The 72,089-nt window shown below is 38.6% G+C and overlaps 3 protein-coding genes and 1 long non-coding RNA gene across 6 annotated transcripts in view; all 4 read left to right on the plus strand.

Annotated features, from left to right (window-relative positions):
* The first annotated feature begins 2,270 nt into the window (after window positions 1-2,270).
* LOC115584561 (uncharacterized) lies at window positions 2,271-8,087 on the plus strand. Of its 2 annotated transcripts, XM_030422052.1 has the most exons (5): window positions 2,271-2,477; window positions 2,843-2,867; window positions 5,834-5,859; window positions 6,039-6,047; window positions 7,308-8,087. In XM_030422052.1, exons 1-5 carry the CDS (start codon window positions 2,375-2,377, stop codon window positions 7,763-7,765), a joined length of 621 nt encoding a protein of 206 aa, XP_030277912.1. In that variant the 5' UTR covers window positions 2,271-2,374; the 3' UTR covers window positions 7,766-8,087. The 2 variants fall into 2 exon arrangements, with proteins under 2 accessions (XP_030277912.1, XP_030277914.1); XM_030422054.1 differs by lacking the exons at window positions 5,834-5,859; window positions 6,039-6,047; window positions 7,308-8,087 and adding an exon at window positions 3,160-3,939 and having other exon boundaries at window positions 2,403-2,477.
* Window positions 8,088-15,059: 6,972 nt separating this feature from the next.
* LOC115585297 (uncharacterized) lies at window positions 15,060-17,187 on the plus strand. The gene is made up of 3 exons (XR_003984682.1): window positions 15,060-15,169; window positions 15,376-15,404; window positions 16,657-17,187. It is a non-coding gene; the product is annotated as an uncharacterized LOC115585297 (long non-coding RNA).
* Window positions 17,188-33,244: 16,057 nt separating this feature from the next.
* Window positions 33,245-34,932, plus strand: LOC115584354 (fibroin heavy chain-like). Its single transcript, XM_030421712.1, has 3 exons — window positions 33,245-33,346; window positions 33,542-33,570; window positions 34,308-34,932. Exons 2-3 carry the CDS (start codon window positions 33,561-33,563, stop codon window positions 34,778-34,780), a joined length of 483 nt encoding a protein of 160 aa, XP_030277572.1. The 5' UTR covers window positions 33,245-33,346; window positions 33,542-33,560; the 3' UTR covers window positions 34,781-34,932.
* Window positions 34,933-65,910: 30,978 nt separating this feature from the next.
* Window positions 65,911-72,089, plus strand: part of LOC115584370 (sodium-dependent multivitamin transporter-like) — a 34,041-nt gene continuing 27,862 nt past the window's right edge. For both annotated transcript variants that reach the window (XM_030421740.1, XM_030421739.1), the window contains exons 1-4: window positions 65,911-66,223; window positions 69,207-69,285; window positions 71,529-71,754; window positions 71,943-72,089. The exon at window positions 71,943-72,089 is cut by the window's right edge and continues 75 nt beyond it. In XM_030421740.1, the coding sequence (XP_030277600.1) occupies window positions 71,629-71,754; window positions 71,943-72,089 (273 nt within the window). In that variant the 5' untranslated portion in view covers window positions 65,911-66,223; window positions 69,207-69,285; window positions 71,529-71,628. The remainder of the gene's footprint in view (window positions 66,224-69,206; window positions 69,286-71,528; window positions 71,755-71,942) is intronic.

Consider the following 72,089-nt stretch of genomic DNA (forward strand, 5'->3'; position numbering starts at 1 on the left):
TCTTGGGAGAAGGATTACATTTTACAGTAATAAACTTCTGGTTAATTTATAACATGTTTCCCTTTTTTTCCTTTCCTTCTTTTCAGTCATGAAGTGTGAAGGTAAGTTTACTTTGAATTAATTTTGGATTTGATTATCTTTTTGACTGCATTGAATAGATTTTGTTTACTATATATACAATGATATTTGGGGACTTAAGTGTTCATATTTTGAGAAAAAATAATCGTACTTTTGACTTGATTTAAAAAACAAAATGAAACAATCACATGAAAAATGTTATTTAAAATTCTTACATATAGTTTTCCATTGTCTGTATGAAGAGCTGCATGCTATAATGTCTCAGTACAGCACAATTCATTTATCTATAGAAGTATGTGCACTGCAGTATGCATGTGGATGTCAACTGTAAACAGTAATACAGTAATGTTTGAAAAAGTGCTTCTATTTAGTGCTTCCTTCTAAAAATGAATTCAATAATTCAGAAAATTCAATGATGGAAAATAAATTCTTAAGATGGAAGGAAATGTCAGTAAAATGTGTCCTTAAGAGCTGCTAAAGTGATGATGGCCACTATCACTTATTAACAGATGTTGTGTTGTTACTTTGGCCAGGTCATCATCAATAAAGGGACTAGGACTTTTGTCCATGCTGAGCTTAGTCACTTCATCAATTTTCATTGAAAACTTTTTTGTAGCTTTTCAGATAGACGCTGTCTAAAACTCTGGGTCCATGGTGTGTTTAAAAAACCGTCATGTCAATTTGAAACAGACAGGTTTATCAAGGTAGTTTTGTAATCAGGTCACACAGATTGACCAGCAGCTAAGAAATTGTGACTGGCCAATCATGTTCTGCTTTGAATGTGCCCACATGTATTTTTTGGTCTGTCATTGAAAGCACAGTGAAAGTCGTAGCCATCGATTCTGGTAACGTACAGAGGCTTTATTATTATTATTTGTATTGTGTTTATCTGCCCCAAGCAGACAGCTGGTCATGGCCATGCAAAAACCAATCATATTCTAATTTCCTTATATCTAACAATGTTTACTGTTCATCAAAGTTAATTAAATTTCCACCTCAAGGAATAAGCACGTACTCACACACAAAGATTTGGTGCAAACCCCTTCAACAAATTCTACTTCCTCTTATTGTTTACTCTAACATTCGTCAAAAAACCACAATGTCGGATTGGAGGCAGAATATTGTAAATATGAATATGGTAATCTGTATTACAACAGTATTATGACTTTTTTTAAGTTAATCCATTGTTTTTATAGGTGGGCATACTTTTTTTTAACATTAAAGATCTATTACATATACAAGGTTGTTATGTAATTTTCCATGTAAAAACTTGCATTACACAGTATATGATCTTAAATTAACAGTATAGTGTTGTAATTGTAACCTGATTACCAGTTTTACAACAGTATTTTGACATTTTTTAAAAGGTAAATCAAATAATTTATAGGTGGTATATCGTTTTATTACATTAAATATTGATTAAATATACAAGATTTTTATGTAAAATTATATAATAAAAACAAATAACAACAATCTCATGTAATTTTAAGCCTGATTATTTGTGTTATTGCAGTGTTCAACCGTATTTTTAGGTAATTTCATTGTTTTTACAGGTGCAAAAGTCCTTTATTTAACATTAAAAAGACAAAAAAAATACATAAAATCATGTACAATTAAAGTTATTGACTGTATTTTAATAATGGCAAATTACTGACTTCTTTGCCGCCCCAGCTGCCGGAATATTACCATTTATTTACCATTTTTTTTTACAATGTAATTTAACGGTAAGTGTTTGGCAACTTTTGCTGCCAGACTTTTTACCGTTTTTTTAAAAAAAAATTTTACAGTGTATACAGAGGCTTTATTATTATTATTTGTATTGTGTTTATCTGCCCCAAGCAGACAGCTGGTCATGGCCATGCAAAAACCAATCATATTCTAATTTCCTTATATCTAACAATGTTTACTGTTCATCAAAGTTAATTAAATTTCCACCTCAAGGAATAAGCACGTACTCACACACAAAGATTTGGTGCAAACCCCTTCAACAAATTCTACTTCCTCTTATTGTTTACTCCAACAGAGTCAAAAAATCACTAACTGAGCGGAAATTACCGTAGAAACACCCTGCAATGAAACCTAAAATTACCACTGCCATGTTCCAATACAACTGTTAAAAAACTGCAGAAAGCACTTTCAACTTGACTGACAGGGAGAATAGTTTGCTGGGATTCTTTATCTCCTGTAACAAACACTCTGGCCTGTTGAATTTTAGAAAAGCAAAAAAAGTAAGCATTAGTTGAGGAAATGTGACCATAGAAAGGGAGGGCCTCTTTCTGTGCGCCTTTGTTCTGACATGTTGAGAGAGCCAGTTTCATACTTTCACTTTCTTTTGCAGTTAATTCTTGCACTTGAGTTGAGCGCATTTTATAACATCTGCAGTGACGCCAAGAGTCATGGTAAGACAAAATTTGAGGTTTAATTCGCAAATTTGTTTAGGTAAGATTGGTATGTCTCAATTAGCAGTATTGATTGATTTTATCGTTTTTATTCAGTACAAAAAACTTAACTGTTATTTGCATTTGTTGTTTTAATGTTGCAAATCTGACTCTTAGGATAACTGAGCTTCTCACGAGTTCATCAACACAGTTATGCTTACTGACCAATGATGAACAAATTCATTTTTGTCTCAATGTGTAAATGTAAGATGTCATATGAATGATCATTTTGTATATCTATACAGTATATTATAATTTTTTTCCAATTGAGACAGTTCTCTCAGAGAAGTTCCAATCCTCTAATGACATTTCCTCTTTTTTTCTAGCGTGTACACGGCGGGAGGGCAGGAGGTAAGCAAACATCTAGAAAAATGGGTGTATAAATTTCTCTAAGAAATGATGATTTCTGGGGATACAGATTAGACATATCTCTTTCCATAGAAGTCCATAAATACTTGATGATTCTCTACATATTAGTGGCACATTTTGTAATCAAATCCTTAAATATATAAAAACTTTTTTCAAACTATTATTTGCAATGTAATTTTCGTAATAGTTCATCTTAGCCTAGAAGTATTAATACAATAAAAATACCCTTTTTCTTTCAGCTTTGACATTAAATGATGTGTCACTTTGTTTGCAGTCAATGCAGAGCTGAAAGCTGGTGGAGATATATCCACTAGTGTATCCGGGGCACTAGAGATGATTGACACCTTTGACCGGCCTGGTAAAGCTTCCTGTGGTAAAGCCTTTAAAAGAGCCGATGCATATGCAAATGGATTTGAGGATAAAGCTATGAAGCGTATTCCCAAGGCAGGAGTTTCCTTTGCTGCAGGATATTTGCATGCTCAAGCTGAATGGAAGATCTGTAAGGCTTCAGCCATGGGCCCCAATGTCGGTGCAGAAGCTAAAGCCTCTCTGACATCAGGTGCCAGTGTCTTTTACAAAGCCGAACTGGCCAGTGCTTCAGCCTCTGCAGGTCCACTGAAAGCTAAAGTTGGCCTGTCTGCAGAAACCGGCGCCAGCATCAGTCCATTACATGTAGAGGGAAAGTTTCTTGGCACAGGCTTCTCTTTTGGTAAAAAAATGGGCTTTTCTGTGTTAGGGAGTGGCTTTGAATTTAATCTATTTTAAACTGCATGTCTGTGCCAAATACAGCTGTTTATCTTCACTGCAGATAAGCTATTTGGAAATGATGAGTGATTTTTCCGTGTCTGGTGCTTTTAAACTGAACATACTACAAAACTAACTATTGTTATCATACTGACATACAAATAAAATAGTTGTACTTGTACTGTGCTAATCAGAGGTCACCACTGTCTTGATTGTTTCATTTCCTGCCATGAACTTCCTGTTCCTCCCACTGGCTTCCACATGTCTTTATCCTGCTTTGCTGACATTAAACTTGTAAACTCTCAAGTAATCTTTACTTCCTATTGTCTGGTTTTCTTTTAACATAACATCCTGCAGAATAAGATGCACAGTTGATTTACCCCTGAGCACAGCTAATCCAAGGCAGTACAGAAGAATGACGTTCCAAATTTACACTTTAAAGTAAATGTCGATTAATTCAATCTTGCAGTCTTAGTTTGTATAGTTTCACATGAAGATTTGACTCAAGTCCTGCCTACACAAGCTTTTAAAAGTCTATACAAAAATAACCTTTGTTTTAAAGTAGGCAATCCTTTTTACTATTAATTAATTCCCTTATTTATTTTTACTAATAATTCTTCATTTCAAATGCCCACAGAAGACCACCTGAGCCTGAAGTCTGATCAGCAACCAAACTCCAAACAGACATTTTGTGACATAAAATGCGATCAGAGCTTATGTTTAAAGTTTTAACCTGCAAAGACAAGAGAAAGACAAACAGCAAACAATATTTGCTGGTCCTTTTCAAATTTTCCAGGTTATTTTAACTTTTGTCAGATGTGGTTTTACAGTCAAACATTCTTGTGTGTTTATCTCTATGAACACTTTCTATGAAGCCCATGTCTCTAATGCATTCTAACTCACTATAAACATACTTATAGTTATAATGTGTCTTTAATCTGCCTTTAGCACAGTAAAAACATACTTATAATTAGAGGTGTGAATGTTCACTGACCTCACAATTTGATTTGATACAATATGATTACGCTTCAGCTGTCAATGATAAGAATGCAAAACGTTTCTCGATGCATTGTGATGTATCTCAGCGTACGGCATCCTCAATGATCTTTATTACTGCACATGGCTACTTTTTCATCATTTAAATTCCCCTTTTATTCAGAAAGTTGTTCCAATAATCAGACTACGCAGTCTATAAAATTAAAGCTGTATATATTCAATACAAAAACATTAAAAAAACAACTTTACTTTAAGTATGAGTTTTGACTACTTTTTATAACACTACACACACACACACACACACACACACATCTTCCCTGAAGTTCATACTTTCACTTTAACTAAGTACAAAATCCCCAACTATGCAGATATAACTTCAGTTACGCCCAACAATGAAACTGATCACTGTCAGTTTGTGGTTAACGGTGTGTAGACAACTTGTGCAGCTGCACATGGTGACATGAAATCACAAAAGACAGCCAAGTATTAACAAATCATATTGGAGCTTTTATTTCATGTGAATCTGAATAAAATGAAAACAAGACAGGCTTTAATTTTAAACACTTTGTTAATACGTTAACTTCCATCATGCTTCATCAAAAGTACTTGAGTAAATTTACAAACATGTAAACAGACGAACACACCAACAAACTCACTGTTTGTGTAACTCACTTTTTGGAAACATTTGGGATAATGTAAGTACACAACTCAACAAAATATATAACAATGATGTTGTCGTTTGAGACATTTGAATGCAGAATTAATACATAGTATGGCTTTAACCAGGTACAGCAGTACATTTAACTTTTGCTTTTTATTGGCGAACCGCTCATTGTTTGGCCCCTTTGTTTAAGGCTGTTGTTAAGATATTTTCATACTTCACTTTCTTCTGCCAACTGATATTTATGCACCCCACCGTGTTCAGCACCACAGTGCATCTCTCTTTGTCTGTCTCTTTTGAGTGATGCCAGGGCCTTCCTGTCCTCAGTAGTGTGATTGGAGGACGTGCTTTTGTATTTGCAAGAGCGACTGATTCCTTCAACCGTGAGACAGAGAGAGAGAGAGAGAGATACTTACTGTTAAAGCTACATCTTTCACTTGACTTCAACGGAGCAGGAAATCCCCAACTGTGGGTGGACAGTGAAAACTCATCAGTGTTAGTTTCTGGTTGTTATCTGCTGCTGACGTTTCCTCATTTTCTTTTACAGTAAACTTCTTGTCCTGAAGATGTCAGGTAGGCAAACATCATCCAGAAGAATAAGTGTGTACTTTCCTTTAAAAAGTGTATCGAGCAGACAGATGTAACATTTACATTTAATAAACCTCTTGTTAATTTATAACTTCAGTGACATGTATAAACATGTGTACAGTGAAGCCAAAATAAGTATTTCCTTCTCTTTCTTTCAAATACAGGCAATGAGGGTAAGTAAATGACTTTTTAAATAATTGTTGTGTCAGTTAAATAAATGATTTACTCTGATGGGCTGTTGGTTAAAATTAGATTTAAGGACGTGTTGATATTTTAAGAAACAGTTGTGATGTTGTGAGAAAAACATCGGGAGATACAGATACAAATTTGAAAGAGAACATTTTATAGGCCTGCAAAATATGAGGAAAATCTGCGATGTGCGATAACACTGTTCAGTATTGCAATGACGATATAACTTGTGATAAATTAACAAATATTGAAGTTTGCATATTATTAACTATACAGTTAATGATTGGCGTTAGTTTTGAATTGTTCAAGTAGGCCTTTATGATGGTATTGCAGGTGGCACCTGTGTTTGTAACACATTATCTCTCCTAAATCCAAAATAAGTCCATATAGCAGTGTGATTAAATGTGGGCAGCACATATGCAAACACACAGCATATTGCTCCGTGGTGTCACTGGCTGCAAGCAGCACACACACACACACACACACACACACACCTACACACACACACACACACACACACACACCACACACACACACACACACACACACACACACACACACACACACACACACACACACAGCTCTCTGACCCATTACAAACATCCCGTTATTCATTCCCTTAACTGTTTAGTGTCTTCAATGATGAGACATGTTTTAATCCGCAGTGAGCTTATGCTCAAACTTTAATGTAAGAACGAACATCATACATGTCATGCAGCCTGCAGCTTCTCTCGTTCATCCATTCAAACTAGTATCATCCTCAATAGATATGAAACCTGATGGTTCCCTCTGTTGGTCACATTGGGTATTGCATTACATATTAACACATTTAGTAGCGTTATCAAGGGTGCACACTTGTTCGTCCTACTATTTCCTGGATACATAACGTTACTTACATACTCACACAATCAGCACACACTCAGTGCTGTTTCTTTTCACCACAAGGTCTTCGTCGGCCACATTATCATCGCTTTTCTCTCCTCCCTCAGCCATCATAACTTGGCAATCACCACCAAACTGATGCCGATCAATTTTGTCAGGGCAGCTAACGCAGCCCTAACATTTTATCTTGAAAAACATTTGAGAGCAAATAAATTAATTTCAGAAATATTCATTTTAAGTTTTGATTAATTCTTGAAATCTCAACACCACAAAAAATAAAAGTTCTTCCTCTGGTAAGGTTTTTCTTTAGTCATATTTGAGATTAAATGCTCTGTATGTATTAAATCTCTCTCTGTTTGCAGCTGAAGCAGCTCGACTTGTTGGTAGAGGAACATGTGTGAATGGCAGCGACGACAAGAGGGACAAGAAGCAGCCTGCCAGAGACTTTGCCGTTCTTTCCTATGCAGGAACTGAGAAAGAAGATGATGATATAAAGGGGAAAGGAGTGTACGCTGCTGGAGGATTGGGTTATGTTCGTGCTGAAGATGGATTGGTGTGTTTTGAGGCCAAAGGGCCCAGTGTCGGCTTAGGAGCCGGAGCCTCTGATGAGTTGGGTGCCAGACTCTTTGCCAAAGCAGAGTTGGCCAGTGTGTCAGCCTCTGTTGGTGCGATGAAAGCTACCCTAGGTCTGTCTGCAGACACCGGCATTGGCGTCGGTCCTTCAGGTGTCGAGGCAAAGTTTCTGGGAACAGGCGTCTCCATTGGACGTGAATTGGGCTTTTCTGTGTTTGGTTCTGGAGTTACAGTTAAACTGTGGTGAACTGTGTCTTTGTTACAAACACAGCTGTTGTTGGTTATTTAACTTCTACTCCCACAATTAAACAGTGATTGTATTTGAAATCTGCTGCATTTATAGCTCAAACTTGTCATGACATTGTGGGTTTTTCCCTGTTCAGCGTCTGCTGCTTTTATATAGACAGTGAACATGATAGAAAAATGTGTTTTTGTCATGCTGAAGATAAAATACACAGATAAGCACACTGTACTGTCCATGAGAACAACTTCCTGTTCTACCTGCTGGCTTCCTCTCAACTTTATCATGATTGTTGACGTCTGAACATTAAAGAAATGTTGACTTCTGATTCTGTATTCCATTTTCTTCTCGAAGTAGAAGATGTATAGTTAAAACTGTCAGTACCAAAGAATGATGCTGAACATGTACTGGAGGCTTTTCATATCAAGCAGCAGTAATTCTGATTGCATGGCTTCACATGAAGCTTTGGCTCAGGTCTGGCCTGGATTACACCACCTTTTAAAGCATTCATTCATATTATTTTACTGAAGATTAATTAATCATTTACTTATTAACGACCTGAGCCTGAAGTCTTGTAATGTTTCTCAGCAGCCAGAAATCCAAACATAATGATTTAGAGACATAAAACCATCTTCACACAATTCAGTTAAAGCTTTTATGTGAAGCTCAAACATTCACATGAAAATTCACAATAACAGTTTATCAGGTTAAACACAGCTAAATGAATGGTTGCTGCTCAGATGATGCTGCAGACTCTTCACTGTGAGTCCTTTTCAAGTCATTCAGTTTGTGTTGACTTGTTCAGGTAAAGATCCAGGTGTGGCTGTGCAGTCCAATAATCTTGTGTTTTTGTCTTTACTAACAGAAGTTAAAACAGATGATAGCAGGAATAAGAGTCATATTCATCTAAAGATGCAGTGCAGGTATTTGTCTCACTAAACAGGCTCAAAGGTGCCCCCTTGTGGTGAAAACACAGCATACAGCACAGGCTTCTCTTTTGGTAAAAAAAAAAAAAAAGGGGGGGGGGGGGCTTTTCTGTGTTTGGGAGTGGCTTTGAATTGAATCTATTGTAAACTGCATGTCTATGCCAAATACAGCTGTTTATCTTCACTGCAGATAATCAATTTGGAAATGATGAGTGATCTTTTAGTGTCTTTTAAACTGAACATACTACAAAAATAACTACTGTTGTCATACTGACACAAAAATAAAATAGTTGTACTTGTACTGTGCTAATCAGAGGTCACCATTGTTTCATATCCTGCCATGAACTTTCTGTTCCTGCCACTGGCTTCCACTCGTCTTCCATCCTGCTTTGCTGACATTAAACTTGTAAACTGTCAAGTAATGTTTACATTCTATTGTCTGATTTACTTTTAACATAACATCCTGCAGAAGAATAAGATGCACAGTTGATTTACCCCTGAACACAGCTGATCCAAGGCAGTACAGAAGAATAACATTCAAACTTTACTGAAGACATTTTAAAGTAAATGTTGATCAATTCAATCTTGCAGACTTAGTTTGTATAGTTTCAGATGAAGATTTAAATCAATCCTGATTAACAAGCTTTTAAAAGTCTATAAAATATAACCTTTGTTTTAAAGTAGGCAAAACTTTTTACTTTAATCAATTCCTTATTTTTACTAATAATTCTTTATTTCAAATGCGCACAGAAGACCACCTGAACCTTTAGTCTGATCAGCAAACAGAAATCCAAAACAGACATTTTGTGACATAAAATGCAATCAGAGCTTCTGTTTAAAGTTTAGACCTGCAAAGACAAGAGATGATGAGGGTAAACAAACAGCTAACAATATTTGCTGGTCCTTTACAAATCATCCAGGTTATTTTAACTTTTTACAGGTATGTTTTATTTGTATTAATAGAAATTATCAGGGTGAGGTTTTAATTTAGGACCCAACGTGCAGACAAACACAGGAGGCAGGAAATGGGAAAAACAAGAGAGAGCTTTATTTTACCAAAAAAACTGAGCAAATACAAAAAAGAAAAAAGAAATGAAGCTGACACAAACTAGTCAAAAGGGAGCAAAAGCAAAGTAGCAACAAAGGCTAAATCAAAGTATAACCAAAAGCAAAGTTCAAGTGCAAAAATAAGAAATCTAAATCCAAAACATACCAATAGGAGACACTGGCAGAAACATAGTGTGATCAAGGACATCACACACACAACGAACTGACAAGGAGTGCAGAGAGAACAGAGACTCAATACACAGACACTAACGAGGAGATCAGGAACAGGTGAGGAGAGTGAGGAGGGAAGACGACAGGTGAGGTAACGAAAGGAAACACAGAGGGGAACAACATAAAGGAGACACTGAAAAGACAGAAGAGACACAAAAAGGGCATGAAGTCAAAACATAAGTCACAACAAGAAGACACAGAATCCCGAACCATGACTAGAAATTACTCACATGACAACCATAAAAGGAATCATGGTAACACTTTCTATGAAGTCATGTCTCTAATGCATTCTAACACGTTAGGAACATACTTATAATGGGGATGCTCTGAGTGAGTAAGTCTTTAATAACCTTTCTATCTGTCTGTATAGGAAAGTATATCTCTTCTCTTAATACTTTGATTCAGTTGACCTCTGTAAATATGACACTCAAAATTAAACTCCTGTCCGTTCAGTGCAAACAAAAAAAAAAACAAGCGACATCAGCACAGATAAGTTGTACTTGAGTTGCTGACCTTCATCTATTATCACAGTCTGATCCAAAGTACTTTTATCTTTGATGCACTGAAAGGACTGTGAGTGTCATATTGTGTCTGACCAACAGACCAACACTGTCGTCCACTGAGCCACAGAGCCTGCAGGCTTATTGTAAAGCCTTCATTTTCCCATAAGTCTTTACTTTCACTTACTCACTCCAACAGAAACAAGCTTTGAAACAAACATCCTGTTATAAAATCAAAGATATCAGCAGCCAGCAGCAGACACAGCTGCCACCAGTGTAACGGAGCATCTTAGGTTTCCTTATTGGTCAGACTTGATTTACTGTCACTTTTCTGCCTGTGTAAACATGTGAAAAAAAACTTGTCAACATTTCTTGTTGAAACCAAGTGAAAACGTGTTTCTCATGGAAAAAAAAATGTTATTTAATTTCACAAATGACAAATTGAAAAAATAAAGAATTCTCACCTGACCCTCAGGGCTTCCGTACCACCCTCCTGTCCTCATGTTTGCTTTTGTCATCTCTACGGACACAAATCCAAAGATTTAGGCAACATGTTAAATTCCATATATGAACATTTATAACTGTGAAATCATGTAACAAGAGTAAAACATTTATAGACAATGTAAGAAAGATGTGATATAATCAACATTTTAAGATAAATATTGACTTTCAACTAGATTTTTAAAATCTTTTGGGCCCAACTTTAGGCCCGTGCGTCATGCCTCCACTTACCCCAGCCGAGTCTATTTAGCCTGCATACATGGATGCAGAACCTCACATCTGCCACTGGACTAGACTTCACAAGCAACTTTTACTATTTCTGGACTGAATAGGACCTGTTTAAAAGTGATGGGTTACAAACTCATCAACTTCACCACCTTCAGTCTAAAATGACACTTTCCCCAGCTAGACCCTGTCCAGTGTCCTAACCTGGCATCCCATAACCCAGTGCTGACAGTGCGGGTCAAGATGGTGCTGGATCTGTTTCCTCCACTGACTCTCTCACCCATGTTAAATCCTCCATCAGCCCTGTTTCTGTTGGTGCTGCTTCATCTATCTACAATATTCCAGTCTTGGTTTCTCAACAAACTTATAATATTAATATACAGATTTTAAACATCCATCTATCCATTTTCGTCCGCTTATCCGGGGCGGGTCGCGGGGGCAGCTGTCTGAGCAGGGACACCCAGACTTCCCTCTCCCCGGATACTGCCTCCAGCTCTTCCGGGAGGACCCCAAGGTGTTCCCAGGCCAGCTGAGTGACATAGTCACACCAGCGTGTCCTGGGTCTTCCTCTGGGTCTCCTCCCGGCGGGACATGCCAGGAACACCCCCTGAGGGAGGCGTCCCGGGGGCATCCAAAACAGATGCCCGAGCCACCTCAGCTGGCTCCTCTCGATGTGGAGGAGCAGCGGCTCCTCCCGGGTGACAGAGCTCTTCACCCGATCTCTAAGGGAGCGCCCTGCCACCCTGCGGAGGAAACTCATTTCAGCTGCTTGTATCCGGGATCTTATTCTTTCGGTCGTGACCCAAAGTTCATGGCCATAGGTGAGGGTAGGACCGTAGATTGACTGGTAAATCGAGAGCTTCGCCTTTCGGCTCAGCTCTCTCTTCACCACGACAGAGCGATACAACGACCGCGTTACTGCGGCCGCTGCACCGATCCGTCTGTCAATCTCACGCTCCATCCTTCCCTCACTCGTGAACAAGACCCCAAGATACTTGAACTCCTCCACTTGAGGCAGGAACTCTCCTCCCACCTGGAGGGAGCAAGCCACCTTTTTCCAGTCGAGAACCATGGCCTCGGATTTGGAGGTGCTGATTCTCATCCCAGCCGCTTCACACTCGGCTGCAAACCGCCCCAGGACATGCTGGAGGTCCTGGCTGAACGGAGCCAACAAGACCACATCATCCGCGAAAAGCAGAGATGAAATCCAGTGGCTCCCGAACCAGATCCCCTCCAGCCCCTGACTGCGCCTAGAAATTCTGTCCATAAAAATAATGAACAGAACCGGTGACAAAGGGCAGCCCTGCCGGAGTCCAACATGCACCGGGAACAGGTCTGACCTACTGCAATTTTTTTTAAGATTTTAAACAGTAACAATAACATATGTCATGAGTCTACAACCCCTGACTCAGATCTAACACCTGCATTAACTGTTAGTCCCATCACATCTGTTGGTTCCTCTCATCCTCGAAGTTGTGATAAGGGTGTAAACAGTAACAATCTCAAACCATTAAATAATCTCTGTTCCTCGAAAGCTTACTGTAATCTAGAGGCAGGCTCAGATCGTAAATCTGTCCTGGTAGCTCTGGAGTGTCAAGCAGACTTCATAGAACAAAAAGGACTGGGGATTATTCACATGAACATGCGTAGTTTATTATCAAAATTAGATTATGTTAAGGTTTGGGCTCAACAAACAAACGCTGATATTGTTTTCTCTGAAACTTGGTGGTCTAATATTATTGAGGATGAAGACATTGCAATCGATGGCTATAATGTTTTCAGGACTGACAGGGAAGGTTTCACAAAAGGATGAAGGATTTCAGTTTTTGTGAAAAAATGCCTTTCTGTCCCTGTTATCAAGTTTATATCAATGCCTAAATGTTTTGAATATTTAGCGTTAAATGTCTGTTTATGGAACACTGCAAATTGTGAAAATCTATTTCTCATTAGGGCCTATTGTCCACCTTCTGTAACATCTGATGCTATCAAAAAAATATTCAAATGAATATCTGCCCATGAAAAGTAAGGAATTCTGCTATAAGGTGATCTGAATTTGACTTTTTTGAAAAATGTATGCAACAATTTGAATTTAACAGAGTTAATCACTGTTCCTACAAGGCCTAACACAAATAATCCTGAGCGTGGTTCTCATTAGAACTTATTTTAACTAAAAGGCCTCATAAGTTCAAATCTACTGGTGTTCTTCCACTTGATTTCAGTGATCACTGTCATATTGCTGTTGTTAGGGACACTAGACTACAGAAATCTCAAGCTCGAATAATCATTAAAAGACATTTTAAATATTTTGTCGATCAAGTGTTCTTACATGACTTATACCTCAGTGACATCTCGCACTCTGCTTCTATCACTGACCCTCATATTACTCTTGATCACTTTATTGGAACCTTTAATTCTGTTGCTGAAAAGCATGCCCCTTTTAAGAAACTAAGAGTAAAAAATAGAAGCAATCCTTGGTTCACCTCAGAGATCTCAAAGATGATAATGGTCAGAGATACTGCCTGGAGCAAAGCCCGCGCCTCTGGCTTGAGATCTGATTGGCAGGATTTTCATCGGCTGCACAATCAGTGTCCGGTCATGACAAAGCTCGATGGCCATTTTTATCCATAGGGAGGGAACAACACTGCAGGATTTCTATCTACAAGGCCCTGCTGAATGTTTTACCTGACTATCTCACCAGTTTTATCTCATTTAGAACTTGTAATTTGCACACTCGTTCACAAGAGTCCTTGATTTTAAACATTCCCAATGTAAGGACTGAATTGGGGGAGACTGCTTTTCAGGTCTATGCCCCTCAGAAGTGGAATGACTTACAGCGTGCTCTTCAGCTAAATCATCTAGTTTCTTTAGTTTCAAGTGCCTATTGTTCATTGTTCTGCAGTCTGATTGCAATTGTAATTTAGGACAGGAAAGCATGCTCTCAGTTGACCTTCCCTGAATAAATAAAGGATTCATTCATTCATTCAACACTGTCGTCCACAGAGCCGCTGTCACTAAGAAATGATTGTTACCTGTAACTATTGTGGCTCACTGATGCAGTATTTATGTTGGTATAGCCTTCTGTAAATACAATACAACAAATCATTAAAGATCTGAAGTTGAACTTCAACTTTGCTACAGTTCTACTGCAGCCGTGTGGCATTGAGGGCTTTACAATAAACCTGCAGGATTATTGTAAATCCTTCAGTTTCCCGTAAGTCTTTACTTTCACTTACCCACTCCAACAGATATGAACTTTGAAACAAACATCCTGTAATAAAACCGACATCAGCAGCCAGCAGCAGACACACCTGCCACCAATGTAACAGAGTGTCTTAGGTTTTATTCTTAGTTGTCAGAGTTAATATACTTTCACTTTCTTCTGCAGTCTGTTATTTATGCACTTTGTGTTCACTCCCGCATATAGATATACATTTACACTTCAACTTAAATATCACATCTGTCCATCTCCTCCTCTACAGGCTGCCGCAGGTCAACTTTAATTAATTTAATGTGATTTTAACTTAAGGTGTTTTTGATCTTTTGTTTTGTTTTTGTGCTTCTCTTTCATCCATCACAATTTAGAGAAAGTCATGACTGTCCTGTCTCTATTCAAGCATTGAAGTTTTGAGTTGAGTTTGTTGAGTTTTGGGCGCTTTTTACAACACATACACAAACACACACACACAGACTTACATTAAAGGTTACAATTTCCCTTTGGTTCATACTTTCACTTTACTGTTGACCACTGTGTGCTGAAAAAAACTTCAGTCACACACAACGATGAAACTGATTACTGTCAGTTTGTGGTTTCCGCTCACTGTTTGCCGCCTTAGTTTAAGGCTGGTTAAGCTATTTTCATACTTTCACTTTCTCCTCCTGTCTTGTATATTATGCACTGTGCCCCACTGTGTTCACCCCAGCAGCTGAGCTGATCGCACCCAGCATACAACTTTTGCTGTTGACAAAAGAGCATCATTTAGGTAAGCAATCCACCATGTGAGCTTTATTATGTGACCTGCAAGTAAACATGCTTTATGGCTTTCCAGATGCATTACGAAATATCATTTTCTATAGATCTGTACAGAATATGTTCATTACCACAGTTATTTTTATTCCATGTGAGCTCGTTCTCACAGAGAAACTCTGTTTTTATCTGCTGCTGACATTTCCTCTTTTTCTTTCACAGTAAACTTCTTGTCCTGAAGATGTCAAGTGGTAAGTTTATACTTTCCTCTAAAAAGTAGTTTATCAAGCAGACAGATCTAACATTTACATTTAATAAACCTCTTGTTAATTTATCACTTCATCAGCTGTAATATAATTTATGTTTACATGTGTACAGTAAAGTCAGAAAAAGTAAATCTGCAAAAGCAAATGTCACATTTTTCCTTCTCTTCTTGACGATAAGGTTAAGTAATTTAAATAATTCTTGTGTCAGTCAAATAGATAATTTACTTCGATGGGCTGTTGGTAAAAGATTTTAGGACTTCATATTAAGGACTTAATATTTTAAGAAACACTTGTAATGTCATGAGAAAAAGTTCAGGAGATACAGAATATAAAGTCAGAATTTAAAATTGGACACTTTATCTTGAAAATCTTCTTCATCTTTATTTCCTCTGTCTTCCTGTGATACATTGTATTTGTTTTCTTGGGGTTATTTATGTTGTAATCATTACGAACAAATGTTGTTTTCCAGAATAACAAGATAATTAATCATGAGAAAATAAATAAATAAATAAATAAATTATCAATGAAAGTCATTTTTCAAGTATTCATGGCATTGTAACTGTTATACTATGTAAAAAGCTTCTTCTTCTCCTCACCTCTTTTCACAGACGTGCAAGACTATTGTATTCATGAAAAATCAGTCCACAGTGAAGAAAAATGTGACAAATAGAAAACATGCTTTGGATTCAGAAGGATTAATATTTTAAGAAAAACTTTTAATGTTATGAGAATAAAGGTTATTAGATACAGAGAAGAACGTCATAATTTAACAGAGAATATTATAATTTGAAAGCAAATTATTTTAGTGATGAGGGTTTATTCCACCACTGAGAGAAAACTATCTGACACATCAGTTCCTCAGGTGTAAAAGGTTGTATGGAATTGAAACAATCTGGCTTGATGACTCCTCGATGACTTGTCACATTAAACTGACAAATCAGACTGAAGTCCAGTAAATCAGATGTTCTTCTGTGGACTGATATCTGAGACAAACTCTACTTTTAGAAATGTTTATCCTTTATGATTCTCTTGGGATTTTGACCCGATGTTGGTTTTGTAACAATCTTTCTCATGAATGTTGAGTTTTAAATCAGATTTTTCTTAATGTCATTCTCATGATTTCTTTTTTCAAAATATATTCTTCAAATCTCAACATCACAAAACTTTTTGTCCTCTGGTATGATTGTTCTACAGTCGTCTTTTAACATTAGATAAAATGAAGTGTCTCTGTTTGCAGTCGGAGCAGGATCAGGATCCTCTAATTCAGGTTCCGGAGCTTCAGTCTCAGTTGGGCCTTTGACAGCTACCGTCGGTCTGTCTGCAGATACCGGCGCCAAGATCAGTCCAACACAAGTGGAGGCAAAGGTGCTGGGAACAGGCGTCTCCATCGGACGTGAAGTGGGCTTTTCTGTGCTTGGTTCTGGGTTTAAATTTAAACTGTGGTGAACTGTGTCTTTGTTACAAACACAGCTGTTGTTGGTTATTTACCTTCTACTCCCACAATTAAACAGTGATTGTATTTGAAATCTGCTGCATTTATAGCTCAAACTTGTCATGACATTGTGGGTTTTTCCCTGTTCAGCGTCTGCTGCTTTTATATAGACAGTGAACATGATAGAAAAATGTGTTTTTGTCATGCTGAAGATAAAATACACAGATAAGCGCACTGTACTGTCCATGAGAACAACTTCCTGTTCTACCTGCTGGCTTCCTCTCAACTTTATCATGGTTGTTGACGTCTGAACATTAAAGAAATGTTGACTTCTGATTCTGTATTTCATTTTCTTCTCGAAGTAGAAAATGTAGTTAAAACTGTCAGTACCAAAGAATGATGCTGAACATGTACTGGAGGCTTTTCATATCAAGCAGCAGTAATTCTGATTGCATGGCTTCACATGAAGCTTTGGCTCAGGTCTGGCCTGGATTACACCACCTTTTAAAGTATTCATTCATATTATTTTACTGAAGATTAATTTATCATTTACTCATTAAAGACCTGAGCCTGAAGTCTTGTAATGTCTCTCTGCAGACAGAAATCCAAACATAATGATTTAGTGACATAAACCATCTTCACGCAATTCAGTTAAAGCTTTTATGTGAAGCTCAAACATTCACATGAATATTCACAATAACAGTTTATCAGGTTAAACACAGCTAAATGAATGGTTGCTGCTCAGATGATGTTGCAGACTCTTCACTGTGAGTCCTTTTTAAGTCATTCAGTTTGTGTTGACTTGTTCAGGTAAAGATCCAGGTGTGGCTGTGCAGTCCAATAATCTTGTGTTTTTGTCTTTACTAACAGAAATTAAAACAGATGATTGCAGGAATAAGAGTCATATTCATCTAAAGATGCAGTGCAGGTATTTGTCTCACTAAACAGGCTCACAGGTGCCCCCTTGTGGTGAAAACACAGCATACAGCACTCACTGAAAATAATAAAGTTATTGGACACTTAAATAATCTTGTGTGTTTAGGTTGAGTTGGCATGTTGACTTGATGTGTGTATGTGTGTGTGTGTGTGTGTGTGTGTGTGTGTGTGTGTGTGTGTGTGTGTGTGTGTGTGTTTCAGGGGATTAAATGAACACCTGCCACCTGTCAGTCAGATTTAGAGTGATAAGATGCCCTGTTTTTATAGATACCAGTGACTCAGTGTTTAAAAGTAAAAAGATTTGCATTAAGATTTCAGAAGTGGAAGATGAGAAAATATGAGCTTTTTGGCAGGTGAGGAAAAAATAAAGAAAATTCAGGCCCTGATGTGACCAATGTAAATAAACTGTATTTCTGCTTATGGATAAAACAAGAATGACTATAAGAATCATGATTATTTCTATATGCAGTGACAGGCATTAGTCAGGCTACAACAGAAAGTTGGTGCCCCCTTGTGGCGAAAACACAGCAGACAGATCAAAACTATGACACCATAAAATGAGGGAAAATATGGCAAATCAAACAATAACACGAATTCTATATCAAATATAATGTAACACTGAATTAAATATCATTTATTAGGTCATTTAAGTTCACCAGGTCAAACAAGAAGTAAACCTTTACACTGGAACTGGACTATAAAATGTTGAAAAGTGCTCAAAAGAAGTTTGTAGCAACAGTTTATATTACAGGATGTAGTGTGAATAAATAAACATACAATACTTACAGGTTCCTACTTGTACTCACATTAAGGTAACAAGAGATTAACACTTCCATATTTTAGAGGTTTGGGCTCAACAGGACGGCGTCACATCGTCCCCTCACTCAGGTGTGACAGAAAATAATACTTTTCTCAAACAGACAATCCCAAATCAAACACTGAACTGACTACTTCCAACTACAGTATGTTGATTGCAATAGAGATCATCTTCTCATGCTGTTGCCAGAGTTATCTCTCTCTCTCCCAGCACTGACTGGCCTCTTAGCGAGAGATCTAACATTACATGAAACATTCCTTGGTACCGGTCCTCCTTTGCCCTCAGTCATTAACAGCTTTCTGGTAGGAGCTTGTGAATATATTGCACTGATTAAACCAAGAGGGCACTAAATATCTGTACTGATATTAGCAGGGGTGGAGCTAGTTAGCTGTTAGCAGCCAGGGAGCAGCAGAGTCCTGCGCTGTGTGTGGTTGTGGCTTTGTAGCACAAACAAACTGTCTCATGTATTCATCAGACGGTAAATGACTCAGACCCTCACAGATATCAGTGTTTGTGACTCCTGATAAATGTGCAAACTATGGCGTGTGTAGTTTTTCTGTACACACAAAAAGGGAAAAGCCTTTAGGGGGCACTACTGAGTTGTTGTTGCTGCACCTGAGGGCAGTTGTGGTATCAGATTAAAGTACTCATGAGTTTGAGTCTACAAGCTAAATTTGGTGAGTGTGTGAACATCCTAAAGTCCTCTGATCAGTGTCGGAAAAAATTTAAATTGAAGCACGCCATCCAAGATGGCTGACTTCCTGTTGTGGCAAAAAAAATTCCTCAAAATCAATTCCTGGCTATATCAATGAGACCTATCAGTCCTGTAAATTTCATGAAGATCAAAGAAGGTTTTGGTCACATGACTCGGCGTTAGAGGGCGTTATGTCCCCTGGCCACACCCACAACCAATCATGTTGAATCATGACATTTTACCAGATGTGACATGTGTGCACAGTTTGGTGAGTTTTGGAGGATGTTTAAGCCGCCAAACATGCGTTTCTTTTGGCAGACGAACATTTTGAACTTAAAGAAACAATAAGGTCTTCGCACTGATAGTGCTCGGGACCTAAATATACGCTTACACTTAAACTTAAATATCACATCTGTCCATCTCCTCCTCTAAGAGCTGCCACAGGTCAACTTTAATTTATTTAGTGTGATTTTCTTTTTTAAAGCCTTTCCCTGAGACCATGAAGCAGTCTGAGCAGCAGACTGCTTCATGGTCTCATGTTTGTTTTTGTCTGCTCTACTCTACGGTCACAAACCCAAATATTTAGGCAACCTGTTGAATTCCACATATGAACATTTATAACTGTGAAATCATGTAAAAAGAGTCAAACATTTATAGATAATGTAAGAAAGATGTGATATAATCAACATATTAAGATAAATGTTGACTTTCAACAAGATTTAAAAATATTTTGCCTCTTTTGTGAAATAAATTGTGTTGGTGTACTTTTGAATTCTCTCACTTCTCACACAAAAAGAAAGAGAACTGAACTGATAATTAGGGTGTAGCATTTTGAAGGCCAGTGTTTTCCTGGTGAACAAAGTGTGCTAAATTATATTTGTGTTTAGTGTTTTGCAAAAATGATCATTACCTGTTAGTATTGTGGTCACTAATGCAGTATTTATGTTGGTATAGCCTTCTGTAAATACAATTAAACAAATCATTAAATATCTGAAGTTGAACTTTAACTTTTCTACAGTTCTACTGCAGCCGTGTGACACTGAAGGTTTTACAATAAACCTGCAGGCTTGTTGTAAAACCTTCAGTTCCTGTAAGTGTTTAATGTCACTTACTCACTCCAACAGAAATCAACTTTTTAATAAACATCTTTATCAATAAAATAACACCATATCCGCAGCCAGCAGCATTCAGTTACATCAGCTGCCATTAATGTATCTGAACCTCCTAAGTGCTCAGACTCGATATACTTTCACTTTCATCTGCAGTCTGGTATTCATGCACTTTGTGTTCACCCCAGCATGACATTGCAAGACAAAACAATCAAAAATATACGTTTACACTTAAACTTAAATGCCACATCAGTCCATCTCCTCCTCTAAGGGCTGCCACAGGTCAACTTTAATCCATTTAATGTGATTTTTTTAAAGCCTTTCAGCAGCAGACTGAGGAAACAACATCTGCAGCTACAGTTCACAGTGTTGAAGGTTCAAACCTGCAGAGCTTAAACTGTCTGCCCTATGGAAGCCCTGAGGGGCCATGTGAGAAAAGTTTCTTTTCTGGTGATCCGTTTTTTGATCTAAATTATTTATCTCCTGTGTTTATGACTTGTGATCTGACGGATAAAAAAAAGTTTTGCCAGGATAATCTTTCTAATCTGTCGAGCGTGCACTTACTCCTTCACTGGCGGAGACGGAAACGTATTCCAGCATTTTCGTGTTTATCTTCATAATGTACATGTCCATGTTACAGCCTGTCATGAGCCATGAGCCTTACAATAGCCTGTTAAGCCTGTTAAGTGCACACTCGATGGATATGCTAGTTTGGTCTAGCTACCGGAACACACGGATGTCAACAAACAGGTAAGTAGCTGCTTGCACAAACACACTATTTTAACTACTTTTTTATTCATTTTGAGTCATACACGCTACAGTGCTGTGTGCTAAGGTGTCTGCTGATGTTGCATAACTTTTGGTGTGAGATGTGGAGCATGTTAAGATGCTTAAAACACAGCGTTAAGTTCTGACCCCATGCTGTTAGCGTTCAATGCTACATCTCCGTTCACGGAGCTCTGTAATGGTTGGACCAATTTTATTCGCGTCTTCGGTACTGGCAAGTCAAGGGTAGCTTGAGCAATGAAGCTGCATGTTTAAATCGACCGAAGTTCTCCTTTAAGTCTTTGTTCGGCTGTCCTGATGCTGCAGCTGACGGTGTGGTGACTAGCACTTATGTTCTAGATTTACCTCATGCAGGCTTGGCTCCGCCCTGCAATCAAGCCTATTGGTCACAGCTGATTTGGGCAAAACTGCCTATTAACACTCAGTTTCAACAGTTTCACAACAATTTACCCAAAAAGTATCGAGACAAGATTAAATATTACAGCTAACCTTCCTCACAGAATGCCTCACACTATATCTACAATTCCCTCTTACTCACCAGCAGTAATTTCACAGCTTCTCTTTCCTGGACAAAATGGATCTGCAGCTACAGTTCACACAGTATTTGTATCCCACAACATCATCAACACAACCTTAAGTCAGAAATAAAACCTTGACCTGTTGGTCATACTAGAGGTGAAGTAAGAGAATCACAGAAGTTGTCTTGTTGTCATTGCACAAGTGTACAACAAGATTCTAGCATTATCCGAGTATTTCACACAACAAGGCTCTTTAAAATCTAACGATTTTATAACAAACCATCTCAGAGTTCTTGAGATGTTTCCTTCTGTACTGTCAGTCTTTTAGTGATGACACGGTAAGAGTCAGTAGTTCTCCAGAATCTGTAGGATTTATCCACTGAGGATCATGAATGTCTCTAAACAATCACATGGCAGTCCATCTAACAGTCCATATGTTTCTTTCATTTATATTTTTAATAAACTTACTTATCAATAAAACCACATGACATCAGCAGCCAGCAGCATCCGGATACATCAGCTGCCATTAATGTAACTGAATCTCCTAAGTGCTCAGACTTGATACACTTTCACTTTCCTTTCCCGTCTGGTATTTATACGCCCTGGTCCGTCACTCCAGCAGTTCAGCTCAGTGCACACAGCACACAACTTCTGCTGTTAACAAAGCAACCTTATTCAGGTAAGTAACGCATCCTATGAGATTCTCAACTAAATGTATACATGCTGGTTTGACTGGTAGTTTACAATATGTACCAGATAGTGCAGCATGTAGCAGTTATTATTTTGTTTATAGTTGTATTCATGTTTTTGTTTATTCACCTGACTCACAGAATATGGAGGAGCTTCACTAACACAATGATATATGATGATATATATATATATATATATATATATATATATATATATATATATATATATATATATATATATATATATATATATATATATTACACTACTATGTTATATATTTTCTTTGTTTGGGAAAACCCCACTGTGTTCACTCCAGCATCTGAGCTGATCGCACCCAGCACACAACTTCTCCTGTTAACAAAGGAGCCTCATTCAGGTAAGCTGTCCACCATGTAAGCTTTATCATTTCAACTTAAAGTAAACAGGCTTTATGGCTTTCCAGAAGCATTATAAAATATCATTTTCTATAGATCTGAACAGAATATGTTCATTAACGCAGTCATTCTTATTCCATGTGAGGTCGTTCTCACAGGGAAACTCTTTTATCTGCTGCTGACATCACGTCAGTAAGTCAAAATCGGACATAGTATTTGTTCTTTTCAGAAAATGAAGGTAAAAGACAAATAATTATTAAACATGGATGTTGTAAGAACTGTCGTTGAAATGAGCTTTAAGACAACAACACACAGAACAAGTAAGTTAATTATTATTTCCTACGTATAATAGTGCAATATAATATAATATAATATAATAGTGCAGTATTTAATATTTATTTCTATTTTCCAATTCAAATCTGACTCACTGATGGAGGAGCTTCACTTGCACATAAATGCTGAATGATATATTCATTAACACAGTGTGGCTCTAATCTGCTGCTGACATTTCCTCTTTGTCTTTCAGGGTAAACGTCTTTTCCTGAAGATGGCCGGTAAGCAAACATCATCTTCAAGAATAAGTTCACTGTCCTCTAAAAAATCTAGTATATTGAGGAGACAGATTGCCTGCTAAATAAACTTAATCTCTCATTTAACTGACTGAAAGTGAGACAAGGAGCTGGGATAGGCTCCAGCCTCATCCATAATTCTGAAACAGATAAGTGGTTTCAGATAATGGATAGATATATAATATTATGTCATCAGGCGCGAACTACTGTAGGTGTAGACTGCAGCAGGCTCCATCACCACTGGTGGTCTTCGTCCCACCTGTATGAGCAAAAACAAGCGAAAACATTTGTACTTTTTATAAGGTGAGCACATTAACATTTACATACTGTAAAGGACACATTCGACTTGTTTTGATACAATGTGAGAACAAAATTAACAGGTGAACGTAAGGGATCACTGGACCTCTATTTTAGTTTATGTTTCATCAATAAGACCTAATTGATATCTGTCCCTCAGGTAGACCAACATCATCATCATGAGGACGTCTGAGACAGATTACTTTTACTAAACTTGTATTTACTTTTATTTTCAGTGACTGAACGTTAAACAGGGAGCTGACAGATCTCAGTGCAGGATAACAAAAATAATGCCCACATTTTTTTGTGCTAAGTGTTCAAGTACCTTTGTGTAACAAACAAAAAATGTCAGTTCTGTTGATCTGTTATTATAACATTGAAAACATGTTTCATGTGACTTTTACGGTTTTTAAACATTTACGTTTATAAGTAAACAAGCAAATAACAGAGTTTCTCTTTTCTTTCTTTCAAACACAGGCGCAATTGGTAAGTAAATTCCTTTTGAAAGGATATTGTCCTCCTAGATCAGCCCTGAGATTGACACCCTAACCAGACAAATTTGATTGAATACAGTTTCAGATGCTCTTCAGTGGACTAAAATCTCAATTGTATTTCTGTAATTAAACTGTTGAATCTATAACAACCTCAAAATATTACTTTCTTTCCAAAGTTATTCTATTGTGCAGCTTGTTCCCCACCAAATTATCACAACATCCTTGAAACCTCCAGATCACAAAACCTTTTTCACTGGTGGTGATGTTGTCCTCTGGTCTTTGAGTTGAAATGTAATGTCTCTGTTGCAGCCACGTCAGTCGCGGTAGCAACCTTGGACAAAGCCTTAGAACAACTGCCAGAAGAGGAGGCCAAAGCTTCTGCTGTTGTGGGTCATTATCATGATGAAGATGGAATCTTTGCTCTTGACGCCAAAGGACCTAACGCCGGAGCAGAAGTTGGAGTCTCTGGGAAGGATCGCAGTGTCAAAGCCTTTGCCAGAGCAGAGGTGGGCAGCGTTGCAGGTTCAATTGGCCCGGTGACAGGCACACTCGGTCTATCTGCAGATACCGGCGCCCACATCAGCAAAACACAGCTGGAGGCAAAGGCGCTCGGAACAGGCGTCTCCATCGGACGTGAAATGGGCTTTTCTATCCTTGGCACTGGGTTTAAATTCAAATTGTGGTAAACTGTACCTTCGTTTTCAGCAATGAATCAATGAAACAATTTCACATTTTTAACTGACACCTGTACCATGTATGTCTTCAATACAGACAATAAATGTGAAATAGAAAAGAGATTTTCCAGTGTCTACTGCTTTCAGATAATGAAGTGAATATAGATAGATAGATAGATAGATAGATAGATAGATAGATAGATAGATAGATAGATTGAGATTGACTGAGATTACAAAAAAATTACAAAAAAAACATAAATTGCTTCAAACAGCTCGTGTTAACATGCAGGCCTTCTGAGGTGGTTGTGAAAGCTCAGCCGTGCATCGAGGATGTAAATAATGTCTTTTCAAATCAGTTTGGGATCTCTGAGCTTTTAGGGACTTGGATTACACCGGACGGGCTGTACGGAGCCATTCTCTTTTATTGCTTCAGTTGTTCTTTTACGTTTTAAAACAAGTCCACATCTACACAACTTGTTTAGGAGAATGCTGTAAATATGTTTTTCTGTGAATCTCCAGAAATGTGTTCTTCACCCGACCTTCCATCGGCATGGTGGTTTGTAGGTTAATACTGAATTTAAAAAATGTGGGTGAATTTATCCTTTAATTAAGTACTGGAATTGACAAGACTTGAGTCAGGTGTCTGGTTCCTGATGATGTGGAAAAATAAAAACAGCTGGTGGGGATTTTGGGTGGGTGGGCTAACGAATGCATTACATTTATCAATACTTCACACAGCAGCAACATCAGCACAACATCAAGTTGCAGCAACAACAGTGTATGCTTTGTTATAGAATCAGAAGCAGAATCACAATCACAATCACAAATACTTCAATAATCCGAGGGGAAAATGTTTTGCTTATTACTTAGGAAGTGCTCTATGGCAACACTGGGGAGACGTATAAGAATGCCGAAAATCTCTCTCTCTCTCTCTCTCTCTCTCTCTCTCTCTCTCTGGTTCACAATATTGCCAAAGCATACAGGATTACAGAACAAGTATATTAACAATAATAATGATAATAATAACAATAACAATAATGGCAGTAATAATAAACAATATATCACTTGTCAGGTGTTGTTGTGCAGCTTGTCTCTTCTCCTCTTCATTTACCTCTCTCTCTCTCTCTCCTGTACACATCAGCACATGCCAATTGCGCTACAACAACATTATAGAAAAGTACTGTACCAGCAACAATTTGCAACACCAGTACCAGAAATAAAACCAAAGCAAAAATAACAGTATTTGTAGAGAAAGAGTTGTTTCAGAGCTGGGCATACCTTATTTAAAAAGCAGCTCACATCGACGGCCTTTCTGTGAGGCAAACAGGTTAATCACCATGTCATTAAAGTCCGCTGATTTTTAGATCTTAGCTCAATGGACAGCATAGCCAGTGCGTTTAGCCTGTCCTGTCCCATTGTACTTCTGAGAAAGGATTTGATCCTCTTCAGTGTACTGAAACACCTCTCTGACTCTGCAGATGTCATGGGGGTTGTGATGGCGATTTGCATTATTTTCAGTGTTTCAGAAAAAGTGCTCTGAAGATTGTTTTCAGTCAGCATCCTCAACAGTGACATGGCGGACGTTAAGTCTGCAAACTCCACACTGCTGTACATCACCATCAGCTCACCTTTCAGTTTGTCCCTGCAGAGCAATTTTTTTAAAACTCTCACACATGGACTTCAGAGCTTCTGTGTTGAGGGAACTTCATCTTTGTCTGCCAAAGACAAGCTCAAATAAATCCGTTCAAAAATATGCAGTGACATAAAACTGTCTCAAACAATTCAGTTAAAGCTTTTATGCGAAGCTCAAACATTCACATGAATATTCACAATAACAGTTTATCAGGTTAAACACAGCTAAATGAATGGTTGCTGCTCAGATGATGCTGCAGACTCTTTAATGTGAGTCCTTTCAGTTTGTGTTGACTTATTCAGGTAAAGATCCAGGTGTGGCTGTGCAGTGCAATAATCTTGTGTTTTTGTCTTTACTAACAGAAATTAAAACAGATGATAGCAGGAATAAGAGTCATATTCATTTAAAGATGCAGTGCAGGTATTTGTCTTTGAATCCCCACAATGCACTTGGCTCAGGTTGTTTCTGCTGCACACTGTTATTCTGAGTTAGTTAACAGGATCACAGCCTAAATCTTCCACTGATGAGCTACTTCTAGGAACTCATTCACTTAGTTAGTGCTGAAACTATCAGAAAAATAATGTGTAAACAATTTGGATCAGACAAAGATGACAAATATCCAGATAGTTCATATAATCGAAAATGTAATAATTTAATGAATGAAACTGCTGGTCAATCAGAATGAGCAAATGAAAACAATCAAGAGAATTCTTTGTAATTAAGTATTATGTTAACAAAATAGCCATTGAGATCAATACATTTTATACACCAATAATTTGATAGACTTGATGAATGTTAACATGCTCCCACTGTGTCTTATAGCAGAAGTGGACAACTTACCCAAAACAAAGACAAAAAACACACAATTATAACAATGAATACACTTTCAGGTCAGTTTGGCTGAAATTCAATTCAATTCAATTCAATTTATTTAGGATGACCCCTTAAGATGCAGCATCTCGTTTTCGAGGGGGTCCCAACACAGATACAAAGAAAACACAAAACATACATTACAATAATATACAACAGACACAAAAATACACTGCTCTACCACTTCCACAGCCCCCACGCCCCACCCACCCCATCACACACATACCTACTTAAACATGTACATCAGTGGCGGCTGATGACTGAAAAAATTGGAGGACAGGAGGAAAACCAGTCCACGGTGTCATGTTATTTCATACAAGTCAACTACTTATCCCTACTTCCTTATATTCAATGAAAATTAAGCCACAAAACAATGACTTACAAGACTTCTTTAAAAATCATTTTATTAAATGGCTAATATACAAGACAAAACAAATACCAAGGTCAGAATTCCAGAATTCGATTACCAGACAGCTGTGTGGCAGGCAACTGCTCTACCCACTGTGCTACCGCAGCAGTCAATGTACAGACTTCACAACAGCACAGCACATCACACAATCGCCCAAAACAACTGTGTTGCTGCTCTGTGTTGTGTTCCTGGTCGTGCCGCTAACGTTATGTCCTCCAGCAGGACGAACGGAACGAAAACTATGAATTATCTTTCTGACTGCTTCGCTCTGATTTCTTTCAGAAATTTGCTTATATTTCCTTTGAAACCGATTCCAATATCGCCGAAAACTCCATATTTCATGTCCGAGCATGGCTGGCAGTGAAAGCTGTAAAATACACAGAAGTATTTTTTGTTTACGGTTGTATAAATGTGAGAATGAAATTTGGGAACTGTTATTGGACCAACCTGCTGTCAATCTTGTATTCTGGTTGCTGATTGGTAAGGGAGGTCATCCTCCCTTAGCGCGTCATTTTACGTGTCGTAGCCAATCATAGATCAGCATGAAAAAAGCCTAACTGCATTGAGTGAATGGAAGGAGATCCCTCCCACGGAGGACAGAAGCCCTCCGTCCTCCTCTAGCCCCCACCTTCCTGCTCCCTGCTCCTCTCACAGACTGCTCTGTCTCCTCCGTCTGCAGCTGTCGCTGTTCAACCGTTTTAGGTGGATTTTCTTCCAAAGAAGAAACTTTTTTTATGATATAATATATATATATAATATTCTATAAATTATGATTTATTTCAACCAGTTACTCTTTCTTTAAAAAAAAATGACATACATATGTATACATACAAACATACACACATATACATATACACATATACATATATACATACACACATATATATATACATACACATACATATATATATATACATACATCAGCACAATCAGCTCTGGCGCACAGTGGAGTCAAGCCTGGATAAAAATTGGAATTGGAATTGTAGAATTAGAAATGTCACAGTTATGGTTAAGGTGTTCTGCAACAATGTCCTTTGGGAGGTGTACACAGGTGTGTCGGGGCAGGGTGGTCTCCCATTGGGCCATCCCCCCCTATTAAAAATTAACAAATCACCTATATAGGATCTTTTAAATGCAGTTTAACCGGCAAATATGTTACGAACAGCCAGCTAGTGTCTGAGACGCAATGTTAGCATGTAGACATCAGTGAATTAACGGTTTACCCCTCCGACTAGACTCAGTCACCTCAATTTAACTCAAACGTCTCGGTTTCTCTGTTATGAAAGCGTGACTGATGTTCCTAGCTTGCTGTGCTGTAGCGTTAGCGTCGTCAAATGGATAAAGATGCTGTTAAGGTTGATAATAATTCGTGATGACAATCTACAAACCAACTGATGGAAAATTTACATCAGACCAGGAAGAGGTCCTGTGTGTGTGTAGTCTCTTTATTTCCCCATTCTGATGGTGTGTGAATAATTAGACAACAATTCCATCAGGTCTTGTAGGTTTATTTACTTCCTCTAACAGACATGACTCATTATTGTGTTCAGCCTAAACATTGTCAGGTGCATACATGAATGATGGCCATGCCAAAGAGTATTAAATCAGAGTTTCTCTTCCTGGTCTTTGCTTTGCCTTATCTGGTTCATCTTGGTCTTGTCTTAGACTTGAGCTCACTTTTGCCCCTTACTTTTCTTTTGTGGACTTCAGCCCTGATAACATCATTTTGTGTGTTGCTGTCCTGTCCATCACACTCACTCACACATTCATCCAATTCCCATTCTATTTAGATGGTTAAACATTCCAAGGGGTCATGTGGGTCATGTAACTTAAAATAACCCTGCTTGTAGTGTATTGTGAGAAACATGAGAAAACTCTGCCTGAATAAACTCAGTCAACTGCTACAATTTAAAGGTGGATTTATTAGAGGTGGATTTCATCGTTGGATGTCGAGATTCAGTTCCCATCGGTCAGTTCGGCAGGAAGAATCGTTCATATCGTTAGGTCTTTCGTTCCTTCGTTCAGTCGCGTTTCCAGTACAACGTTGTTTAGCCGTGAATCACGTAATGTACAGTTCTCAGCTCCTCGTTCTCAAACGGTCAACATAACACTGTAGTTCAAGGCAGATACACAGCTGCAACTTCATGATTATGTGTACATTTAGACAACACAACAGTGGATAATGGGCTAAAGCCTGCAAGCCAAGAACGAGTGACTGACTGAAGAGAACGATGAGCTACAAACGAAGGGGTCATGTAACTTAAAATAACCTTGCTTGTGGTGTATTGTGAGAATCATGAGAAAACCCTGCCTGAATGAAGTCAGTCCACTGACACAATTTAAAGGTGTATTTACTCATGACTTTAATTCAGTGATAAAAGACAATTAGTAGGTAGAGAATAACAATAACTGGATAAAATGGAATTTTAGAATTAGAAATGTCACAGTTATGGTTAAGGTGTTCTGCAACAATGTCCTTTGGGAGGTGTACATAGGTGTGTTGGGGCAGGGTGGTGCTCCCATTGGGCCATCCCCCAGTTAAAAATTAACAATTCACCTATATAGGATCTCTACTTTTAAATGCGGTGTAACCAGCAAATATGTAACAAACAGCGAGCTAGTGTCTGAGAAGCTTGTTAGCATGTAGACATCAGTGAATTAACGGTTTACCCCTCTGACTAGACTCAGTCACGTCAATTTAACTTGGTTTCTCTGTTATGAGAGCGTGACTGATGTTCCTAGCTTGCTGTGCTGTAGCATTAGCGTCATTAAATGGATAAAGATGCTGTTAAAGTTGCTAATAAAAGTTGCTAATTTTCTTGTCGTTTAGATGACTGTAATGCCCTGCTCTCTGGCCTTCCCTAAAAGAGCATTTGGAATCTACAATTACTACAAAACTCAGCCGCACGAGTGCTGACAAGGACCAGAGGGCAGGAGCACATTACACCAGGTTTAAAATCGCTGCATTGGCTCCCTGTGCATTTCAGGATTGATTTTAATGTTCTTTTACTAGTTTTTAAGTGTTTTAACGGTCTTGGGCCTTCTTACCTATCTGACCTGCTTTTACCCTATCAACCCCCGTGGACCCTGAGGTCCTCCGGCCTTTTAACCACACCACAGGTTAGTTCAAAAAAGCACGGGGAGGCGGCTTTCAGTTATTATGGCCCCCAACTGTGGAACAGCCTGCCGGAGAGCCTCAGGGTCATGGACACTGTTGAGGTTTTTAAAAAGAGGCTCATGACCCAGCTTTTCAACCAGGCTTTTATTTGATTTTTTAAATTCGTTTTAATTCCTTTTCTGCTGTGCTACTAGCATTTGTATCCTTTATCCTTTTTTACTGTTTTAGTCCCTCATGTTTTTCGCCTCAATGCTTTTATGTTTTAGTCCCTCATCTTTTTAGCTTCTATGCTTTTCGGCTTATCTTACTGTTTTAGTCTGTCAGTTTTTGGGCCTGCCAGACTGGGAGTTGTCTCTGGTCTGCCGCTGGGGGTGCTAACCAATGGTTGGTTTCGGCTCGGGCGGGTAGAGGGCTCTGCACCTTGGTACAGGGCATCCTGTCTGCCCGGGTTGGGGTGGTCTCTGTGGCGGTGCTCCCTGCTGCCTTTGACCATGATCTCTCTCAGTGTAGCTGGCCCCCAAAGGTAGTTTCTTCCGTGCCTCAGGTCTCAGTGCCCGGTCATGTCTCTTTAGTGACAGCTAGTGTATGTGTGGGTGGGTCTGTGTGCGTGTGTATTTGAGTGTGTATGTATTTGTGTATCTCTCCGTGCATATCTGTGGGGGTGGGAGGGTTGGGTTCTTGCGATTTTCTTTTCTTGATTTTCTTTGTTGTTTTAATCTCTGTTGTTGTTTTTAATCTCTGTGAAGCACTTTGTGCTACTTTATGTATTAAAAGTGCCATACAAATAAAGATTGATTTGATTTGAATACTCTGTGATGACGATTTACAAACCAGCTGATGGGAAATTTACATCAGACCAGGAAGAGGCCTTGTGGTTTGTGTGTAGTCTCTTTATTTCCCCATTCTGATGGTGTGTGGGAATAATTAGACAACAATTCAATCAGGTCTTCTAGGTTCATTTACTTCCTCTTTAGCCTAAACCTTATCATGGCCAGATCCCCAAAGTTTTCCTTCCACCACCCGACAATGTCCCCAGTCGAGGTCAACAGCTCCCCACCTCCACTGTAAACAATGTTGGTCGAGGACTGCTTCCCCTTCCTGAGGCGCCAGATGGTATGCCAGTAGTCCTCCTACATGGCATCCCCAAATTTTCCCCAGACCAGAGTTTTTGCTTCCGTGACCGCCCGTGCTGCCACACGCTTGGCCTGCCGGTAACCATCAGCTGGCTCAGGAGTCCCCCGAGCCAACCAGGCTCGATAGGACTCCTTCTTCAGCTTGACAGCATCCCTTACATCCGGTGTCGGCAACCGGGTTCGGGGATTGCCGCCACAACAGGCACCGGAGACCTTACGGCCCCAACTCCGAACAGCCGCGTCAACAATAGAAGTGGAGAACATGGTCCATTCAGACTCAATGTCCCCAGCTTCCCTCGGGATCTGGTCAAAGCTCTCCCAGAGGTGGGAGTTGAAGTGTCCAAGACATGAGGCCGGAGGTCAGATGACACGACTACAAAGTAGATCATTGACCTCCGGCCTAGGGTGTCCTGGTGCCACATGCACTGATGAACACCCTTATGCTCAAACATGGTGTTCGTTATCGTTAAACCATGACTACAAAGTAAAGTTGCTAATAATTGTGATGACAATCTACAAACCAGCTGATGGAAAATTGACGTCAGACCAGGAAGAGGTCCTGCGTGTGTGTAGTCTCTTTATTTCCCCATTCTGATGGTGTGTGGGAATAATTAGACAACAATTCAATCAGGTCTTGTAGGTTCATTTACTTCCTCTAACATACATGACTCATTATTGTGTTCAGCCTAAACATTGTCAAGTGCATACATGAATGATGGCCATGCCAAAGAGTATTAAATCAGAGTTTCTCTTCCTGGTCTTTGCTTTGCCTTATCTGGTTCATCTTGGTCTTGTCTTAGACTTTAGCTCACTTTTGCCCCTTACTTTTCTTTTGTGGTCTTCAGCCCTGACAACATCATCTTGTGATGTCCTGTCCATCACACTCACTCACACACTCATCCAATTCCCATTCTTCATCTCCATGCAGTAGTCTCTGGTGGCAGGTGAAAACTCAGTCTGCTGCATATAATTTAAAAGTGTATTTACTCATGACATGACTTTCAGTCATCAAAAGAGAATTGTAGTAGGTAGAGAATGAGATAACTGGATAAAATGCAATTGTAGAATTAATAATGTCACAGTTATGGTTAAGGTGTTCTGCAACAATGTCCTTTGGGAGGTGTACACAGGTGTGTTGGGGCAGGGTGGTGCTCCCATTGGGCCATCCCCCTGTTGAAAATTAACAAATCACCTACTGGGCACCGCTCATTTTTTGGCCCCTTTGTTTAAGGGTGTGGTTAAGCTATTTTCATACTTTCACCTTCTTCTCCCGTCTTGTATATATGTGCTGTGCACCCCACTGTCTTCACCCCAGCATCTGAGCTGACCGACCCAGCACACAACTTCTGCTGTTAACAAAGGAACCTCGTTCAGGTGAGTAGTCCACCATGTGAGCTTTATTATTTCAACTGAAAGTGAAAATGCTTTATGGCTTTCCAGGTGCGTTATGAAATATAATTTTCTATAGATCTGTACAGAATATGTTCATTACCACAGTTATTTTTATTCCATGTTAGGTCGAACTCTGGTTTTTATCTGCTGCTGACATTTCCTCTTTTTCTTTCACAGTAAACATCTTGTCCTCAAGATGTCTAGTAGTAAGTATATACTTTCTTCTAAAAAGAATAGTTTATCGAGCAGACAGATGTAACATTTACATTTAATAAACCTCTAGTTAATTTATCACTTTATAAACTTTAATATAGTGTATGTTCACATGTGTACAGTAAAGTACAGGGTGAGGTTAAGTAAATTACTTTTTAAAAAATTGTTGCGTCAGTCAAATAGATTTACTCTGATGGGCCATTGGTAAAATAGAGTTTAGGACTTTAGTGTTGATATTTTAAGAAACAGTTCTAATGTTGTGAGAAAAGGTTCAGGAGATACAGAATATAAAGTCACAATTTAAAAGAGAACATTTTATCTTGAAAATCTTCTGTATCTTTATTTCCTCTGTCTTCCTGTGATACATTGTATTTGTTTTCTTGGAGTTATTTATGTTGTAATCATTACCAACAAAGGTTGTTTTCCAGAATAACAAGATGATTATTCATGAGAAAACGACTACATAAGATTGGACCAAGAGTGGACCATGACATGCACACTGCTCTGGGGGCTGGGTTTTGTGACTTTCAAAGCAAACCACAGAAACGCTTATTACAATGTGTTCAACCAATGAGCGTTTAGGGTTTCAGGTGTTATGTGTTCTGTGGACTGATATCTGTTTTTAACTGGCAAGACTGTACTTTGCAATCATGGATGAACCACTGTTAGTATTTGGCACGTTGTTGTCTGGTCGTCTTTGTGACTAAATGAAGTGTTTCTCTGTTCACAGAGGAAGCAGCTCAACGTGTCGGAAGAGACATCTGTGTCAGTGACCCTGAATACATAAAGTTTGTTAAAAACATTGACCGGCCTGGTAACGCTATTGCTGCTGGTACCTACGCAGGTACAGGTGCATTTGATGAACTTACTAAGGATGCAAAGGCGGGGGCATACGCTGCTGCAGGAGTGGGTTATTCACATGCTGAGTGGAGCGTTTTTGAAGCAGAGGCCAAGGGGCCCAATGCCAGCGCAGGAGCCGGACTCTCTTTGGGGTCGGGTGCTCAAGCCATGGCCAGGGCAGAAGTGGCGAGTGCTTCAGCCAGTGCCGGTCCACTGGAGGCTAAAGTCGGACTGGGAGTAGACACTGGTGTGAGTGTCGGTCCAAGAGGTTTAGAGGCAAAGGTGCTGGGAACAGGCGTCACTATCGGTCCAACTACGAGCATTTCTCTGTTAGGGAATGAACTTTCATTTAAGTTGTGGTAAACCCCTTCAGCATTTATACATGAAACTATTTCTCCTGCTGCAGATGAAACACTTTGATGATCCTGATGAGTAATTTTCTGATTAATACTGTCTGTATTGTCAAAGAAAAATTACCAGTTTTCATCATACAGAAAGTAAAATATACAAATGCATCTCCTGTTTCCTTTGTCTCCTTCCAACGACTTCCTGTTCCTCCTTCTGGCTCTCACCTCAACTTTATCATTGTTTGAAGACATGAAACAAAACACTCAACTTTTTTAACAAAACTTTGAATTAGTTAATGAGTTAAATTTACCTGTGAGCACAGCTGATCCCAGTCAGTACCAAAGAATGATGCTAAAAATGTACTGGAGGCTTTTCATATGAAGAAGCAGTGAATGTTTATAGGATGAACTCAAGTCTTTATGTTCACATGGAGATCTGGCTCAGTTCTAGCCTCCACCAGCTGTTCACATCAGATACTTTCATACTTTAACTTGAGTCCTATTGGTATGAGTGACTTTAACCTTTCCCACAGTAATATTTTAATTTGATAATCTTTACTTCAAGTATGAGTTTTGGCTGCTTTTTATTTCCTTGTTTTCTTCTGTGTAAAATGGGATTTAAAAAAGAAAGATGTTTTGATCTTTTCTGAAAGTCATGACTGTCCTGTCTTTATTCAAGTATGAGTTTTGGGTACTTTTTACATTTACTACACACACACACTTACAGATTTATAGTAAAGGCTACATCTTCTCTGAAGTTCATACTTTCACTTTACTTTAACTTAAACAGATAAGGAAATCTCCAACAACTTGTGCAGCTGTACGTGGTGACTTGCAAATCACAAAAGACAGCCAAGTATAATCAAAATTAATCTCAAACTTTTGTTCTATGGAAATTTTATTTTATTTATTTTATTTATTTATTTATTTATATGCACAATGATAAAACAAGAATTATGTTTAATAATACAAAGACAAATAATTGTGCAGGAGAGGAAAAGAAACCCAAAGGGCTTATATAAAATCCTCCCCCTCAATACAAAATCACTAAAACAAATCAATCAATAGAAAAAGAAAAGAAAAGAAAAGAAAAAGAAAAAAGGGAAAAAACAAAGAAAAACACAATAAACAACAAACAGAAAATATCCATAAAATTGCAGATTCATTTCAATTAAAACCCAATGATGCAAAGATGTGACTAGGTCTGTAGGTATTGTTTGAACTTGGTTTTAAATGTATTTATAGAGAAACTAGATTCTAAAAAATGTTTTATATCATTCCACAGCACTGCACCTTGATAGACAAATGAGAATTTAGCAACAGAGGTCCTACAGAAAGGAATATGTAAATCATTCTTTCTTCTTGTAGAATGTGTATGATAATGTGAGTTAAACTCAAAATAGCTTGGAAAAAAAATAGGTAGAGATGCAGGAAGGCAGATTACTTTATACATAAGAACCCCTGTTTGGTACTTGTTCACCTCATAAATTGTAAGAAGTTGTAATTGTTTAAATAGTGGTTTTGTTGGGGCTAGATAAGAAGAGTTGGTGGCAGGATTTCTGACATCTATGAATTGCTTGTAAATAAGAAGAGTAGGTGCTGGCCCAAATTATATTGCAGTATGAGATATGAGAATAGATTAAACTGTAATACAAGCTTAGAAGTGTACTTTTTTTCAAATGTTGTTTTACCCTTTTTATAATGCCTAAAGATTTTGAAACCTTTTTACAAACAAATTCACAATGACTCTAAAAGCAAAGTTTTTCATCAATGTAGACGCCCAAGAACTTCGCTGATGAAACTTGTGCAAGTACGCTATCATTGATATAGATTTTAGCTTTATCTGCATTGTAATTCTTGTTTTTATTTCTGAAAATAATGAAGTTTGACTTTTTGACATTCAATGATAACTTATTTAACTTAAACCAATAAGAAAAATGGAAAAGTCCAGTATTAGCTTTAGCAATAAGGGAATCAAAATTCTTGTCAGTGACAAGGAGGTTTGTATCATCAGCGAAAACAATAGGCGACAATAAACTTGATGCATTTACAAGATCATTAACATATATCAAAAACAACAGGGGTCCTAATATGTACCCTTGTGGGACACCACACTTTAGTACAGCCCACTGTGATTGGACACCATTGAAGACAACAAATTGCTCTCTATTGTGTAGGTAATTTGCAATCCATTGTAAAACATGTTTTCTAAAACCATAGCATGACATTTTTGATAACAAAATTTCATAATTTACAGTATCAAAAGCCTTTGATAAATCTAAGAAAATGCCTAAAGTGTATTCATTTTTTTCCAGTGCAGCAGTGATTTTTTTCTCTGAGGAACAAAAGAGCCATATACGTAGAATCGTTTTTCCTAAACCCGAGCTGATGTTCAAACAAAATATTATTAGTAGTTAGATGTTTCATAATTCTGCTGTATACCAACTTTTCAAGAATTTTAGAAAAACAAGGCAATATTGATATGGGACGATAGTTAGAGAATACAGTTGGATCATCTGATTTAAAGAGCGGAATAACCTTGGCAATTTTGAAGGCTTGAGGGATAATACCTGATTCAAGGGACATGGAAAAAATGAATGTTAGGGGATCAATGATTAGAGAGGCTACCTTTTTGATCAATGAGGCAGAAATCTCGTCATGGCCAGCAGAGGTGTTTTTGAGACTCATAATAATATCAAGTACTTCCGTGGTCTTTACAGGCTCAAAAACATTTATGGAAACATACTCTTTACTTATGAAATCAGTGGGAGAACCAATAGTGTCACCAATATGTTTTGCAAGACATGGTCCCACATTCACAAAAAAGTCATTAAATCTATTTGCAATTTGGGGTGGCTCTGTTATCTTTACTTCACCATCCTGGAATTCAGCTGGGGATGGAGAAGATGCATGTTTCATATTGAGCAATTCTTTCAGATTGTCCCATGTAGATCTAATGTTATTTGTAGAACTTCTAAATTGGTCACTATAATACTCCCGTTTAGCATTTCTAAGAAAATGATTGTACTTATTCCTAAATGATTTGTATATAGCATAATTTAGAGGAGTAGGACTTTGTATGTATTTTTTATACAATTTATTTTTCTTCAAGGCAGATTTTCTAAGTTCAGTAGTAAACCATGGTTTGTTCATGCCTGCAGTGTTTTTATTACTGTTATTTATATGAGGAAAACATTGGTTCAAAACAGAATAAAACTTGGTAAAAAAATAATCATGAGCTATATTTACATTCAAAGCCTCATATACAGCTTCCCAAGACAATTTTACCAACATTTCTCTGAAGGTGTTGATATTCTTTTCATTGAACCTGCGAGATGGAATCTTCTTTGGTTTAGACATATTTGATTTACCACACAAGACAGAAAGCTGAAAAACCGGCATATGATCTGAGATATCTGTATAAAGAATACCAGATTTAGTAACATTAGAAAATGCATTAGTAAAAATGTTATCAATCAGTGTAGAGGATTTACTAGTTATTCTTGTGGGCTTGTTAATTAAAGGGTAGAAATAATTGGAGGACAGTAAGTTCATGAAATCATCAATGTGTTGTTTGATTTCCTCATTCAGAAGGTTGATATTAAAGTCACCTAGTAAATAACAAGGTTTATTCTCCTTGTCAACATGTTCCAATACCTCTAGCAGACCTTCTTTGACCTCGTTGATGGTGGTATTTGGAGGACGATATATACGACCTATAATCACTTTTTTTTTCTCTTTCAGGACAACAGTTTGAACCTCTAGAAAAACAGCTTCACTGTTGCAGTCTTGAAACTTCACTTCAAGATCAGTTCTTTGTTTAAAATCAAAACCCTTACGAACATATAGAGAAACTCCACCACCTCTACTTCCTCTACATCTGTGTGTCGCTGAATAGCCAGCAATTTCAAATAGGGAGTTAATATCCTCTGTGAGCCATGTTTCAGTTAATGCAATAATTGAGAAGACGTGATTTAATGATGAAAGATAGTGATAGAAATTGTCATAATTTTTAGGGAGACTTCTTATATTCAGATGTAGAGTAGAAAAGATGTTGGATTCTCTGTAGGTTGAAATAAAATAATTAAAATGTTTTTCCGAGAAATAATCACATGAAGATGAGCAATAAGCTGTATCATACGAATCAGCATTTATGGATACATTATTTAAAGGCAAAAATAAATCAGGATTAAATAAATCATTGTAGACCTTATCATCATTTTGAAGCTGCTGTAAATTAAGATCATGATTAGTTAGGACATTAGCCAGGGCATAATTTGAATTATTTCCCCTTTCATCATATGAACACTGGGCTTGTTTAGCCATAAATTATTTAAAACAGGTGGATACATGGTTTACAAAAACCTTGGGTGACATATTACTACCACTAATTATTTTGCTTTTCTCTCCTGGGCTGTACAGTGAGTCTGTCATATTTAAGATAGGCCCATTCTCCTCTTGCTCTTGCGGCTCTCATCTCAGGTAGCAGTTCTTTGCGTTTTTGGCGCACAGCATCCATGAAGTCTTCATTCACATAGATGTTAGTACCTTTTAGATGGTTGGCTTTTACTTGCCTATCTTTGTACCTACATAACTTCACTATCATGGATCTTGGCCTTTTGCCCTCACCATCATTTGATGGCCTCATATTTTAATATGATAATCTTTACTTCAAGTATGAGTTTTGGCTATTTTTTATTTCCTTGTTTCCTTCTGTACTGTCAGTCTTTTAGTGATTACACGGTGAAATTCAGTAGTTCTCCAGAATCTCCAGAAACTCCAGATTTATCCACTGAGGATCATGAATGTCTGTAAACAATCACATGGCAGTCCATCTAACAGTCCAGATGTTTCTTTCTGGACCAAAGAGGAACATCGACCCACAGACCAACAGTGTCGTCCACAGAGTCGCTGTCACTGGCTAAGAAATGATCATTACCTGTAACTATTGTGGCTCACTAATGCAGTATTTATGTTGGTATAGCCTTCTGTAAATATAATGAAACAAATCATTAAATATCTGAAGTAAAATTTCAACTTTCCTATAGTTCTACTGCAGCCGTGTGGCATTAAAGGCTTTACAATAAACCTGCAGGATTATTTTAAGTCCTTCAGTTTCCCCTAAGTCTTTACTTTCACTTACTCACTCCAACAGAAACGAACTTCCTGTAATAAAACCGACATCAGCAGCCAGCAGCCGACACACCTGCCAGTGCCACCAATGTAACAGAGCATCTTAGGTTTTCTTAGCGGTTAAAGTTGACATGCTTTCACTTTCTTCTGCAGTCAGTTAATTATGCACTTTGTGTTCACTCCAGCATGACATCACATGAAAAACAATCAAAGATATACGTTTACACATCTGTCCATCTCCTCCTCTACAGGCTGCCACAGGTCAACTTAAATTTATTTAATGTGATGTTTTTGGGAGGTGCTGCGGGAGTACGAGGTCAGAGGCCCTCTGTTAAGGGCTGTACGGTCCTTGTACGACCGGAGCAGGAGCTTGGTTCGCATTGTCGGCAGTAAGTCAGACCTGTTCCCGGTGCATGTTGGACTCCGGCAGGGCTGCCCTTTGTCACCGGTTCTGTTCATTATTTTTATGGACAGAATTTCTAGGCTCAGTCGGGGGCCGGAGGGGGTCTGGTTCGGGAGCCACTGGATTCCATCTCTGCTTTTTGTGGACGATGTTGTCTAGTTGGCTCCGTCGAGCCAGGACCTCCAGCATGTCCTGGGGAGGTTTGCAGCGGAGTGTGAAGAAGCTGGGAAGAAAATCAGCACCTCCAAGTCCGAGGCCATGGTTCTCGACCGGAAAAAGGTGGCTTGCTCCCTCCAGGTTGGGGGAGAGCTCCTGCCTCAAGTGGAGGAGTTTAAGTATCTTGGGGTCTTGTTCCCGAGTGAGTGAAGGATGGAGCGTGAGATTGACAGGCAGATCGGTGCAGCAGCCGCAGTAATGCGGTCATTGTATCGGTCTGTCGTGGTGAAGAGAGAGCTGAGCTGAAAGGCGAAGCTCTCGATTTACCAGTCAATCTACGTTCCTACCCTCACCTATGGCCATGATCTTGGGTCGTGATCGAAAGAATAAGATCCCGGATACAAGCGGCCGGAATGAGTTTCCTCCGCAGGGTGGCAGGGCGCTCCCTTAGAGATAGGGTGAAGAGCTCTGTCACCCGGGAGGAGCTCGGAGTAGAGCCGCTGCTCCTCCACATCGAGAGGAGCCAGCTGAGGTGGCTCGGGCATCTGTTTTGGATGCAGCCGGGAAGCCTTCCTCGGGAGGTGTTCCTGGCATGTCCCGCCTGGAGGAGACCCCAAGGAAGACCCAGGCCAGCTGAGTGACTGTGTCACTCAGCTGGCCTGGGAACACCTTGGGATCCTCCCGGAGGAGCTGGAGGCAGTGTCCGGGAGAGGGAAGTCTGGGTGTCCCTGCTCAGACAGCTGCCCCCACGACCCGGCCCCGGATAAGCAGAAGAAAATGGATGAATGGATTTTTTCTTTAAGATGTTTTTGATCTTTTTTTTGCTTTTGAGCTTATTTTTCGTCTGTCACAATTTAGAGAAAGTAATGACTGTCCTGTCTTTATTCAAGTATTGAAGTTTCGAGTTGAGTTTGTTGAGTTTTTGGCACTTTTTATGACACACATACACAAACACACACAAACACACACAAGCACACACACAAACACACACACACACACACACACATATCACAGGCTACATCTTGCCTGAGGTTCATACTTTCACTTTACTGTTTACATAACAGAGTAGAAAATCCCCACCTGTGTGGAATAACTGATGAAACTGATCACTATCAGATGTGGTTAAGGGTTTGTAGACAACTTGTGCAGCTGCACATGGTGACGTCAAAATCAGAAAAGACAGCCAAGTATAAACAAATTATATTGGTACTGGAGGCAGCCAGTGTTTATTTTTTGTCACAGGTATGTTACTTTGCTAGAACACAAGTCACATACAGTCACGGACTGGTTATAGTGGGACTAACATGCTGAGTGTACTGGTTACATGATGTCTCAGGTTTTCAAAACTCTCACATGGACTTCAGAGCTGCTCTTGTGTTGAGGGAACTTCATCTTTGTCTGCTGTAGACAAGCTCAAATTAAACTGTTCAAAAATGTGCAGAAAGCACTTTGAACCAGGCTGACTGTGAATGTTTATCTCCTGTGACAAACACAATGTTTGTGTCATATGTCTATCATATGTAGAAAATAAAACATAATCTGTTGACTGCAAAGATTTGCTTCAGAGTAATGAATAACAGGAACCTTCATAGAAATGTATTCAATGTAAATATTGTGGAGTCAAAAGTATAATATTAGTCATGTTACTTTTTGAGCATTTTAGGAAACATTTGGGAAAATGTAATTACACAACTCAACACAATATATAACAATGACCTTGTTGTTTGAGACATTTTAATGCAGAATTAGCTTTAAACAGGTACAGCAGTACATTCTACTTTTATATTTATTGACGATAAACCGCTCATTGTTTGGCCTCTTGGTTTAAGGCTGTGGTTAAGATACTTTCATACTTTCACTTTATTCTCCCGTCTGATATTTATGCCCCCCACTGTGTTCAGCAGCTGAGCTCAGTGCACATAACACACAACTCCTCCTCTTAACAAATCCACTCAGTTGGTGCTCCTTCCTTGTATAACTTGTGGAGTCCACAGATACATGTGATGGCTTCCCCGGGGTTCAGTGTGTAATATAATGTCCTGTCAATGACTTTGTCCTTTTCCAGTTTGTGCAGATATCCTTCTTTCTGTATCTACAGGTAGGATCTCGCCTCAGCGTCTCAGAGGTGTTAGTAGCACTGGGCAGATCAGTGACTTTGGTGTGGTAGTCTGCTGTGTTCAGCACCACAGTGCATCTCTCTTTGTCTGTCTCTTCTGAGTGATGCAGGGCCTTCCTTTCCTCAGTAGTGTGGTTGGAGGACGTGCTTTTGCATTAGCAGGAACAGCTGATACCTTCAACTGTAGCTGTTCTGCCTCTGTGTCTGCCAACTTGTTGTTTCTGATGTCTGACTCTGTTGCTGTGATGAGATCTACTAGAATCTATTCTGTAGTTAGCTACTGTAAAGTTTTTTCTCCGGTTAGGTCAGCTCTCTGTTGGACGGGATTTTCATCAAATCATTTGTATGTCCGGAGTTACTGTGTTGTCGATGTCCTTGATGTAAAGTTGATCTCAGGCAGCATCAAAGAATGATGCTTTAAATTTACTGGAGGCATTTCATATGAAGAAGCAGTGAATGTTTACAGGATGAACTCAAGTCTATATGTTCACATGGAGATCTGGCTCAGTTCTAGCCTCCAGCAGCTGTTAATATCAAGTCACATGAGTCCTATTGGTATGAGTGACTTTCACTTTTCCTACTTTTTTTATAACATTGCACACACACACACACACACACACACACACACACACACACACACACACACACACAGACTTATATCAAAGGCTACAATTTCCCTGAAATTCATACTTTCACTTAACTATTTACTTCGGTTACACCCAATAATGAAACTGATCAGTGTCAGTTTGTGGTCTCTGCTCATTGTTTTGCTCCTTAGTTTATGGCTGGTTAAGCTATTTTCATACTTTCACTTTCTTCCCCCGTCTTGTATATATGTGCTGTGCACCCCACTGTGTTCACTCCAGCATCTGAGCTGATCGCACCAGCACACAACTTCTCCTGTTAACAAAGGAACATCATTCAGGTAAGCAGTCCACCATGTGAGCTTTATTATTTCAACTGTAAGTAAACATGCTTTATGGCTTTCTAGATACATCATAAAATATAATTTTCTATAGATCTGTACAGAATATGTTCATTACCACAGTTATTTTTATTCCACCTGAGCTTGTTCTCACAGAGAAACTCTATTTTTTATCTGCTGCTGACATTTCCTCTTTTTCTTTCACAGTAAACTTCTTGTCCTGAAGATGTCAGGTAGGCAAAAATCATCCAGAGGAATAAGTGTACACTTTCAAAGTGTACAAATCATATTCTATTAAGTTTTTGTCAGTAGATAATTTACTCCACTGGGCTGTTAAAATTGTATTTTGGGACTTTACCCTCTGAACCGCATAACAGGCTTTCTATAAAAATTACAGAAATTACACCAAATATTAAAGTGAATTCTATCATGTGGTCATGGGACATATCTGCAAGGAGAAATAAGCAAATCCAACTTAAGAAAGTTTTTTATAAAAATCACTTTATTCTAGTTCTCTCATTTGAGAAAAACAATGTTCAACAAAATTATTTTCTGGAAAAAATAAACTTAATTTGTTATATTACATTGTAAATATTGTGTTACATATTTCCAATGTTGGTAACAATTTTGGTCATGTTGTAAATGTTTATGTATAGATTCCTCTTTTATAAAATCAATTAAGCAGGATAAATTACCAATCAATTATTTATAGAATTGTAACTGTCATACTACGTAAAAAGCTTCTTCTCCTCACCTCTTTTCACAGAGGATAGAATAGAAGAACTATTGTATTCATGAAAAATGAGCCCACAGTGAAGAAAAATGTGACAGATACAAAACATGCTTAAAAAAGCTCAGAAGGTTTAGTTTTGATATTTCAAGAAAAAGTTGCAATGTTATGAAAATAAAGGTAATTGGATACAGAGAAGAGAGTCAAAACTGAACAGAGAATATTATATTTCTGAAAACAACAACATGTGAAATGATTTTAGTGATGAGAGTTTATTCCACCACTGAGAGAAAACTGTCTGACACATCAGTTCCTCAGGTGTAAAAGGTTTTATGGAACTGAAACAATCTGGCTTGATGACTTGTCACCCTAAACTAACAAATCAGACTGAAGTCCAGTAAATCAGATGTTCTTCTGTTGACTGATATCTGAGACAAACTGTACTTTTAGAAAGTTTCAACCTTCATGACTCTCTTGAGTCTTTGACCCGATGTTGTTTTTGGAACAATCTTTCTCTGGTATGATTTGTTCTAGTCGTCTTTGAGATTAAATGAAGTGTCTCTCTGAAGGTTTTGAGGCCAAAGGACCCAGTGCTGGCATGGATGTAGGATTGACTCTGGAGTCCGGTGCCAGAGCTATGGCTAAAGCAGAACTGGCCAGTACTTCAGTCTCAGCTGGGCCTGTGAAAGCTACCGTCGGTCTGTCTGCAGATACTGGCGTTGGCGTCGGTCCTTCAGGTGTTGAGGCAAAGGTGCTGGGAACAGGCTTCACCATCGGACGTGAAGTGGGCCTATCTGTGCTTGGTACTGGATTCAAATTCAAACTGTGGTGAACTGTGTCTTTGTTACAAACACAGCTGTTGTTGGTTATTTACCTTCTATTCCCACAATTAAACAATGATTGTATTTGAAATATGCTGCATTTATAGTTCAAACTTTTTGTCATGACATTGTGTGTTTTTCCTTGTTCAGCGTCTGCTGCTTTTATATAGACAGTGAACATAATATTAAAACAGATGATAGCAGGAATAAGAGTCATATTCATCTAAAGATGCAGTGCAGGTATTTGTCTCACTAAACAGGCTCACAGGTGCCCCCTTGTGGTGAAAACACAGCATACAGCACTCACTGAAAATAATAAAGTCACTGGACACTTAAATAATCTTGTGCGTTTAAGTTGAGTTGGCACGTTGGCTTGATGAATGTTTGTGTAGCAGGGGATTAAATGAATATATTAATAATGATAATGTTAAAATATTACAATATTCAGAAAATGTAGATAGAAGAAATTATTAAACATGGATGTTGTAAGAAATGAGCTTTAATAAAACAACACACAGAAATCAGAAGTGTGTTATCATGATATTCAAGTAAGTTATTCATTAAACCATGTTAAATATTTAATTATTGATTACTCATTCCTGCTGTGGTTCATAATTAATTCATTTTAATAATCACTTTCACTTAAGTATTTTTTAAGTTACAAACGACTAAAACAAAAAGATCTTGTGTTTCATTGGTATGTATAACATATATATACTTATTGATGTACCTGTGCCAATCTTTTATTTTTGATGATTAAGAAATGTTTAATTGGTTAAATACTTTACACTTTACACTAATCAATCAACATCCTTACATACAACAAAACTATGAACCGGTCTGGTAATTTAGGGTGTTTTTATTGCTTTTAAATATCAAAATTGGTGGAATTTGTCCTTCACAGTATGTGAAAGTTAATTTGCTAACTTTATAAAAAGTAGGAAAATGTTTTTGCTCATTGTGATGAAGACTGCCTTCATTTAAACTGTGAATATGACGACAAGCGGGTCGCTCTACAGCTACAGCTAGCTAGTTAGCTAACTAGCAGCACCCACTCCTGTCGACATTTTCTACATGTTAAATTAAAAAATAGATGTTTTGTGTAAACGTTCATCATCTGGTGAGCGCTACATTACTCTAAATTACCTTGTTCTTGTTTAATTGTTTCCTCGCCCCGACGGGTACGTTGTTTTCAACATCTTCGTCGTCCATCTCGCAGAAACGTGAACTCACTGACTCCGCCCCCCGGCCACAGCCACAGTCCAGCCCGAGCTACGTCACGTACGTACGTCAACGTCAGGGTCATTGTTGCCAGATTTGGAACAAACAAACATGACGATCCTCCCTTGCCGCCATATCAGCAACAAGTAGGCTACAGTTTACTGTAGATACCTGGGTTGCCAGGTCAGAGCAGAGGTCAGACATTCATTCAATTCAGCATATGATACGTCAGTTCTGGGGCCCTTTAGTGGCCCAAAGCATCCACTTAGCTGGCTTATAAGGAGGGTTGGCTCTGCAAAACAACAGCAACAGTTTCTTTATTTACTCTGACAGGCTAAAAGCCTTACAGAAGCTCAAAGGGGACACATCGCAGCAAACACAGAAAAACTCTGAACATTTAAAATCAGCAACAGTTGGCCAAAGTGCTGAACAGTCAGAAATGGCAACAACAAAAACCCAGAGACCGTAAGAACAAGAGAGGCGACCTGATACTGAATCAAAAGCCAAGGAATTAAATGTATTTGAGTCCAGCCTAACACGTAGAGGCAACTCATTCCAGAGTTTGGGGCGCTGCAACTGTAAAAGTGTGACCATCCCTGTTCCTGAACCTGGAATGATCTGGGGAAAACCAAAAGTACCTGGTGATCAAACCTGAGTGGCCTTGATGGAGCATGTAGTTGTAAAAGGTCAGAGAGACATGTTGGAGCCAGCCCAGTCAATGATTTATAGGTAAACAATAGAATCATATAATCAATCCAAAGGTAAATTAGTAATCACGTCATATTTTTGCGTGATCGTGGAGGCTCATCTTGAAACCGAAAACAATGAAACAAGCAACATCAGTACAGTTAAGTCTCACATGAACTGCTGACGTTTATCTTTATCAAAGTTTGTTCCAAAGGACTTTTATCCTTGCTGCACTGAAAGGACACGAGTTTCATGTTGAATGTCAGATTAACAGAGGCCAAATGATCAAAGTTGGTCAACTTAAAAGAAGAGAAATACTCAGAAATATAAAAAAGTATAAAAAAGACCAACTCACTCAGTATCCCAGTTCATGTCCTGGGTTTTATTTAAATAACTCATGTAAAAACTTGTATTAAAGGTGCACTACTGAATAAACAAAGTGACCTTAAAGGACAACACAACTTCATACTGTTGTTTATATGTGGCAGACCCTGCCACCTTTCTAGCTTCAAACAATGTTTCCTGGGCTTTTTCCTTCAGTTTTTTACTTTTTAAATATTTCTGAGTTTGTGTCATTACCTCCATTAATATTATAAATATTAAAATTCAGAGTTTTAATTCCTTCTCCAAAACTACGTAGCTCCCCTTTAAAGTCATAGAACATTCTAAAATTAGTTCCTCTGAGCTAAATGTCATTATTTCTTTGTATGTGTATTTGAAGCCTCACTAAACACTCATAATTTCACTACATTTTCTACGTGTTTAATTACTTTAAGTTGAGTTTACTCACTTGATTTTATCTCTTTCTCTTTTCACATGTGTTTTTATGACAATTTTATGATCCTCTAACTCAGACTTTCACTTTCTTCTGCCGTCTTGTATTTACACAGCCTGGTGTTTTCACTCCAGCAGCTGAGCTCAGTGCAGCAGCACACAACTTCTCCGGTTAACAAAGGAACCTCGTTCAGGTAAGTAATCCACCATGTGAGCTTTCATCTCAATCAAATTTATAAAACTTATTGTTTTCTTTATTGTTGTGTGTATTGTTCTTGTTTTTGTTTATTCAACTGACTCACAGACGATGAAGGAGCTTCACTAGCACAATGATGCTAAATGACAATTAATCAACAAATGCATTTTTGTCGGAATGTGTTATAAATATCATTTGCTATAGATCTGTACAGAATATGTTTATTACCACAGTTATTTTTATTCCACTTGAGGTCGTTCTCACAGAGAAACTGTTTTTTATCCGCTGCTGACATTTCCTCTTTTTCTTTCACAGTAAACTTCTCGTCCTGAAGATGTCAGGTAAGCAAACATCATCCAGAAACATAAGTGCATACTTAAGACTTCAGTGAATGAAAGTGTCACTACAAGCTGCCAGATCTCACTGGAGGGAAACTCCACATGGCCAAACTTCTAAAAACTTAGAAAGAAAAACAGTATAGAAGATGGTACGGAAGCCTTAAAGAGTCATGGGTCTAACATATTATTACCTCTGTTTTCCCTTGATTAATTGTATTTGTTTTCTTGGAGTTATTTATGTCGTAATAATTACCAACAAAGGTTGTTTTCCAGAATAACAAGATGATTAATCATGAGAAAACGACTACATAACATTCCTGAGAGTGGACCGTGACATGCACACTGCTCTGGGGGCTAGAAAGCAAACCTCAGAAACGTTTTACCATTAATGAAGGTTACTAGAGAAAAAACTAATAAAATGTAACTTGTTGTTACAATGTGTTCAACCAATGAGGGTTTAGGGTTTCAGATGTTTTGTGTTCTGTGGAGTGATATCTGTTTTTAACTGGCAAGACTGTACTTTGCAATCATGAAAGAAGCACTGTTAGTATTTAAAAGTATTATAATGATTTTCCACTGGCACGTTGCTGTCTGGTCGTCTTTGTGACTAAATGAAGTGTGTTTCTGTTCACAGAGGAAGCAGCTCGATGTGTTGGAAGAGACGTGTGCGTCAGTGACCCCGAACCTTTTAAGATTGTTAAAAACTTTAAGCGGCCTGGTAAAGCTTTTACTGCCGGTAAATATAAAGGTAGAGGTACATTTGAAGAGGATGATAAGAAGGGAGCATACGCTGCTGCAGGAGTGGGTTATGCATGTGCTGAGTGGGGCCTTTATGAAGCAGAGGCCAAGGGGCCCAGCGCCAGCGCAGGAGCCGGACTCTCTTTGGGGTCGGGTGCCAGAGCCATGGCCAGGGCAGAATTGGCGAGTGCTTCAGCCAGTGCCGGTCCACTGAAAGCTAAAGTCGGACTGGCACTAGACACTGGTGCCGGCATCGGTCCAAGAGGTCTAGAGGTAATGTTTCTGGGAACAGGCGCCACCATCGGTCCGACTACAACCATTTCTCTGTTTGGGAATACAGTTTCATTGGAGTTGTGGTAAACCCCTTCAGTATTTATACATGAAACTATTTCTTCGGCTGCAGATGAAACACTTTGATCAACTTGATGAGTGATTTTCTGATCAAAACTGTCTGTATTGTCCACTGCTTTTATATAACATAGAAAATCACCAGTTTTCATCATACTGAAAATAAAATGCATAAAATGAGATCATCTCCCGTTTCCTTCGTCTCCTTCCAACAACTTCCTGTTTCTCCTGCTGGCTTTCGCCTCAACTTTATCATTGTTTAAACAAAACACTCAAGCATTGTTCACTTCTTATTTTTTCATTTATTTTTTCAACAAAAACATCCTGCAGCTAACAGTTAAAGAATAACACGAAACAATGACAGTCCATCTAACAGTCCAGATGTTTCTTTCTGGACCAAAGAGGAACATCGACTGACAGACCAGCACTGTCGTCCACAGAGTCGCTGTCACTGGCTAAAAAATGATCATTACCTGTAACTATTGTGGCTCACTAATGCCGTATTTATGTTGGTATAGCCTTCTGTAAATACAATTAAACAAATTGAATATTAAATATCTGAAGTTGAACTTCAACTTTGCTACAGTTCTACTGCAGCCGTGTGGCACTGAAGGCTTTACAATAAACCTGCAGGCTTGTTGTAAAACCTTCAGTTTCCTAACCCTAACGAGGAGCGCAGAGAGAACAGAGACTGAATACACAGACACTAACGAGGAGATCAGGAACAGGTGAGGAGAGTGAGGAGGGAAGAGGACAGGTGAGGTAACGAAAGGAAACACAGAGGGGAACAAAATAGAGGAGACACTGAAAAGACAGAAGAGACACAAAAAGGGCATAAAGTCAAAACATAAGTCACAACAAGAAGACACAGAATTCCCAACCATGACTAGAAATTACTCACATGACAACCATAAAAGGAATCATGGTAACACTTTCTATGAAGCCCATGTCTCTAATCAGTGGCGGTTCTAGAGCAGTTTTAATAGGGGGGCCAGGTTGGGGCCAGCTTTTTTGTTAGGGGGCACATACAACCTGGAAAAAAAGGACAAATCCCTCATTCAGACAAAGCAGTGTTTACAATTTCAGCAATTTTGATTGGGTAGTAAACAGCTGAGACACTTTATTTCTGCCTTTCCCTTCAGAACAAAAACATTGCAAGAAATCTATCATTGTGTTATTGATAGACTCACTGTCAGGGGGGCCACAGGGGGGTCCAGACTCAGAGTTACAGGGGCACCGGCCCCTGTTGGGCCCCCCCCCTAGAACCGCCCCTGTCTTTAATGCATACCAACACGTTAGGAACATACTTATAATGGGGACGCTCTGAGTGAGTTGGTCTGTAATAACCTTTCTATCTTTCTGTAAAGAAAAGTATATCTCTTCTCTTAATACTTTGATGCAGTTGACCTCTGTAAATACGACACTCAAAATTAAACTCCTGTCCGTTCAGTGCAAACAAAAAAAACAAGCGACATCAGCACAGATAAGTTGTACTTGAGCTGCTGACCTTCATCTATTATCACAGTTTGTTCCAAAGTACTTTTATTTTTGATGCACTGAAAGGACTGTGAGCGTCATATTGTGTCTGACCAACAGACCAACACTGTCGTCCACAGAGCCTGCAGGCTTATTGGATTATTGTAAAGCCTTCAGTTTCCCGCAAGTCTTTACTTTCACTTACTCACTCCAACAGAAACAAGCACTGAACAAACATCCTGCAATCAAACCAAACGATATCAGCAGCCAGCAGTATTTGGTTACATCAGCTGCCACCATTGTAGCAGAGCGTCTTAGGTTCTTTTCTTAGCGGTTAGGGTTGACATACTTGCACTTTTTAATGCAATCTGGTATTTATGCACTTTGTGTTCACTCCAGCATGACATCAAGAGAAAAACAAAGATATACATTTACACTTCAACTTAAATATCACATCCATCCATCCTTTCCTCTGAGGGCTGCCACAGGTCTTTATTTGATGTGATTCTAATTTAATCTTTTTTTTTTTAATCTTTTTTTTTGTTTTTGAGCTTCTCTTTCGCAGCTCTCTGTTGGACAGGTTTTTCACCAAACTACCTTGTATGTCCTGAGTGTGTTGATGTCCTTGATGTAGAGCTGATCTCAGGCAGTACCAAAGAATGATGCTCAACATTTACTGGAGGCATTTCATATGAAGAAGCAGTGAATGTTTACAGGATGACCTATGAACTATGAAATATGTTCACATGGAGAATTGGCTCAGGTCTAGCCTCCACACACACACACACACACACACCTATGCACGCCACACACGCACACACCTATGCACGCCACACACACACACACACCTATGCACGCCACACACACACACCTATGCACGCCACACATACACACACACACCTATGCACGCCACACACACACACACACACCCATGCACGCCACACACACACACACACAGAAAGAGAGAGAGAGAATTATTGTAAAAGCAAAAACTTCCCTGAAGTTCATGCTTTCTCTTTTTCTTTCAGAGAAAACTTCTTGTCCTGAAGATGTCAGGTAGGCAAACATCATCCAGAAGTATATACTTTCCCCTAAACAAAAAAAAGTGTATCAAGCAGACAGAAGTAAAATTTACATTTAATTAAAGTCTTGTTGATTTATAACTTCAGTGACTGAGAGTGAGACAAAGAGCTGACAGATCTTATTGGAGGAAAACAAACTGCTCAAACTGACTTTATTACCTTCTGTAAAAACAACTCTTTGATAATTTAGAACTGGAGGAAGGAGATCGCAGCCAGCTCAAGGTTAACACAGTTTAATCTTGTACAAGAGGAGCAATCACAAAGCTAGAACACAGGATTCTTAGAGAGTGAGGACTCACCTTCTGAGACTGAAAGCTTGATATTTCTGTGTCTGTGAGGGGTGAGTGGAACATAAGAACTGAGGTTGTTAGGGCCTACTGACAGCTGGAAGCTGGAACCCAAAGCAGAGACTGGCAGGTGTGGTAGGTGTGAAAATGATTATTTTAACAAAAGGGTGCACAAAAAAGCAACAAGTGTCTGGCAAGACAGGCGGGGAAACTTAATAGCAAGAAGGCGCTCAGGCACGGGGCAAAATCAGGAACTCAGGCAACGAGGCAGCGAGGTACAAAGAACTGAAAAGGCATACAAGGAAAAAATACGTCAACGCTGAATGGCAAAATCTAAGGCTGTAGCAAAAAAGTCACTAGAGAATACGGTCAGCTCTACCGACAGGACAGAGTTATCTGGCAGTGGAAAAGGGTCAAGACCAGGTGTATATGTAGATGTAGTAATGATTAAATGGCTGCAGGTGTGCATCGTCAGCCCCGTCGGCCAAGCCCTGCAGAGGGGGAGGAACAAAGAGGCGGGCAAAAACACACCAAACACAGAAACCTCACAGGGGTTACTCATTTCCTTAAACTAGGGTAGAAAATCAAGCCAAATAAAGGTCACGTTAAGACTTCAATTCACATGTCCCTACATGCAAGTACAAAAATCTAGTGTCTCAAGATCGTAGTCGCGACAACAAAAAAGTAATTCCAGCGGTCGGGTTGCCAGGTTTGGACAGGGCAGGAGGATTGAGCCGCCTCCGTTTCCTCCGTTTACTGGGTTTGGAGGTCGATGGGTCACGATCAGTATTCTCATATCTAGGATCAACGTGATATAATGAAAATAAGTATAGCAGAGGAGTTTGACCGACAGGTAACGTTAGCTAAGTTAGCAAGCGAGTTAGCTTACCGATCCAGGAGAAAGTTCGCCATTTCCGCGTGTGTTTTGATGCCGTGGAAATCATCTACCTGAGTCCATCGAGCGTATGCTTCACTGATATTTACTCTGGTTTTTGCTCTTCTCCGGTCACTCAGCTGCTGGGACAGATAACGCACTGTTCGCTGGGGCTCTGAAGAGCTTGCAGACTCCGCCATTTTACCCAGTGTCAGCCTAGCTGTGCCAAGCTTTGCCGAGTATTGTCGAGGTTGCGAAATTGGCAACCCGCAATGCCGGCCGCTATTTGGCTGGTACGATGTAAATAGGAAGTCATTGTCCAACCTGTCAAAATTTCTTAAATTATTTATTTCAGACTACATCTAATTTTTCAAGGAAACGCATTACTTTTAATCTGCGCCCCTCTAAACGCCCCGTGGATGTATTATTTTTGAAAAAATTTTGCTTTTACTAAGCATATTACATATTCAACCTTTAAAGGTTCAAACCTGCAGCGCTTAAACTGTCTGTTCTATGGAAGCCCTGAGGGGCCGTGAGAGAAATGTTTCTTTTCTGGTGATCCATCTATGATCTAAACTATTTCTGTCCTGTGTTTATGACTTGTGATCTGACGGATAAAAAAAAGTTTTGCCAGGATAATCTTTCTAATTCTTTTTTTTTTTTTCAGTCTGTGAAAACATGTGATAAAAAAAACTTCACATTTCATGTTGAAACCAAGTGAAAACGTGTTTCTCATAAAGACATTTTTTAAAAAAATTTAATTCCACAAAAGACAAATTGAAAAAATAAATAATTCTCACTTGGCCCTCAGGGCTTCCGTACCATCCTCCTGTCCTCATGTTTGCTTTTGTCATCTCTACGGTCACAAATCCAAAGATTTAGGCAACATGTTGAATTCCATATATGAACATTTATAACTGTGAAATCATGTAACAAGAGTAAAACATTTATAGACAATGTAAGAAAGATGTGATATAATCAACATTTTAAGATAAATATTGACTTTCAACAAGATTTCAAAAATCTTTTGGGCCCAACTTTAGGCCCGTGCGTCATGCCTCCACTTACCCCAGCCGAGTCTATTTAGCCTGCATACATGGATGCAGAACCTCACATCTGCCACTGGACTAGACTTCACAAGCAACTTTCACTATTTCTGGGCTGAATAGGACCTGTTTAAAAGTGATGGGTTACAATCTCATCAACTTCACCACCTTCAGTCTAAAATGAAACTTTCCCCAGCTAGACCCTGTCCACTGTTCTAACCTGGCATCCCATAACCCAGTGCTGACAGTGCGGGTCAAGATGGTGCTGGATCTGTTTCCTCCACTGACTCTCTCACCCATGTTAAATCCTCCATCAGCCCTGTTTCTGTTGGTGCTGCTTCATCTATCTACAATATTCCAGTCTTGCTTTCTCAGCAAACTTATAATATTAATATACAGATTTTAAACAGTAACAATAATATATGTCATGAGTCTACAACCCCTGACTCAGATCTAACACCTGCATTAACTGTTAGTCGCCCCCCCCCCCCCCACTTGCGTTAAGGTTTGGGCTCAACAACCAAACACTGATATCGTTGTTTTCTCTTATTGAGGATGAAGACATTGCAATCGATGGCTATAATGTTTTCAGGACTGACAGGGAAGGTTTCACAAAAGGATGAAGGATTTCAGTTTTTGTGAAAAAATGCCTTTCTGTCCCTGTTATCAAGTTTATATCAATGCCTAAATGTTTTGAATATTTAGCGTTAAATGTCTGTTTATGGAACACTGCAAATTGTGACAATCTATTTCTCATTGGGGCCTATTGTCCACCTTCTGCAAAATCTGGTGCTGTTGAAAAATTATTTAAATGAATATCTGCCCATGAAAAGTCCGAAATTCTGCTATTAGGTGATCTGAATTTGAACTTTTTTGAAAAATGTATGTAACAATTTGAATTTAACACAGTTAATCACTGTTCCTACAAGGCCTAACTCAAATAATCCTGAGCGTGGTTCTCTTTTAGAACTTATTTTAACTAATAGGCCTCATAAGTTCAAATCTACTGGTGTTCTTCCACTTGATTTCAGTGATCACTGTCCCATTGCCTGCATTAGGGACACTAGACTACAGAAATCTCAAGCTCGAATAATTTTTAAAATGCATTTTAAACATTTTGTCGATCAAGCCTTCTTACATGACTTATACCTCAGTGACATCTCGCACTCTGCTTCTATCACTGACCCTCATATTACTCTTGATCACTTGATTAGAACCTTTCATTCTGTTGCTGAAAAGCATGCCCCTTTTAACTAACTGAGAGTAAAAAATAGAAGCAATCCTTGGTTCACCTCAGAGATCTCAAAGATGCTAATGGTCAGAGATACTGCCTGGAGCAAAGCCCGCGCCTCTGGCCTGAGATCTGATTGGCAGGATTTTCATCGGCTGCACAATCAGTGTCTGGTCATGACAAAGCTGGATGGACATTTTTATCCTTAAGGAGGGAACAAAACTGCAGGATTTCTGTCTACAAGGTCCTGCTGAATGTTTTACCTGACTATCTCACCAGTTTTATCTCATTTAGAACTTGTAATTTGCACACTCGTTCACAAGAGTCCTTGATTTTAAACATTCCCAATGTAAGGACCGAATTGGGGGAGACTGCTTTTCAGGTCTATGCCCCTCAGAAGTGGAATGACTTACAGCGTGCTCTTCAGCTAAATCATCTTATTCCTTTAGATAGTTTCAAGTGCCTATTGTTCAATGTTCTGCAGTCTGATTGCAATTGTAATTTAGGAAAAGAAAGCATGCTCTCAGTTGACCTTCCCTGAATAAATAAAGGATTCATTCATTCATGCAACAGTGTCGTCCACAGAGTCGCTGTCACTGGCTAAGAAAGGATCGTTACCTGTAACTATTGTAGCTCACTAATGCAGTATTTATGTTGGTATAGCCAACATTCATTCCAGTCATTAAAGATCTGAAGTTGAACTTCAACTTTGCTACAGTTCTACTGCAGCCGTGTGGCATTGAATGCTTTACAATAAACCTGCAGGATTATTGTAAATCCTTCAGTTTCCCATAAGTCTTTACTTTCACTTACTCACTCCAACAGAAACAAACTTTGAAACAAACATCCTGTAATAAAACTGATATCAGCAACCAGCAGCAGACACACCTGCCACCATTGTAACAGAACATCTCAGGTTTTATTCTTAGTTGTCAGAGTTAATATACTTTCACTTTCTTCTGCAGTCTGTTATTTATGCACTTTGTGTTCACTCCAGCATGGCATCACAAGAAAAACAATCAAAGATATACGTTTACACTTCAACTAAACTATCACATCTGTCCATCTCCTCCCCTACGGGCTGCCACAGGTCAACTTTAATTAGAATAATGTGATTTTAATTTAAGCCCCTTTGTTTTTTGTTTTTCTTCTCTTTCATCCGTCACAATTTAGAGAAAGTCATGACTGTCCTGTCTCTATTCAGGCATTGAAGTTTTGAGTTGAGTTTATTGAGTTTTGGGCAGTTTTTACAACACACACACACACACACACACACACACACACACACATATACATCAAAGGCTACATCATCCCTGACATTCATACTTTCACTTAACTGTTTACTTTAACAGACTAGAAAATCCCCAACTGTGTGGAAATAACTGATCAAACTGATCACTATCAGTTTGTGGTTAACGGTCTCAGGGTTCTCCCCAAAAATTTTGAGTGTAGCGGCGCACCGTCTGTTGGCGGGGGGGGGGTGCGAGCGTGCGAACGGTCGTCAACGTCAGTCGGGGGGGGGGGGGGGGGAGACACGGACGGACAGACGGTCATCAACTCCGTCAGCCGGGGGACGGACGGACGCTCATCGCTGTCAGCCGGGAGCTCCTAGCCGTCAACCGGGGGACGGACGGACGGACGCTCGTCACTGTCACGCGCGGAGTATAGCGGCGCTGACCTAGCGGTATAGCGGCGCAGCGCCGCTGTTCCACCGTCTGGGGAGAACCCTGGGTCTGTAGAAAACACTGCCTCCAGCTCTTCCGGGAGGATACCATATATCCCATATTTTAATTTGATACTCTTTACTGCAAGTATGAGTTTTGGCTACTTTTTATAACACTGTGCACACACACACACACACACACACACACTGAACTGAAGTTCATACTTTCACTTTACTGTTTACAAAGTAGGAAATCCCCTCCACTGTGTATTGAAAAAACTTCAGTTACACCCATTGATGAAACTGATCAGTGTCAGTTTGTGGTTTCTGCTCATTTTTTTTGGCCCCCTTGTTTAAGGCTGGTTAAGCTATTGTCATACTTTCACTTTCTTCCCCCGTCTTGTATATATACCCCCTGGTGTGTTCACCCCAGCATCTGAGCTGATCGCACCCAGCACACAACTTCTCCTGTTAACAAAAGAACCTCGTTCAGGTAAGCAGTCCACTATGTGAGCTTTATTATTTCAACTTAAAGTAAACATGCTTTATGGCTTTCCTGATGCATTATAACATATTATTTTCTATAGATCTGAACAGAATATGTTCATTAACACAGTCATTCTTATTCCACGTGAGGTCGTTCTCACAGGGAAACTCTGGTTTTAATCTGCTGCTGACGTCACGTCAGTAAGTCAAAATCGGACATAGTATTTGTTCTTTTCAGAAAATGAAGGTAAAAGACAAATAATTATTAAACATGGGTGTTGTAAGAACTGTCGTTGAAATGTGCTTTAAGACAACAACACACAGAACAAGTAAGTTAATTATTAAATCAAGGTCAATAACCCACCTATTTCCTACGTATAATAGTGCAATATAATATAATATAATATAATAGTGCAGTATTTAACATTTATTTCTATTTTCCAATTCAAATCTGACTCACTGATGGAGGAGCTTCACTTGCACATAAATGCTGAATGATATGTACATTAACACAGTGTGGCTCTAATCTGCTGCTGACATTTCCTCTTTGTCTTTCAGGGTAAACGTCTTTTCCTGAAGATGGCCGGTAAGCAAACATCATCTTCAAGAACAAATTTACTGTCTCTAAAAAATCTAGTATATTGAGGAGACAGATTGCCTGCTAAATAAACTTAATCTATAATTTAACTGACTGAAAGTGAGACAAGGAGCTAGGATAGGCTCCAGCCACACCCGTGACTCTGAAACAGATAAGTGGTTTCAGATAATGGACGGACATATAATATTATGTCATCAGGTGCAGATACTGTAGCTGTAGACTGCAGCAGGCTCCATCACCACTGGTGATATTTGTCCCACCTGTATGAGCAAAAACAAGTCAAAAGATTTTTACTTTTTATAATGTCAGCAGATTAACATTTACATACTGTAAAGGACAAATTCGACCTCTTTTGATATTTGAAAGCAATAAAAACACCCTGAATTACATTCTTTAAGTGTGAAATTTCAGGACTTTTCCATAGTAAGTATTGTTTTTCTTAGTAGTGTTTGTTAGAAACTTGCATTATTTTCTGTTCACAATAACTGTTTATTAAATAAGTAAATCACTTTTTCAGAAGGAGCAATACTGACATATTCTGGGGGTGGTGGAGCCAGAGATGATGGAAGATTGTAAAAATTGTATCTAAATACTTTTTTCTCTGTCTTTCTTTCAGCGCCTGTCAATCTATGTGAGTAAATTACTAAATACTTTTTTTAAAGTAAAATATTGGTGGGACTGAAGTTGAAGCTGTTATGTTATGATTTGGAAAAAAGGCCATGAGATATGAAGTCAAAATATTTACGTGAAATGTATCATAAAAGTGAGTTGAAAATGTACAACATGAGAACAAAGTAAACAGGTGAAAGTGAGGAATCACTGAACCTCTATTTTAGTTTGTTTCATCAATAAGACAAAACTGACATCTGACATGTTAATCTGTTATTATAACATTGAAGACATGTTTCATGTGACTTTTATGTTTTTTTTAAATAAATTAAAAAATTCTAAATATGCAAATAACAGATTTTCCTTTTCTTTTTTTCAAACACAGACACAATTGGTAAGTAAATTCCTTTTGAAATGATTTTGTGATCACCCTAACCAGACAAATTTGATTGAATACAGTTTCAGATGCTCTTCAGTGGACTGATATCTCAATTGTATTATAATAGTTATTTGTATTGTTATAATAATATTATAATAACAATAATATTATATAATTGTTGAATCTCTCACAACTTCAAAATATTACTTTCTTTCCAAAGTTATTCTTTTGTGCAGCTTTTTCCTCACCAAAATATCACAACATCCTTGACATCTCCAGATCACAAAACCTTGTTCACTGGTGTTGTTGTTCTAATCTTTGAGTTGAAATGTAATGTCTCTGTTGCAGGCCTGGGACCCGCAGGAGCAGTTGTGGACAAAGTCTTAGAACAACTGCCAGAAGAGGAGGCCAAAGCTTCGGCTGTTGTGGGTCATTATCATGATGAAGATGGAATCTTTGCTCTTGACGCCAAAGGGCCTAACGCCGGAGCAGAAGTTGGAGTCTCTGGGAAGAATAGCGGTGTCAAAGCCTTTGCCAGAGCAGAGGTGGGCAGCGTTGCAGGTTCAATTGGCCCGGTGACAGGCACACTCGGTCTATCTGCAGACACCGGCGCCAGCATCAGCCGAACACAAGTGGAGGCAAAGGTGCTCGGAACAGGCATCTCCATCGGACGTGAAGTGGGCTTTTCTGTGCTTGGCACTGGGTTTAAATTCAAATTGTGGTAAACTGTGTAAACTTTGTGCCAAACAGGTCTTTGTGCCTTCGCTTTCAGCAATGAATCAATGAAAGAATGTCAAATTTTTAACCTGTTTTTGTGACAATGTATGTCTTCAATGCAGATAATAAATGTGAAACAGAAAAGAGATTTTTCAGTGTCTACTGCTTTCAGATAGCAGAGTGAATATATATACGGATATAGATAGATAGATAGATAGATAGATAGATAGATAGATAGATAGATAGATAGATAGATAGATAGATAGATAGATAGATTTTTCTAGCTACTAGATTAAAAAATATATATGTTCACATGGTTACAATTTCTTTAAGGCAAAAAAGGGGGCTATGCCCACTATATGAGAATTTCTTTAAAATAAGTTCATTCACACAAGATACTGGCAATGAAATGATAATTAACATTAAGATTGAGATTGACTGAGATTTTTTTTTTTTAAATACAAAAAAACATCAAATTGGTTCAAATAGCTTGTCCAGGATAATCCAAGTGTCTGGAAGCTCCAGTGTCCCAAATTAATTTAAAAATAGATAATTTACACCATTTAAAGCTGAACTCGTCACTGCAGCTGCTGATCTAAATGTGTTAACATGCAGGCCTTCTGAGGTGGATGTGAAAGCTCAGCCGTGCATCGAGGATGTAAATAATGTCTTTTCAAATCAGTTTGGGATCTCTGAGCTTTTAGAGATTTCGTTTGTTGATTATGACTGAATCTAAATTTTTGGAGGGGTTAATTTATCCTTAAATTAAGTACTGGAATTGACAATTCTTGAGTCAGGTGTCTGGTTCCTAATGATGTAGAGAAATGAAAACAGAACAAAGTAAGATCCAAGATAATAAAATAAAGTGATGGAAGCGGTAATGACAAATAAATATAATATAAACAAACATGAGAAGATTTAGATATTCAGTCATTTAGACATCAGCATGACAAATATCATTGGTGCAGGTAGAGAATGTAATACAAAGAAAAAAGAAATCTAATAATATTCCATAAAAATTATGATGAAATTAAAAAGAGTCAGTTTAACAATATAAATATTGCGTTATAAATAAATAAGTGCATTTACAATAAGATAAGTGGAAAAGAACAAGAACGTCTGAGTTAAAGATTCAAACATGTAAAGCAGACCCAGCAAGACACAAGTATAATATATATAATATAATATAAAGATGAGAAAGCTTTGCAGATAATCTGGATGTTAGTTGTTTGTTTTTTAAAACTGAGAAAATCTAGATACAGAAATAAGAAAGTGTCTCTTTTTGGCCTATAAATTTCCTGACGCTGTTCGACTTCCACTGATGGAAAAATGGCAAATGATTTGGGTTTTAAAATCACTTTTGGATGTAAAGACGAGAGCATACAACGTAATAAACTTTATTCAGACAATACAAACTAGGTAACAAATTACTTTTAAGGACTGCTATATGGGAAATAACATCCAACGACAATAACAACGATACAGAAATAAAATTGCATCATAAGAAGAAGAAGAAGAGGAAGAAGAAGAAGAAGAAGAAGAAGAAGGAGAAGACTAAATACTCTATGTGCCTTTTACTTAGAGCTTGGTCTCTGTGGTTTTATTCATAGAGGATAAAAGGTGACATTACATTTTAATTATAGTCATTGCATTTTTATCCCAGTTTGGAACGGCATCCATTTTGGCGTTATTTAGTTCCACCTGCTGGCCACCAGGGGGAACTACATTGACGTTACACCCCGGTGTGACGTATGTTCCTGTGACACGCAGAAATTTTAAACTATCGTCCTTCTCAGTGATGGCGGCTTTGTTTCCTTCCAACAACTTCCCGTTCCTCCTGCTGACTTTCGCCTTAACTTTATCTTTGTTTAAATAAAACACTCAAGCATCGTTCACTCCTTATTGTCTCATTTATTTTTTTAACAAAACATCCTGCAGTTAACAAAGAATAACATGACCCTCAGAAGCAGTGGATGTTTACAGAATGAACTCAAGTCTATACGTCCAGAGATCTGGCTCAGGTCTAGCCTCCACCAGCTGTTAATATCAGATACTTTCATACTTTAACTCAAGTCACATGAGGCCTATTGGTATGAGTGACTTTCACTTTCCCCAAAGTAATATTTTAATATGATAAACTTCACTTCAAGTGTGAGTTTTGGCCACTTTTTATTTCCTTGTTTCCTTCTGTACTGTCAGTCTTTTAGTGATGACACGGTGAAATTCAGTTGTTCTCCAGAATCTGTAGGATTTATCCACTGAGGATCATGAATGTCTGTAAACAACCTTCAGTTTCCCGTAAGTCTTTACTGTCACTTACTCACTCCAACAGATATTAATTTGGAAACAAACATCCTGTAATAGAACCAAATGATATCAGCAGCCAGCGGCATTCGGTTACATCACCTGCTACCAATGTCACAGAGCGTCTCAGTGGTCAGAGCTGACATACTTTCACTTTCTTCTGCAGTCTGGTATTTATGCACCTTGTGTACTTCCTGCTGCTTTTAGAGCATCTCCTGTAACAAACACTGTACTCTGGCCTATTGAATACTTAGTAAGTAAGCAGTAGTGGAGGAAATGTGACCATAGAACGCAAAGTTCTCTTTCTGTGCGCCTTTGTTCTGACATGTTGGGAGAACCGGTTTCATACTTCACTTTCTTTTGCAGTTAATTCTAGCACTTGAGCTGAGCGCATCTTATCACCTCTGCAGAGACGCAGAGAATAAAGACATAATTTGAAGTATTTTTAAGTTTCCTTTGGTTTTAATGTTGCAAATTGCTGAGCTTCTCATGAGTTCATCAACACAGTTATGCTTAGTGACCTATGATGAACAAATACATTTTTGTCTCAATGTGTAAATGTAAGATGTCATATAAATGATGATGTTCTGTATATCTATAAAGCTGACATTTCCTCTGTTTTTTTTTAGAGTGTTGTGTGTTCTGGAAGCACATATGGTTAGCAAACATCATCATCATCATCATCAAACTTAGGTTTTTATTAAAAAGTCTGCAGGCTGTTTAAGTACCTGTCATATTCACATAACAATGAAGTGATTGTGGTGAAATCACAATCACTTCTTTGTAACATGTTTTTATGTTACTTTCATGGATGTTATAAAGAAAACATAAAGAAAACATAATTTGCCCATAAAAGCCATTTTTAAAAGTTTCCCTTTTCTTCCTTTCAGTCATGAAGCGTGAAGGATTCGATTATCTTTTTTATTGCGTTAAATAGATTTTGTTTATTGTAGATACAATGATATTTGGGGACTTAAGTGTTCATATTTTGAAAAAAAGTAATTGTACTTTTGACTTGATTTAAAAAAATATCAACAATAATACAATCACAGGAAAATATTTTATTGAAAATTGTTATGGATAATTTTCCATTTTCTGTATTAAGTGTTGCATGCTATAATGTCCCAGTCTGTGCTTTGCACAATTCTTTTCTCTATAGTCCAGCAGATTAGTGACATAATCGTTCACTTTGTGATACAAGCATCAAACTTGGCACAAATATTCTTTAGGAACCACTTTTTCCAAAAAGCCCGTTAGCCAAGCAAAAAATCCAATACGGCCGCCAATTTCCAATATGGCCTCCATTGAAAGCCATTAGACTTGGTATTTGACCTGGATTGAGATGAGATTGGATTGGATTTTGATGATCTTGATATTTAAATATAAGTGAAAGGATCTGAGCTTTTCAGCTCTTCGATAAAAACTCCAAAAATGTGTTAAATTGTGAAGATAGACGGCAATGAATGGCAAAAATAACGCCTTTTTGTACAAATTTTCATCAGTTTAGTTAATTGTTTTCTCACTGTTTTGGTATTTTTTTGTTTGTTTTGTTACATTTGATACATTTTATATCAATAGAATATTGAAAATGAATGGGAAATGGTCACTGGTTTGAACTGAACTTCACCAGGGCACACCTTCCAGGTCAAGTAAGTGCATATTTTTCTTTTTTTTTTTACTTTTTTTTTTTTTATTTGTATAGATTTTCGTATTTCAATAGGAACAGTGAGGTTTAACAGAAGGACAGCTTTGGTGATATTTTGCACTGTTCCTTCTCAGTGATTCCTCTATGCCCCCTCCATCATTCAACCGAGACATGTCTAACCTGACTGGCAACTGGATGATTGCTTGAAAGAGTGGTATGTTTGTGGCAATCATTGGAATAATCATTGCTCTCAGGACTACATGGATAATGAGTTGGAGGAGATTTAAACTCTTCCTTTAAATCTGTCTGACAAAGACAACACTTTCTCCAGTCAGTTTGAGAAGCAGAACTCAGTGGATTAGAAGCAGCCATTATGTGTCATAGTTGAGGCCGAGGGGCTATCCTTTTACCACCTGACCATACAAAATACAAAAGCACATTCAGATATAGGACACAACTAGGTTCAAACATCAAAGTGCTAGGTGATGAATGACACCTAGCCCGATCATTCATCTAGTGCGATCTGTACACCATCCAGGTAATTAAAGCCCCATTACACTTGGCTCAGCTTTCCCGCGCTGGCACATACTGTCAATTCAGGTGCGGCTAACTATATTACAACTAACTAAACCACTAGTTGGTGTATGTAAAGGGTTAATTAGATAGCATTTGGGACACTAAGCTATACTTGCTATAACTACTTAGTACTCTAATTAGCTGACACTGAACCTCATGCTGAGTCTCACAGCAGTGATTCCAACATTGTGATCTGGTTGTGCTTTGACATCACGCCGTCGGCACAATTAACTTAATCGGCAGTGACACTGGCCATTTCTGATTTTTTGTTTTAGGTGTATTGTGGTGTTCTGGGATGCATATCAGTAGAAATAACACCATGGAATAACTTTGCTAGCAACCATGCTAACTAATCAATTACGTGCAATGTAATGGCTAGCAGCTAGCGAACTGATATCAAATATATTCCAGCCTGATCTTTGACTTGATCCAAGCTCACAAACAGTATTTCTGGTATGTGACAAATGTATTGTACTTCCTTTTCAGCTCACTACATGGGCTGCATTATCTAGATATTCAACATTTAACCAAGTGTCTCGAATTTGACTAGTCAGAGCTATATTTTCCACTAGCGGGAGCTAGCTAGGAATAAGATGGATAAGCGCTGTCTGTATGGAGACTTATTATGATTCATGTAAACGCAGAACGTATGGTCTAATAGGTGGTTGTTCAGTTGTGTTAGAGACACTTTTTTGACCACCTCAGGGAGACAGGAGCCGACTGATCAGTCCGACTGCCTTTTTCTGACGGCGGTCAGAAGTCAAGATAGGTGTGTGAAGGCCTTTATGAAGACATTTTTCAACATTTTGAGATTGACATTGACATTTTGATGTGGATAAAAAGATTTTGCATAATTGAAATTTCATGTGTTATAACATTTTACAGAAAACTGCGAATTTGAGTCGAAAAATGGCCGCCATCTTGAAAGCTAGCCTTGAAACAATTTGATGTCTAGATCTTTTACATATGCCCAGTGTTAGGATTCACACTGTTTCATTAACAACCACCACACCATCGTTACTGCTCAGAAGTGACCCTATGACCCCTGTCCTGCTAAATATTCATTTATATATCCCAGTCATCTTATGTCTGCCCCATGCATAGTCTGTGCCTAACACTGCCATGCATCGCTAATTGTCCACTGAAGTGAGATGTCTGCCCCATTGTAACTATTAACTATAACTTTTCCCATCTTATCTCATTGCACATTATTAACAGAGCTGTACATATCCTGTTGACAAATGAGACAGGTCAGAAGCGACCCACCACCCTTTTACTTTCACACATTTCACAGCGGAGGCCTCAAGGCCAGAGATAACGCCATACACTCCCAACCCTAACTTAAATAAACAAGAGCAGGAAGACAGGACAAAGACTCTTTTTTTCCTCCAACAGGTTGATGTCTCCGAGGGATCAAATTTCTGTGCCATCTCCCCACCTTTTTACCTGGCTGACCAATGAAAGCTATTCAACTTATCTATTTGCTTAACCAATGACAATTCACACATCTGTGTTAGCTGACAACATAAAATACATTGTACACTGAAATTGTGCATCTTTCTCTGGGCGATTGGTTACAGTTAACAGCGTTGCTGCTGAGGGCTCTGCTGCCTGTGATTTTTCAAACAGAGAAGGCCCTTGATATCAAGCCTATACTTAATGATACAGTTCTTCTTAATAAATAGTTAACAGTACGTCATAGTCTGTCTTCTCTATTTTCAAATCTCGAATCTCAAATAAACGAACACGCCTGACAAATTTGGTGAAACCGACATGATTTGAAGAAGAACAGACGAAAAGACCAGATTGGGACCGGACTGACCGTTCCGGGGGCTGGAGCTGGAGGCCGGAGCCGGAGGCCGGACTCCTTGTCACTCACTTGGGCGCCTCACTAAAAAAGGTAAGCAGAAACCTGTTGTTTGAAAAAACAAATTCTGTGAATTGAACATGTACAGTTTAATGTGAGTGAGGAGGAGGTAAGGTTGTCTGACGCTAAAATATAGTAATATCAAGTTTAATATACCCATTACACCCAATGTGAATAATTGTATTATTAATCAGATTAAAAATAGGTAATAGAGCCCCCATAGTCCAAGTATTCCTCGCCAGCTAAGGTGGGAGTCTTGTGGCTTTACTCTGTGTGGTCTGGGGGTAGAACTGTGTGCTCTCTGTGTGATAATACCTGTGTGGTTTGAACTTTGTGCTCTCTGTGTGATAATATCTGTGATTTGAGCTGTGTGTTCTCTGTGTGATAATATCTGTGTGATTTGAGCTGTGTGTTCTCTGTGTGGTTTGATTATATCTTGTGTGGAACCTGTGTGGTTTAACTAATCTGTGTGGTGATCAGAGGTACCTCTCGTAAAAAAAAAGGGAAAAAAAGCGCTATATAAAAGATATCTTAAAAGCCAGTGTATAGAGTATATCTTAGAAGTCTAGTGTCGCCATGGTGTTGCTGTGCTGAATTGTTTTGAATAGCTAGAGTTGTGTTTTGAGAACAGCTGTTGGATTGTTTTGGATACCTCGAGTTGTGCTTTGAGAATTGCTGCTGGCTTGAAGGTTGGAGTGTGAGAAAGGAAGGTAGTAGTCACAACAGTGTCTAGATTCTGGTGCTGTCTTGGTGGGAAACAGCCGGTACCTAACAGTGTCAACAAAACTGTTCGTGGGTGACTAAAGCTGTTCGTGTGCTGCTGAAACCTTATGGTGGCGTGGCGTGCACACCCTTCTCCACCAAAAGGCTTGTTGCTCGGTTGAACTCCATACCAACCGGCTCGCCACTGTTCAAAGGATCTATAGGGTCAGTTGCTCAGGAGAATTCCATATAGACTGAATGGCTGTTGTGGATGAATTTTGTTAATAAAACATATCTTGGTGATTGTTGATGAAGCTCTGGCTCCAACTAGAGGGCGAAGTGGGAATTGTTAGAGGTAAAATTTCAGCGAGAAGGAGTTTTGTCTCCATTTAGTGGTCGCGTGTGACTATTGCTAAAGTTAAAATTAAAAATAAAAATTGGACTTTGACACCCTGGTGGAAAGAAGTCGAAGTGCTTTGACTATTTTAACTCTCCGTCTCCATCTCCTGGACAGAGAACCAAATAACCTGTAAGACATTGGATGTAACCATCTGGTCGTCAAAACTGAAAATAGGATAAAATTGTTAATTAAGCAAAAAGTAAGCCACAACAGGGTTATATATATATATATATATATATATATATATATATATATATAAATATAAAAAGAAAAAACGGGAGTTTGTTTTGCTGTGTTGTGAAAAGCTCACTTCATAAAAGTGATAAAATACATGTGTGCTTTGCTTTGTCGATTGTCCACAGAGTTTGATAGATTTTTCCTCTCTTCCATTTGAGTTGCCAACAACTGTGACACCACAATTAGAACCTTAGAACCCCCTGATAAATAAACAAATAAATAAATGAGTAAATAAATAAGTGAATAAATGTTTTTCCTTTTTTGCTAATCTAATCTAAATTGTTTATGGTGTTTTCAATAAGTGTCACTGATCGAGCAGAGTTATTTAGATAATTGTTACATTTTTGTGCTCTATTCTTAAACCATTTGGCGATTGTTTTGGTTGAATTTGATAAATTAATTTTAATAAATTACTAAATATGTAAACACTGCTGATTTGCTGGTTGTTTTGAATGTGAAGACGGCGTGCATTGTGCTAATAAATATACGCCATTTTTGCATTTTGTTTGGGCCTGAACGAACAGATCATCACTAAAAGCATTTGTTGTTGCTACTATGGAGGATATTCAAGGTCTCGCCAATTTGGGTGAATTGAAAGAATTGGTTATCTGGAAGATGGAAGGGATTGCTAGAAACAAAGGAGCAAATGGTACAGAAGTCAGAAAAGAAATTGAGAAGATGTGGGCAAAGTGGGAAGATAAGGGATTGATTGCCAGCTGTCCAACTGCTCCACTGCCGAAGCTCGCATCAATTTTGTGTATTTCTGCGCTGGCTAAAGGAGAGTACAATGAAGTTAAAGCTGACTGGGAAAGAAGAGGAAAACACAGATGGGGAAAAAGAACCGTGGAGCAGAAAAGAGTCAAAGCTGAAACAACAATGCCTGATCCGCCCCATCCTACTATGAAAAACAGCCTGACAGAGCGCACTCAGGCTCAATTCTCCAGTGGAGCAACAGCTGTTCCCCAAGACGCAGGAAGAATGGACAGCATCCAGAGTGGATCACCGATGTCCTGTCTTGGTGCTGCTGCTGCCCGACACAGGTCGACAAAGTCCAATGTTCCCTACACCACTGATCTTATGGGAATCCCCATACCCCAAACGAGTCAAACCCAACTTCCTATTCACAGATCACCTAATATCAAATTATTATTTTCTTTAAATAATAAATAATTTAAACGAGTGACATAAATGAATCAGTAATTCAAGACAAGATGATTCTGATGTCATGATCAATATACCTAACTACAACTGCTGTGTCTGCCAGCATTTGAGTCATTCACATGAACTAGACACCCTGAAATCCAAGTCTTTGCGTGAAGTCACTACGTCAATAAATCAAAAAGTAAAAGGCTATTAATCTGAACAAATTTAGGTATTGCTCTTCTCCAGCTGGCCATCCCAAAAATGCACCAGAAGGAAAATCAGGAATACAGGAAATCACATCTACCAAATTTAGAATTTTCTGAGGGCCGACCTGCAGGCTTATTGAAAAGCCCTCAGTTTCCCGTAAGTGTTTACTGTCACTTACTCACTCCAACAGAAACTTATCAACCTTATCAATATAACCACATGATATCAGCAGCCAGCAGCGTTCGGTTACATCCGCTGCCATTAATGTAACTGAACCTCATAAGTGGTCAAACTTTCACTTTCTCCTGCTGTCTTGTATTCATACAGCCTGGTGTTTTCACTCCAGCAGCTGAGCTCAGTGCACCCAGCACACAACTTCTCCTGTTAACAACGCGACTTCGTTCAGGTAAGTAATCCATCACGTGAGATTTAATCTCAACTAAATGTATACATGCCAGTGCTGAAGGCATCTTTCTTTTGAGCTATAGACACCATTCCAACTTTATAATGTATAAATATTTTGGTGATAACTGTTACAGTTTTTTCAAAAATTGCAGGGGTTTTGGAGGCGTTTTCCAGCTCTGCTCCTGTTCCACCATGTGTCCAGCCATTTTAAGCTCTTTCTGCCTTTTCTCCTTTTCAACCTTTTTTCACCTCTTCAAGCTCTTTCATCCCTCTTTCTCTACAGCTTTTTTGCCTTTTCAGCCTTTATTCACCTTTTTAAGCTCGTTCAGCCCTCTTACTCTACAGCTTTTCAGCCTTTTTAGATATTCATCTTTCTGCCTTTTCAGCTTCTTCAAACATTCAACTACATTTTCAGCAATCAAAATGTTCAACTTTTTCAACTCTTTCAGCCCCCTTTCAGCCCTCTTTAGCTTTTCTGCCTTGTTCAGCAATCAAAATGTTCAACTTTTTCAACTCTTTCAGCCCTCTTTAGCTTTTCTGCCTTGTCAGGTTCTTAAAATAATCATCTTTCTGCCTTTTCAGCTCCTTAAAACAATCAATTTTATGTTCAGCTATCAAAATGTTCAACCATTTTTAGCTCTTTTTAAAATATTCATCCTTCTGCAGAAGGCATTCACACTATTGTTCTTCTGGAATTTATCAAAATTATTAGTGTGAATGCTGAAGGCACACTATTGTTCTTCTTCCGTACGTTTTTCAGCACCTTTCTACTCCTAGAAATTTTGAGAAACAGAAACCATTCAAATGTGCAGCTTTTTGAGGACATTATGGCTATTACTTTTGGCTTTTCTATCTATCATACTTTTGGAAATATTCAACTTTTTCTGCAATATTTTGCCCATTCATCCTTATGGGGGATTTTTCAAATTTCATTCTGCTATAACTTCAGCATGCGTTCAGCTATTGAAACTGTTCAACTATTAAAATGTTCAGCTTTTTCAGCGTATTCAATATTCAACTTTCAGGCATTTTTAATCCTTTCAAATATTCATATTTATGTTCAACTCTAGAAATGTTCAACTTTTTAAGCCGATTCAGTCCATTACTTTTTAGCCTTTCTGCCTTTTTAGTTCTTTCAAATATTCATCTTTCTGCATTTTCAGCTTTTTCATACTTTCAGCTTTATATTCAGCTAGATAAACTGTTCAGCTATCAAAGTGTTCACCTTTGTTAGCCCATTCAACCTATTACGTTTAAGCCTTTCTGCCTTTTCAGCTTTTTCTGCAAATTCCCAGCCATTCAACCTATAGTTTTATGCATTTTCAGCAGTACATTCAGCAGATTTACGAAATCGCTTCATTTTTTAGCATTCCCACTGTATTTTCGCAGGAAATGCATATTTTTGTAGTTTATACTTATTTCCCTCAATGAATAGCTTGGTTATTCATTTATGGAAAATGTATATTTGGAGTATATTATCTAGTTCATATATATCTGTCCCAAATGATTATTTTTCGATCTATCTAGCGATTTTTTCGATTACACGACTAATCTTAAGATTAATTTAATGTTACATGACCAAATTCAGTCACATTTGGTGGTGTTAAAGGTACTTTGCACTCATTTGACAGGGGCTGCGGGGCAACATCAGACCAATCCAACAACCAACGATGTTTTTAAATGTGGAAAAAGTCTCTGATAACAACAACAACTACAAAGAACACATTTTAGTGATGTGATACTCTTATAATGATAAGAGTGATAAGTGATAATCTTTGCATAAAATGTTCACTGAAAAATCAGAAGGCTATTTTATCCATAATACCTTTTTTGTCCACCTGAAGCTATAGTTGAGACTGTTCGAAAGCTAATCTTATAATAATTAAATTCCCATCTGTAAACTATCCAGCGTATAATTCCCACACCCCACCTCGCCACCACCATCCTGGTGTGATCCTGCTATTGCAGTTAGAAGTGGCAGTCATACATTTAAAACAATGCTCTTAATTAGGTTTTATTACACAAAAAAAAGTTTTGGTCTAGAGAAGAACATATTTCTTCTCTCCTGCCTGGTCTTTTCAACATTTTTGTTACATAATAGAAAGTAATATGTCTTTATGTCTACAGGATGAGATGGAGAGATTCTGCTGCGATTCTGCGTGTCACGGCACAGTCCTGCATTTCCTCCTGGTCTCAGTGGACCCCCTTCTCACTTACTTTCTCTGCTTGTTCTTCTTCCTACAGCTCTGTGAGTCTCCCTATGGGTGAAGCACTTATTTTGACATTGTGATCAGGCCCAGAGGCTGTGCTTCTAACAGCCTTTATCCCCACGTCCAGTATCATAATGGGGGAGGTAGTCCAAATGCACTTCACCACGGTGGACTATGTCATCTTTGCCTTGCTGCTGGCGGCCTCAACTGGCATCGGCCTCTTTTATGCCTTCTCCGGTGGGCGCCAGCGCACAACACAGGTAGACTTTGGGGTTTAGACAAAATAAAGATTTAATTTCCATTTAATTCCTGAGAGTACTAATCTTAGATTCATTCTTAAGGGTCAAATCCAAACTCAATTAAAACAAAAAACAAAACAAAAAAACTAATTGAAAAGAACAGAGTTTCCTCTGTCCCTCAAATGTTTGACACCAATTATATGTTATAGGAGTTCCTGATGGCCGACCGATCCATGAGCTGCCTGCCAGTGTCCCTGTCACTGCTGGCCACTTTCCAGTCGGCTGTTGCTATCCTTGGTACTCCGTCTGAGGTGTACACCTTTGGGACTCAGTACTGGTTCTTGGGCTGCTCCTTC

This window comes from Sparus aurata, chromosome 7 (genome assembly GCF_900880675.1).
Source record: "Sparus aurata chromosome 7, fSpaAur1.1, whole genome shotgun sequence".
NCBI classification, from domain to species: domain Eukaryota; kingdom Metazoa; phylum Chordata; class Actinopteri; order Spariformes; family Sparidae; genus Sparus; species Sparus aurata.

Coding starts and splice junctions, on each gene's coding strand:
- LOC115584561 (XM_030422052.1), top strand. CDS start 2,375: ATGTTGAGAGAGCCAGTTTCATACTTTCACTTTCTTTTGCAGTTAATT. Junction 2,478..2,842: donor CAGTGACGCCAAGAGTCATG/GTAAGACAAAAT, acceptor CTTTTTTTCTAG/CGTGTACACGGCGGGAGGGC. Junction 2,868..5,833: donor ACACGGCGGGAGGGCAGGAG/GTAAGCAAACAT, acceptor TTTCTTTTACAG/TAAACTTCTTGTCCTGAAGA.